Genomic DNA, 72,089 nt, shown 5'->3' with positions numbered 1-72,089 from the left:
ACCCAAGCAGAAGGATTGGTTCCCTCAAAGTGAGGAAAGTCCAATCTGACTCCCCGAGGCAAGGAACCCCTTTCATTAAAATTATTTGGCATCCCATGGGTTCCTTCTTCAGGATTCACATCCCCAAAAGAATCAGAATTATGCTGCTGAGATTCAATTAAAGATTGCAGCATATCTGTTAATTGGTCTAACCTGCATGTAATCCCAGAAATTGCAGCATGATGTTCCTCTAGTTGCTGACGCATGCCTTCTTCCTGCCTTGAAAACTCTTCTTGTTGTGCCATCATTGCAGCTGCCTCTGCTACCCTTGTATTATCCGCCATGAGAGGACCACCCAGCTAATACCACTTGTAATGGTCTTTCTGAATTAAGAACCTAGTAATTTGCAGTAACAAGAACAATAAAGCAATAAATCAGAACCCAGAAAGAACACAAGATTAAATCAAGAAATCTACTTTTGATTTCTTGAGAGAGATTTTCGAGTAATCTCCAAACTCCTTACAACAATGAAATTTGCTTCGTAATTTTTCAGTCCCCTTCCATTTACAAGAGTCTATTATTTATACTAAGGCTACACAGTAAAACGTAGTCGTTGAATACAACTAATCAACTCAAAACAATGGCTATTTACAATTGCCAAAACGCGCCGTATCATTAACTGCAACGCATCACTTCAAGTAGCTGTTTCACTTCTTCAGACTTAAACGCAACGCACCGTTTCAATCTTCAAATAGCCGTTAAGCCCACAATTTCTTCATACTTCTATTGCTTCCTACTGCTTCTTCAGAAACTTACCCACAACAAATTCTTCTATAACTTTTCTAAAAGAGAAAGCCATTACAAAGCCTGATCCTCATGATGTGTTTTTTGTTATGAAAGATAGGATTGCATTAATGTGATGGAGTGGTAGAAATTATTGGGATAGGCGTAATTGGTCCAACCCAGGTAGTCAAGTCAATAGATGTACAACACATGCATATTATATAAGGAAAGCAATTAGTCTCCCATAAAATCAGCTCTTACCCGTTTGTTTCTACGAAGTTTAAAATTTGAATGTTTACATTTGTGTACAGCTCATACTTGACATTGTATACAGCTTAGGAAGTCAATTATAGAAAATCATAATTTCAGACTTAACTCAAGCCTTAGAACTTTATATTTATACCTGCTAATGTAATTCGAAAATGTGTGCGAGTCACGTGGTGACCCCGACCCCCATGTAAGGGAACATGGGAATCGAGACGCCAGGATGATGACAATACGGTCACGCATCCCAACGATAGTGCTAAGTGTGTGTACATGCAACAGTATACAATAAAAACGCAGCGGATAATTAAGTCTATTAAGTACCAGAATTTAAACACAATTTAAACAATCTGTAAAAAGGTTTAAAAATTATACAGTCATCCCAAAATAAATAATACAAGTCTCAATAAGATGAGTGATACCAAATCACTCCTCGGGCGGAGCTGAATCCTCAAGCTCACCCTCACCTTCATCTGCATCAAAATTTGCATTACCATAAAATGGTACCGCAGGTAAGTATAAACCAAACAACCCTCAGAAATACAAATGCATTAATGCGACCAACATGCATGCATATGATGAAATATGCATTATTCTCAAAGCATCATTTTTCCCGAAAATGAACATTTTCCAACACACGCCAAAATCCCATTAGGCCCAAAATATCCGCAAAACATTTTTCCAGAAAATGGTTTACACAAAAATCCAACACATACTATTTTCCTAGAAAATAGTCCATTAATCCATTATTACCATATGCACCATGATCTCCCCTAGGGACCATCCGCACGTCCTGGCTTCGTAGCGATGCTCAGTTCCTCGTCCAGCGCGTTCGTGGCCAAGCATCCACACTACGCAACGAGTGATGCCCAGTTCCGCGCCCAGCGCGTACGTGGCCAGACATCCTCTAGTCCCCACTAGCAGAAGGACCACGGAGTCGGCACGAGACCATCTTGTCCGATCCCATTGTTGCCCGACGACAATCCAGGGGACGTCACTCAGTATATTCCGCTCCCGAGTGACCAGAGGAGCTTCACGGAGATAATACCCCATCTCGGCTTGGGGTCGTGATACACACGCACCCAAAAATCCTTTCACATGAAAACCCAGTTTTCAATAAACACATGAACACGAATGCAATACACGAAAACCCAGTTTCCTTTACAAACATGATCATGCGTGCAATTATGCAATGTACATGTACCACACAAATCCCAACCAATAATTCAGCACAACCCAAAACACACAAACAAACTTCCTCCACTAATCCATCTGACCCCCGTACTCCTCGGACTCAGTCCGGCAAAACCAATCAGATCACAATGAAATGAGTTAGTGCAAAAATACATTTAAATCATGAAAGTTCTTTGGAGAAATACTTATAGTGCTATATAGTAATTTTCGGAGGATCACAGAAGTGCAAGAAGTGATGTCTCAGCAACGTAATAGTGCAAAAGTCACTGTGGCTGTGGGTCTCAAAAATCAACTTTTAAACGGAAAAAAAAATGAAGACCCAAGATTGATAGGGTAGGGCTTAGGGATGTCGGTGAAGCTAGTGGTGGAGGTGGTTGGCCGTGGGTGGCGGTGCAAAGGGTGGTTCAAGACCAAAAATACCCAAATAAAAAATGGGGTTGGTTGTGCTTCACCGGTGACAGATCGGAGGTGAGGAAGGGTACATTGGGTTGCTATGAGGTCTAGGATGAAGTGGTGAAGAAATGGTGGCGAGACGGCGGCGCTTGTGTGAAGAGAGCGTCGCGGCTTGGTGTGGTGCGTGGGGGCTATCGGCGGCGAGTTAGGGGCTGAGATTGGTGGGGTGGTGTCGCCGGCCGGTGGGGGAGCTGAAGGGAGGGGCGGTGTCGCGCACGGCGGCTTGCAGCGGTGGCTGGGTGGAAGGGAAGCAACGCACGGGGAGAGAGAGGATGGACGTGCAACGCGCGGGAGACCAGGGAAAGAAGAAAGAAAAGAAGAAAAATAAAAGAAAAGAAGAAAGAAAAAGAGAGGAAAGAGAAAATAGAGGGAAAGTAATGAGGTCCAATCCTCACATCTTGGGTCACAAAAATGATCCAACGAAAACGATTTTAAAACAGCAAGTTAAATAAAATAATGTAAACATAATGATAAAATGAATATAAAATAATTAAATCCAACAGTAAATTAATTTAGAATTGAGAGAAATCTAAATGCATAACAATAATTAATAATAAGAAAGCACTTCAAAATAATTTTCACAAAATTAGAAATCGTAAAAATAAAACCATTAAAAATCTGACAATTTTAAAATAAGAGAATAAATTTTTGAATCCATAAAAATAATTCCTTCAGTAAAAATACACTAGACCTCGTTTGTTTTCGGAGATGAGATGAGATTAAAGTTAAAAAGTTGAATAAAATATTGTTAGAGTATATCTTTTAATATTATTTTCGTTTTGGGATTTGAAAAAGTTGAATTGTTTATTTTATTTTGTATTGGAAGTTGGGAAATTTATAATGATTAGATGAGATGAGATGAGATGTTTTTCCAAAACAAAATAAAATACGGGGTTTTACATCCTCCCCCCCTTAAATAAAATTTCGTCCTCGAAATTGGCATGGTCAACATTAAACTAAGACAAGAATAAGATTCGACTGAGAAGACATAAGGAACATACCGCAAGAGTCAATCAAACAAATATGAATATTGCTCCCTCATGTCGGCTTCTCTTTCCCAAGAGAAATCTTGAGCCAAAGGATCACTCATCAACCCATGACACTTTCACCAGAAGTATTGTCCTGGACCTTAACCCTTGCTCCTTCCAATCCACGATCTACATCGCAGCAACTTCATAAGGTTAGGCTGAAGTTGAATGCATCCCGGGTCCACAAAACGTGGCTCTTGTTGTCCAAAACTCTTCTTCAACCATGACACATGGAACACATCATGAACTTTCGCAAAATAATCCGGCAATGCAACTCTATAAGCGACAAGCCCAACTTTCTCTACAATCTAAAAAGGGCCAACATACCTCGGACTAAGTTTTTCCCATCTTACCAAAGCGCTTAACGCCTTTCATAGGAGAGACTTTGAGATGAACCCAATCACCTACTTCAAAGGATAAGTCTCTTCTGCTTATATCTGCGTAACTCTTCTGGCAACTTTGAGCTTCCGCCATTTTAGTCCTTATAAACTGAACTTGATCTTTCATTTCTTGAATTATCTTAGGCCCAATTAATTTACTCTTGTCAACTTCGTCCCAACACAAAGGTGATCTATACTTCCTTCCATACAAAGCTTTATAAGGGACCATCTGAATGGTGGAATGAAAACTGTTATTATAAGAAACTCAATTAGAAGCAGAAGATTCTCCCAACTTCGCTGAATTTCCATGACACAAGACCGCAACATAACCTCAAGAGCCTGAATAGTGCACTCTGATTGACCATCTGTTTGAGGGTGATATGCAGTACTAAACTTCAACTTAGTGCCTAATGCTGCCTGCAAACTTTTTCAAAAATGGGACGTAAATCGCGGGTCCCGATCCGATACAATACTCCTGGGTACTCCATGCAAACGCACTATCTCTTTGACATACAACCGAGTTAACTTACCCAAAGAGTCGGTATTAATGATAGGCAAGAAATGGGCACTCTTGGTCAACCGATCAACAATCACCCAAACTGAGTTCTTTCCACTAGGTGTCCTCGGCAAAGCCACTACAAAATCCATAGAAATGTCATCCCACTTCTACCCAGGAATAGGGAGAGGTTGAAGTCTACTAGCAGGTCTTTAATGCTCAGCCTTAACTTGACGACACGTGGCACATTTCTCAATAAACATGGCAATATCCAACATACTCGTATTAGTCCCCCAGTGGCACATCACGACCAGTATTCCCAGGGTGACTATGCTATCCAAAATCTCATTTCCTCAAGAACCTTAATACAACATCCAATAAATTCCAATGATTAATATCTCCGTACAATAATATGTGCCAACCTCAATCAACTCCTATGCTACAACTTCTAAACCTCCATTGAATTCTACTTTTGGTAGTCTAATAGCCACTTCCAAAGTTAACCATCAATAAAAAATTTTGCACAACCAAATGATTAATCTACAATTACAAGTATCTTCTCAAAATTCAAGTAACAACTAATTCCTCAAAATCAGCACAATCTAAACTCCTGACTACAACAAAAATATCACGCTTCTGCTGCGCACTCTGATATTCGCCACGTGCATAAAGTTTATGTCCTCATAAAACTAGCACCATCGAATACAAGGTGTCTCCATTCCTACTAACCAAAACTCTTATCATAATTTGATAGAAAAATACTCTCTTTCCCAAAACCACGAATTATAACTCAAATTCCTCAATTAACTCCTGCAGCCTTGATCAAAATCACATTCCATAAAATACATCCATGGTCATTGATAGAAAACCAATATCAACCAACCTCAACATCCCAAAATGAAAATAAGCAACCTCAACCCAAAATACATCCATCTCATCTACGATAAGGAGCATACCTTAAAAGGCTAGATCCCAACTTGGCGAACCAATAAGAGCGCCTAGAGACTTCTACCTGACAACCTAAACCCAAAAGCTCATCACCTACATTCTGAACAACATCTAATCTAGCGGTGACTAAACTTACCACGAATCACCATTGACTACACCAAAATATTATCGAAACCATCTTGGTAACTCATAGTGCTCAAATCTTCAATCCACCAAACTAGTTCCTTCAATAGTACATCACTATTAAACCTCAAAGCAAGCCATAATGCTCAAATCTTCAATCCACCAAAAGCCATTGCAAAGCACCCAAGGATCCTAGAGCTTTATTAACCCACATACCTGACCATATTATCCACCGATGATGCCTAAACTTCAACTTCCAAGATCTTATCATACACCTTACATGACATCTCATCAATCTCTCTTCAAGTTAAATAACAATGTCCTTAATTCAACCAACTGGATGCTCACTCTCCAAAAGAAAGTATAGCCTCAAAAATAAAAAATTCCCAGGTAACCTCAAGTCACAATTAATTCCTAAAGATAATCACAATAACTAATGCCAACCATGATTCCATTGAGTAACCCACTCGACTACACACTTCGATCAACTCATCAAAAAAAAAAAAACTCCAAGCCAAGGTCTCTTGAATTAGGACTATTGTGTCGACTCCTCTTCAACCCCTACCAAAGTCACTTCCTCCAAACCAAAATGAGACTAGGACCTATACCCTCTAAAATGCATACACACTCACCATTACTACGCATCAATCTCATGCACCCTTAGCCAAAACCAATAATCCTCCAAACGTGCAAGTGATCATCATTACCATTTCCATCACTAGACCTACATCCTCGAAATCAACAAGAATCATTTCCTAAATCCGCACCATCTATTATCCTTAAAATTGATATGGATTAAATCCTTAACCTATCACTGTAACATCAAGCTAAAAACAATTATTAACCGAACTAGATCAACATCTTCAATCTCCAGAAAATAAACTAACTAGATCATTACCTTCCATCTCCAAAGAAATTCTCACCTAAAAAAAATTCTCATATCAGTTACGCAACTCTCACTAATTATATTTTAATTCAACCCTTCAACTCTGCAATTCTAAAACCTTAAACCAGATAAAAATCATTTCCCGAAATCTTCAAGATCGATGACCGTCAATCTAAAACATTCTCCTTATAAAACTTGTAAATTCTAAAATCTCAAATGTTATCAAATTGCTTATCAAGGTCGGCAATATCGAAAACGTCTAATCTAAGTAATCCCTTAATTGCTTGTTGAACCTACCACCTTAAATCTCATAACTTATTTCCTAAAAACTATGGGTCCTCAAATCTTAGATGAACTTCTCATAAATCTAACCTTGAGGTTCGTTGAACTTACAACCTCCTACCCAAAAGACTCATTACATAAATTCTCCGGAACCTAAAACCTCAATTATCCTAAGCAATTTAAAAACTATTCCCCTCCTTAGCAACAACTTGAGATCCTACTCCCAAGAGTTCATTCCAGACCCTGATGTTCAAGCCTCGATATTAAACGAACCAATCACCAAAAGTTCAGGCCTATTACACCAAATGTTCAAGCCTAATAATGGCTTTCACAGTCGTACCATCTTCCTGCCATAGCACAATCCTTAACCCGCCTTTCAATTCGGAACAAAAAAAAACAAAATAAAATAAAATAAAATTCCATAAATAAAATAACATACGACAAAATGAATAATTAAAACAAATTAAACAACCTACCATAAAATAAAGCAATAAAATAAATAAACAAACAAAGTAGTATACAATAAAATAAATAAAACCAATAAAACCATACTCTAAATTAAATAATTTCAATTACAACTTTTAAAATTTCTGGTACCTCACCTAAGGGACATGTGGTTTTACTCAGAGCGGAACTACTCTGATACCACCTGTGGCGCCCCCGACTCCCATGTAAGGGAACACGGGAATCGAGACACCAGGATGATGACAACATTGTCATGCATCCCAACGATAGTACTAAGTGTGTGTACATGCAATAGTGTACAATAAAAACGCAGCGGATAATTAAGTCTATTAAGTACCAGAATTTAAACACAATTTAAACAATTGTAAAAAGGTTTAAAAATTATATAGTCATCCCAAAATAAATAATACAAGTCTCAATAAAATGAGTGAAACCAAATCACTCCTCAGGCGGAGCCGAATCCTCAGGCTCACCTGCATCTGCATCAAAATCTGCGTTACCACAAAATGGTATCGTAGGTAAGTATAAACCAAACAACCCTCAGATATACAAATGCATTAATGCGACCAACATGTATGCATATGATGAAATATGCATTATTCTCAAAGCATCATTTTTCCCAAAAATGAACATTTTCCAACACACGCCAAAATCTCATTTGGCCCAAAATATCCGTAAAACATTTTCCCAGAAAATGGTTTACACACAAATCCAACACACACTATTTTCCCAGAAAATAGGCCATTAATCCATTATTACCATATGCACCATGATCTCCCCTAGGGACCATCCGCACGTCCTGGCTTCTTAGCGATGCTCAGTTCCGCGCCCAGCACGTTTGTGGCCAAGCATCCACACTACGCAACGAGCGATGCCCAGTTCCGCGCCCAGCGCGTACGTGGCCAGACATCCTCTAGTCCCCGCCAGCAGAAGGACCACAGAGTCGGCATGAGACCATCTTGTTCAATCCCATTGTCGCCCGGCGACAATCCAGGGGACGTCACTCAGCATATTCTGCTCCCGAGTGACCAGAGGAGCTCCACGGAGATAATACCCCATCTCGACTTGGGGTCGTGATACACACGCACCCAAAACTCATTTCACATGAAAACCTAGTTTTCAATAAACACATGAACATGAATGCAATACACGAAAGCCCAGTTTCCTTTACAAACATGATCATGCGTGCAATTATACAATGTACATGTACCACACAAATCCCAACCAACAATTCAGCATAGCCCAAAACACACAAAAAAACTACCTCCACTAATCCATCTGACCCCTGTACTGCTCGGACTCAGTCCTACGAAACCAATTAGATCACAGTGAAATGAGTTAGTGCAAAAATACATTTAAATCATGAAAGTTCTTTAGAGAAATACTTACAGTGCTATACAGTAATTTTGGGAGGATCACAGAAGTGCAAGAAGTGATGTCTCAGCAACGTAACAGTGCAAAAGGCACTATGGTCGTGGGTCTCAAAAACCTACTTTTAAACGGGAACAAATGAAGACCCAAGATTGATAGGGTAGAGCTTAGGGATGTCAGTGAAGTTAGTGGTGGTGGTGGTTGGCCGTGGGTGGTGGCGCAAAGGGTGGTTGAAGACCAAAAATACCCAAATCGGAAATGGGGTTGGTTGTGCTTCACCGGTGACAGATCGGAGGCGAGGATAGGTACATTGGGTTGCTATGAGGTCGAGGATAAAGTGGTGAACAAACGGTGGCCAGTGGTGGTGCGACGGCGGAGCTAGAGCGAAGAGAGCGCCGAGGCTTGGTGTGGTGCGAGGGGGCTATCGGCGGCGAGTTAGGGGCTGAGGTTGGTGGGGTAGTGTCGCCGGTCGGTGGGGGAGCTGAAGGGAGGGGCGGTGTCGCGCACGGCGGAGTGCGGCGGTGGAAGAGAAGCAATGCACAGGGAGAGAGAGGATGGACGTGCAGCGCACGGGAGACCAAGGAAAGAAGAAAGAAAAGAAGACAAAGAAAAGAAAAGAAGAAAGAAAAAGAGAGGAAAGAGAAAATAGAGGGAAAGAAATGAGGTCCAATCCTCATATTTTGGATCACAAAAATGATCCAACGGAAACGATTTTAAAACAACAAGTTAAATAAAATAATTTAAAAGTAATGATAAAATGAAAATAAAATAATTAAATCCAACAGTAAATTAATTTAGAATAGAGAGAAATCTAAACGCATAACAATAATTAATAATAAGAAAGCACTTCAAAATAATTTTCACAAAATTAGAAATTGTAAAAATAAACCCATTAAAAATTCAACAATTTTAAAATAAGAGAATAAATTTTTGAATCCATAAAAATAATTCCTTCAGTAAAAATACACTAAAATACGGGGTCTTACAAGTCATTCACTACAACAAATAAGATCTTTTGGGATGAAAAGTTTTGTCCCAAAAGACTGGATTTTCGTCCCAAAATATATTCTAGGATGAAAGTAAAGTGTTTCAAGGTTGTTCCAATATCACTGTCCCAAAAGGTATTTTGGGATGAAAATCGCAATTTCATACCAAAAAATATCTTTTGCGATGAAATTCTGCTAGACCGTTCAATCACGTCCGAATGGAATTTTTATTTCTATGACGATTGAATTTCGTCTCAGGAAGTAGTTTTGACGGCCAAAAAATCGTTCGAACAATATGTTTGTTCAAACAGGTACTTCATGGCTGGTTGATCGATACCAGTCCGTTCAACAAAATAGATATGAGGAAATGTTTGAACAAACAAATTGATAATCGAACATTAATTATATTAATTTTTATAATTGAATAAGTCGTTCGAAACATGTTTGGGACGGAAAAATTGAGTTGCTTGTTCGAACATGTTCAAACGGTTCGCAACGTTTGTTTACCGTTCGAACTCTAACTTGTGATGTTCGAACGGTTGTGTCTGATGTATATAGATTCGAACGTTTGATAATCGTTCGAATGGTTAGTATTTTCATGGAGAATACTAATTTAAAACCAAATAGATATTTCTATTTCAAAAATAAATTATAAATTGTACAATATAAATAAAACTAATCAAATAAGTCAGAACTAGTTAAATAAAATAATAATGTTACGAATAATGTTATCAGTACAGAATTTTATAAATACTAAAATTTATGCAAAATATAAAAATCAATTGTTTGGAGGCCTGAATTGTTGCATAAGCGTTTGTATTTGGAGTTGTATTTCTCTTTGCTGATCTTCTTGTTGTTTTATACGCATCTCCACGTCTGCTTGTTTCATCAATTGAGCCTCTAACTCATGTTGTTTTGCAATCAATTCTTCGATCCGAGAATTCGCATTCTTTAATGCAATGACAGTAGTACTTGACGTTTATGAAGAGCCTGAAGGCCTTACACAACGATCCAAACCCTTCAAATATCCTGAACGTTGACCTAGAACTTGTGTAAAAATTTCAGATCATTTGTTGATGAATTCTAATATGATGCAGCTTCAGCACGGAGGGCAACCATTTTATCCAACATACAACATAAAAAATTAATATTGACGCAATATATAATTTAAATATGTTTAATTAAAACAAATTATAATACTTACATAATTCTCACGAGTATCAGGATGAGTCCACTTTCAATTACTATTAGTATGTGATGCAGTATATAATTTTGTCAGATCATAATTGGTGTTTGACTCATGCTACAAGAAACATTGTTAAGATATAAAGTCAATAGTAAAATTAGTAATTTAAAAAAAACTATACAGAATAAAAATAAATAAATAAACGAGTACATTGCTTGTTGTCCTTCGCCTCCGGTATTTTCATCTGGGATGTTAACCTTAATCTTACCCACTTTACGATATTTCTCCAACGTTACGCCTCTAGTAGTACCTCGTATGTGATGAAATTGTACTGTTATCTCAATAAAATAATCTTTAGTTATTTACCTTCTATCAATTATCAATTATCTTAATTAAAAAAATAAATAGTAGCTATTTACCTTGTTCCATAGAGTCAGTCTCTAATGGTGAGTTAGACGAAAGTTAGGAACAGGTGGAGATGGGATGCGAACTTCCTTCCTCGTTTGTGGCATAATTGCGAGATACTATGTAATGTGAACACAAAATCGATCAATCATCTATATCAGTTTCATCTATGGTTTCACTCTCATCATTTGTAGATACTTCAGATGACTCAACACTTTGATCAACTATCGCATCAACTATTTCAGCCTTAATATCTTCCCTATGTAATCGGATCATCTCATACTAGCTCAAATCCACGAATAAGCTAAAAACAGGTTGACTCTCTTGCTATGCTTCTTGAGTAAAGGGATCATCATCTTCTTCATCTTGTCCCTCCACCTCAGGGATAACGTCATATATATTTCTAGGAGAAAACTTTTGTACTACTTGTCATTGATTTCCTAACTCAGGATTGTCTAAATAGAATACTTGAGATGCTTGGGAAGCCAAAATAAAAGGATCATCTTCATACCATTTTTTTGATGTATTAATACTCAGAAAATATTCATCGTGGTGTTTTCCCATTCGAGGATTGCTTAACTCCCACCAATCACATTTAAATATATAAACCACAAGCTCTTTGACATATCTCATTCCAATTATATTTACGATAACTCCATAGAAATCGGCATTGTCTCCATCTTGATTCTATTCGACAAGGATACCACTATTTTGTATTTTCTTATAAAGTTCTAGATTCATTGTGTGATACCTACTTTCTCAATAAATACATGCAAAATATCGAGTAGCGCATCTTGAGGGACCACGCACCTGTGCATATAGTTCGTCTGATATATCGTTCGGATTACTCGCATGCATTTGTACAACCTACATATTAAATAAAACATAAACGTCCAATCGTGAAACATTCCAATCTATTTTTTTAATTTTGTGCAAAATCACATCTGTATTAATTTCATTACCAGTTGTTCGAACCATTTCGGAAACTTTTGTTCATGTCTCTAGTCTATATTATTTACTCCCAATTCCTTGAGCACGTTAATATGATCACTGAAATTAAACATTATCAACAATAAGTATATTCGTATAATTGTTTAATAAGTAAATTATAATATGAATTAACAATTAATTTGAATTTACTTCAAGTGGCTCTCTATCTCAAGACAATTGTTTAGCACATACTACTAAACTTTCTCGAACTTTCTTCCACATAAATCATAACTACACTGAGCATCAAGTGGACGTATTTGTTGGAAAATATAGAAAACACGTTCCGTTGTCATGCTTGGTCAACATCAAAGTTTATTTCCAGCCAATCAAACCTTGTGTCAACGCCGTGGAAGTATTTGGAACAGAATGTATGCCACTTATCATCAATATATGTTTCTGCAATTGATCCTTCTCGGTGGACCTTGCTACCCACTGTGCGTTTCAACTTTCCAAGAAACTGTTCAATGGGATACATCCATCTATACTGGACTGGTCCTACAAGTCGAGCCTCAAGTGGCAAATGAACGGCTACGTAAACCATGATGTCGAAGAATGATGGTGGGTAAACACTCTCCAACTTACATAATATTATAGCAATTTCTTGTTCCATACGATTCAAAACTTCTATATTCAACGTTCTAGCACATAAATTTCTAAAAAATGCACCCAACTCAATTAATGCAACCCAAACATCTCTCGTCAAGAACCCATGGATACCAACAGGTAAGATATGTTGTAAAAATATATGACAATCATGACTTTTTAATCCAGTCATTTTCAAGTCATTTGTTCAAGTCTGATTTCCAACCGCATTAGATCTTTTTGTGAGTTTATATTATCCTTCGTTTTGCCTTCAATTGACATCAATCTTTCTAACGCGGACTCACATATATTTTCCTCAATATGTATAACATTGAGGCTATGCCGTAATTTTAACGTTGACTAGTTGGGGAATTTAAAAAATATACTCTTCTTTGTCCAATTCAACTTATTTACACTTCGTTTTCTCACATGTTATTTTTTACCACAATCATTACTTCCAACATCCACAAACTGTGCAACAACATATTCACTAGACAAGAATGGTAGACGGTGCCCCATTCAACAGTGCCATAAAATATCCTACCATTTCCACGCCATCTATGGTCACTAGGTAAAAATCGATGATGATCCATGAACCATAGTTTCCTCCCATACGTAAGCCATTCAGATTGAATATGTTTGTTACAAGTCGGACATGCCATTTTCCCCTAAGTGCTCCAACCTGACAAGTTTCCATAAGCGGGAAAATCATTTATTGTCCATAACACTGCATCATGCATCTTGAACGACTTGCCTGTTGATGAATCAAATGTTAAGACCTCATTCTCCCACAATTCTTTCAATTATGCCATTAGTGGCTATAAGTGTATGTATATATCATTTCCCGGTGATCTCGAACCTGGAATGAACAAACTCATCATGAAATATGGATCTTTCATACACTTGCACGATGGTAGATTATATGGCATAAGTACAACTAGCCAAGTACTATAACTAGTACTCATTTTCCCAAATGAATTCAATCCATCTATTGTTAACCCAAGTCGAACATTACGAGGTTCTTCAGCAAACCATGGGTATTCTAGGTCAAATTCCTTCTAAACTTAAGAGTATGCAGAATGTAACAAAATATTATCATTCTTGACTCTAGATGATGAGTGCCATGTCATGTCCACAACCGTTGAACGTGACATAAATAACCGTTATAATCTAGGTATCAATGGAAAGTGATGTACGACCTTCCGTGGCACATTCTGCTTCTCAGTTGTCCATCTTGATTTATGGCAAATAGGACACTCGTTCAGCTGCTCATTCTCCCGCCAAAATAACACATAATCATTCTTACATGCATGTATTACATTGTAATCAAACTCGAGTCATCTTTTCAATTTTTTTGCTTTGTAGAAGTTGCAGAGTAAAATATTGTCTTATGGAAATGCCTCTTTACACAGTTCAAGCAACATATTAATAGCTTTAATAGATATTCGCCACATGGATTTTATATGGAGCAATCTAAAGGTAAATGACAACTTTCTGTGCCTTCTATACCCTGGATATAACTCACGCTGTGAATCATTCCACATGCGGGTAAAAGTGTTATGGCCCGGATCATTTGAATATGATGGGTCCGTATCACTTGCATCCATAAACATTCACGCACCAATGTCGCCCAACATTTGCTCCATATCCTCTTCGGGATCGTCACCAACAACGTTGGGATGTACATATTTATCAATGTCTTCTTCTTCATCTCAAACTTCGAATGACGTTGGATACGGTTTTCCACGTAAGACCCAATCGATATAACCTTGGTCAATATATTTGACAAACAAATGCTCTCTCACCAATTCTATCTTATGAGAACGAAAATTCTTACATTGTCAGCATGGGCATCTAATACGACCGTCACTGCCAATTGTACAAGATGCGAACTCCAAAAATTTCTTAACACTTACAGCATATACATTGTAATCCTCACCCAACCAATTTCTAACTCGCATCCAACTCTTATCCATGTCTAATATCCTATTGCAAACAGTCACATGTATCAAGAAAGATAACATTATCTAGCATATTTTGCAATTTTTTCCTTTCACCAAGTAGTTGGTCCTATCTCATTCGGGATCGTAAGTTCATAATCACCAACCTACCAGCTATTATTGGTCACGTCCAACAAAATTTCGGCAGCATCTCCCCATAGTTCTCCAAATATGCTCATTTGGTTGTGCACACCAACAAGTAATAACTCATTGCACCATCACCGAAACTGCATATCCAAAGAACAGGATGACTCTACCAAAATCATAATATTGGATGCAACAAATATAATTGGATAGTTTGCGAGAATGATTTTACAATCCCAAATTGTCCACTCTGAACAATTCAAGAGTTATTAATCAGCCGCTCAATAGGATTGATAAGTCTCGAACGGGTCAAAGGTTTATTTCAATGAAAAGTATAAGATACGATATTAAAACACAACAACAATAGAGGAGACGAGAATACAAGATACGAGAATACAATATACAAGAATAGAAGATACGAGAATCCACAAATCTTAATTATTAACTATTTTAATTATTATGTATTTTAATTATCCTAAATATTATCTTTTAAAATTAAGTGTATTATTTTATATTTTAATTATTAAGTGTATTTTAAGTATCCTAATTATTATGTTTTTTAATATTAAGTGTATTTTAAATATTTTAATTATTAAGTGTATTTTAAGTATCCTAATAATTGTAATTTAGTAACGGCAAACTGTTCTCTATGTTAATGTTCGAACATGTACTATCGTTCGAATGAATTGATATTGCGTTCGAACGGTCGAATCCAGAATACGAACCAGAGAACAATCACAAAACATTTCCCCATCATCCCAAACATCAATTCACAATGAAGATAAATACACAAATATATAGATTTGATGATAAAAACTATTTTGGAGATAAATACACAATGAAGATAAATACACAATAAAGATAAATACACAATAAAGATAAATACACAATGAAAATAAATACACAATGAAGATAAATACATAATGAAGATAAAGACACAAATATACAGTTCACAATGAAGATAAATTCATAATATGGACATACCTTGAGCTGTGCAAACTGAAATAACTAAAGAAACACCTACAAAATGGTGTTTAAACAAATCTTATCACTATAATGAAGAAAATGAGTTAATTTACATAAAAATTTAAAAAAACAACTTACCTTGAATCAATAACCTACTAATGTTTATAGATTTTGTGGATAGAATGAAGGATTATGGTGGGAAATGTGGAGGATTGTGGAGAAGATGAGTGTTTTGGGCGTTGGTTGAAGAAGAAGAAATGATAACATGAGAGAAGTTTGTGGGCTGAGGGGTTTTGTAGGGAAAGTAGGTTTTAAAATGAGAGAAGTTTGTGGGCTGAGGGGTTTTGCTAATATAGTACGTACAAAGATCCAGATTGCCTTCAAAGGCGTACGTACAGAGTTCATGGGTGCCATTGATCGCGTGTCTCTGACTCAAGAGACGAAAGTAGATTCAATCGAGGATGTACTCAAAGAGTTGAGGACATAGTATTTTATATCAAGTTTTATTTTTGGTATAGACAATATTTGATGTTTTCTAAGTTTAATTAATTATACATTATATCTTTCTTTTAAAAATTAATCGTTGATTACTATTATTAATTCTTTAATTGATTAAATTTTTTATTAAATTAGTGTCATTGTTCGAATGTTAACTGTAACACCCAGACCCAAAATTGGTATAGTTGGACTATGGATTTTTTATTTTTTTTATTTTTTTTGAGCTTGATATTTTAAGTTTTTATAGTACAGCCTCGAGTAGTGTTTCTTTTATTTTCTGCACACGTTTATTTATTTATTTTTTTTTTCCGCATGTTTCATTTTTTGTTTTTTTTTTTCTCTTTCGGTCTTTATCTCTTATTTCCTGTAAGTTTGTTTTTCTCGTGCACGTCGTGCATGCACACACACGGCACATCTGCGCACACGTCTCTCTCTCGGATCTCTAGGGTTTCTTTATTTATTTCGGTCATCCTTTCATCTATTTATTTTCCCGTTCTTCGTCCTCAATAAAAACCTAGAGCGCCGCTTCTTCTTTTCACGCCTCTGCCTCCTTCACTGTGAGCCCTTCCCCATAGCGCAACTGTGCAGCACCTGAACCATTGCCCCAAACGAGCCAAGCCCATATCGCAACATGGTTTAACCCATGGCGCCGCTACACAGATCACCATTGCACCGTAGTGCAACGCAAAGACAACCGCGCTGCATCCCAGCCACTGCCACGACCGAGCCCAGCCTGAAACACTCGAATCACATCCCGCATGATGGAAACCACCATGTTTGACGCTGCTCTGCCCTGCATCTCCGCACCAAGCCGCTGATACGTTGGGACGTGAAGGACTCCGTTTTTGCACGCCGAAACAGGGGAAGCATCTCCACCGTGAGCCACGTCGTCAGCCACCTCAACTTCGACGCCACTGCCATCAAAAGACGCCGGAGGACAAGCCTCCACCTTCAGACACTGCCAGGTCGACGCCCAGCCCCCAGACCGTCGCAAGCCTCGCTGCCCCACGGTGAGTTTTCGTCCTCTTTCACGCCGAGCCATCTCTCCGTCCCTTTCTCTTTCTGCGTGAGGTCTCTCACTCATGTCTCTCTCTCTCTCTCTCAGTGCCTCACCACTGTGACCTTCTTCGCCACGTCGCACGCAACTCCTCCCTTGGCGGTGAGTACCTCGCGCCCCTGTTCTTACGGTTTTTGCACCGAGACTGCGTGAATGCATTTGCAGTCTACGTAACTTATATTTTGCATAGTTTTTGAATTGGAATTACAGTTTTACCCTTAGTTTTAGAATGTGTTCAAGTTGATATTTTTTTTTTGGTCTGTTTTTACTTGGTTTATACGGGTGGTATAAGAAAAGTTTACAGACAATAAATAGGATTTTCAAATTGTACTTTGGTAGCAAATTATTTTAGTAATTGTGAAATATTATTTTAAACTTTTAAATTACTATTAAAGCTTTTTGTTTATTATTATTTAACGAAATTTTTTTACTTGTACTTACCTTAAATCGCTTAAGTATTTTAACATGTTATTAAGTAAATGTTTATTTTAAGAGTAAATAATATTGGTGCATTGTTATTTCTACATTTTAGATATATTTTAGTCTTTTTAATAATAGTTATGGTTTATTTTTAAAATATTTTGGGATAATTATATTACTTAGTATTAAACTTCATAAGTTGTTTTCATTAATAAATAGGTCTGACTTTTAAATGTTTTAGTCATTGTATTAAATTAGCATTGACGATTTTAGAAAGTGATGATTGGTAATTTTGGGTTTTGAGGAATTAAATAGGTTATTTTATAAGCTTAGGATTAAATATCGAAATATGTGATTAATTGGAAATTTATGAGAATTACGTGATTATTTTATAGGTGACGATTAATTATTGTCCGACATTTTTTAGGAATTTCGAAAAAGTTAAGAAGTTCAAGTAAGCGGGGTTCCTATGCTAGACTTTGCATTTAAAATAAAATGAGCTGAGGTTATTTTTGGAAAATATACATATTTGATGTTGAAAAGAAATTTGAACTGCCTCAGTTATTTGTTCTGCATTACTCATGAGATTATGTTTAAGAAGAAATTATTTTCTGTCATGACTGGTGTAGACATGAGCTTATTTCTGACATTCTGTTTCTAAACTTTGAAAAAGAGAGCGAATATGAAATTTTGTGTATAAATTATGTTGTGTAATGATTTTGTTCTGTTCTGAAGATTTTTTGTACTCTAATATGATCTGATGTGATTTCTAAAAACCTCTGGCATAACATTCTGTTTCTGTTTCTGTTCCGTTCTGACCTCACCACGGGTGTAAAACTGTGGCCTCTGTTCGGGTTGGTACCAACTTTTCTGTTTCTGCTGCACCCACTTTGGAAACAAAGTGGTTTTCTGCGTGGTCTTTCCTATGTGCACACTCGGGGCTCCGAGAATGAATAAGGGGAAGATTCACATTCTGTTTCTGCTCGGTTAGCTACCGGGGTTTGCACAACCCTACCACAGGGGTTAAACATGGTATTTGTTCTGATATGATAAGATAAGATGTGATGTTTCAATTTATGCTATGCCAAAAGGATTTTGATGTTGAATATTTTCGAACTTTTGCTCTGATATTTTTGATAATATGTTGTGACGCTGCATTTTGAAAACATTATTCTGATTCTGCATTCTGAAAGAAAATATTTTTGTTCTGCATTCTGAACTCTGTAAATGCTCATGTTTACATACTAGTATATGTCCTCTGCTTACTGAGTTGTTGATAACTCACCCCTTATCTCCATATATGTTTTAGATAATTTTGATGGTTCAGCTGGAGAACAAGAATAGAAAGTTTTAGCAGGTGTGATGATCAGAGTGGAATAAGTGCCCGATGGTACAAGTGCTTATTTGAGAGTCATAGTTAGTAAACTGAATTTATGTTTCGGATATTTTGATTTGATGAGTTAAGGATAATTTCAAGTTTTAGAGAGTTTTTAATTTATGTTATTGAGATTTTCTTTATTGTCCCCATGGAGGAACCTAGATATTTGGATTGATTAAATTGATTAATTTTTTTATTGGATTTTTCAGATTTTTTTAATTGTACTATTTAAGTTGATTTGAAGTATTAAGAGTCAACTCTCCGGACCTCCGAGAACGGGGCGTTACATTAATTGACCGTCCGAAAATGATTATTTACATGTTCGAATAGTTTCAATGGAAAAATCATCCCAAAAGCTCAAAACTATTGTAATGATTACCTTAAATTCTGCTCTCCTATTTTCTCTATATGGTATCAGGGGTATGGTTTTATTTATTTTTTTCTTTTTCTCCCCTTTCTCTAATCATCAATCGTATTTCAACTACTAAACATGTGCCGTATCAACAACATTTACTTGAGATGATAAGATTTAAAAAAAAAAACAAACAAACAAACAAATCACAACATCGAAACTACTCAGTTTCACAGTAATTCAATAGTACTCTTGGAATACATAAATAATAATATATAGTCCAAATCGGTGATAACAATATCATAATGATCAAGTGTATTGTTGCTCAAGCACATTCCTCCATCCATTAACTAAAACTAGGCTCTCTCTGTAACTCACCAGCTTAAACATTTCCGAGCCTTCGTCATATATATATTGGAAGATTCTTAAGTTCTCCTGTTCTTGGATCAAACAATACCAAACCATCGTCCCGAAATTGTAATTTAATATTTTCTGCAAAGACTCTTTGCTGTAATGTCTTAACCAGCTTAGACATTAAGCATTAATTCCATACTTGTCGTTGCGTTATCAATCTTATTTGTGCAAAACCAATGTAATAAATGTTCATATTTGGGCAGGTTTTGTCCTTAAATCATGTGGGCTTTAATGATAGATTTAATGCTGAAAATTTATAAAAGATTAATTTGCTGTAATTCTTTATTAATTTGGGTATATATTGTTTTTGTTTTTGTCTTCATGAGGTATATATGTGCATTACCATATATAGTAGTAGGTTGGACCAATTATATATGCCTATCCTATTCAGTAATATCTGCCACTTACATTAATGTCCTCATAAGTACAATAGCAACTCCATATTGCAGTAGTCAAGACAGCAACTGGCAGCAATTGCAGTAGCACAAAAAGCTGATATTTAAATTTGATGGTTGAGAATTAAAAGAGATCATCAAGACATGATTTTCATTATCTTATTAATTAGTTGGATTGAAAATATTAAGAAGCGAATGATACCTTGTATCATATTTGTGATTGTGCATAATTAAAATACTATAATTTTAATAAAATTGCAATTTTGATATAAAATTTAAACGAGTTATTATGTTTTGATTTCATCTTAAAGGGGCCGGGTTTCCTCCTTTATTAATAAGATCCTAACAGATCAACCTTGTTTTTATCCGAATTTATTTATATAAAGTCCAAATATACTAATTTCGTATCTGTATTAAGTTTATGAATCGTATCACATATTAACACCTCTAATTGATTGCTTCCAACAACCTGTACCAACCAGATGATGCTTTTCATGAACCCAATAAAACAAATTATTACCTATAAAAAGCTTTATACAATAATGCTGCTGCCTTCCCTTTTTTGCTCTTTTTGGAAATTGAAACTCCATTCTCTTTTTCTTCCTCGTGGCAATATCAGTCTTCTCCTTTTATTTAGTTTTGCTTACTAAGAAAGGTCAGATCAGCTCTGTACTCACACTACAACAGAATGTGTCTTTTGTGACAGAGAACACTGTCACCAAAAAAGGGCAAACCGTCACTAAACATATTTGGTGACGGTTTGAAACCGTCACCACAACCGTCACCTAAAGTGCATCACAGAAAACATTTGGTGACGGTTTACTGTTCAGCCGTCACAAAAAATATTTTTAGTGACGGTTGGAAGTGTTCCGTTCGGTACAACATTCGATTAATGTTTTTGTGACGGTTATAAACTGTCGCAGAAAATAACGTTCGGATGTTATACTCGACCGATTGGCGTTCGAATGAGATAATTTGACGTTCGCTGAATATCGTTCAAACGTATCATATTTACATTCGGACGTTCACCCGACCGATTGGCGTTCGAATGAGAGAATTTTACGTTCGTTGAAAATCGTTCGAACGTAATATATTTACGTTCGAATGTTAATACGTCCGAACGTTAACTACAATAAACGTTCGAATATTTGTTCGAACGTAAACGTAAATGTTCAGACGTAGCACGTATAATGTTCGGACGTTATTTCGAATGTAAACGAAGGAGCGTTCGAATGCAAGTTCCTTGTTCGAACGTTAATCGTTTTACCGTTCGAACGGTTTGTTCGTTTTAGCGTGAATACGTTTGAACGTACAGTTTGACGTTCGAACGATCAAATTGTATTTACGTTCGAACGTTTGTTAGAGTGTGAACCAACGTTCGAACGATTTTTATTTACATTCGAACGTACAGATCAGAAATACTAATTTCATAAAATTTAAAAACATAATACCAATGTTATATCATATTACATACCCAATTAATAATAACAATGTCTTATAAAAGCTCAAAATTAGATATTAAAACTAGTCAGAAATATTGATAAAATTTATTTCTTCTTTTTCCCTCGCCCACGGGGATTCTGTTGCAACGACATAACATGCTCCATTTGCACCATCATCTCTCGTTGCACTTCACTGCGTATTCTTTCCTCTTGGTCTCTCTGTTGGTCCTGCAAATGCGTCTCTAAATGAGACTGTCGTTCTAAGAGAGACTCTAACTCTTGCTATCTCGACCTCATATACTCATTCTCACGCCGTGCAGCTTCTAAATCTGTCGTAAGATTATTAATTTGTGAAGCCAATGAGGTTGAGGAGGATGAACATTTATGCTTGATAGATCGTCCCAAACCTCTTGCCATACTAGACTGCGACCCGAGCACTTGCGTGAATATGTCTATGTCACTAGGAGATGATTCCTCAGAAGCCGACTGCATCTCCATCATTTTTCTCTGCAATTTAAAAGGTAATAATCGTAAATAATTTAGTAACGTATTAAAAGAAATAGAAATATGAAATAAACTATTAAAATGTTATATAAATAATTTATTGAACAAAATTAACACTGCTTTCATAATTATCTGCAGCGACAGGATCTATCCACTCACTATGCTCATTAGTGTGAGCAGCAGCATAGACATGAATGAGGGAAAAATTTTCAGGATCATCACGTTTCTAACAAAGCGACAATATTAGCAATTTTAAAAAGATAATGTTAGTACTTATCAGAAAGAATATCAGGAAAATAAATGAATTCTATAATTTTTTAATTACCACTTTTTCAGCAAGACAGTGGAATGACCTTGAACTGGCACGATGATGGACAGTCAGAGCGGATCTATTATGTGCATTTGTAGAACTCAAGTGCTATAAAATATATTAAAAATATTAATTGTAATATGTACACATGCATATAATATATAGAATGAATATGAATGTAAATAATTAAAAGATATAAATATAAAATACCTGATAATCTGGAGATGCGAAAAGATCACAACACTTTCTCCAATCATCTAACTTCATCTGCTGAAAAGGAGACTGCGCAGCCTCTTCCAACGTCTCAAACTTCTTGAAGTGGTCATGACATCGTCCTTTGTGATGTAGGAATAGTGTAGCCATCAACTCATTCACGATTCTCAAATCCTCTCTACGGCCAAAGTCAAGGTCGAATTCATCCTAACAAAGGAATTAGGTCAAAAATATAATATATTAATCTAGGTAAAAAAAATGTACTGAAAAGTAAACTCACTAGCACATGACTTCGAATGTGCTCCTTAATCTCATTCGGAACATCTCGCCATGAGCGCACATAAAATGGAGTATAAGCTCGAACTACTGTGCCAATATAGGAGGAAAGCGCTGCTGCACTATCATCCACTCCTCCAGTGGAATTATCAGGAATTGTGACCTTTAGTTTACCGTGTCTTCTATTTTTTTCAAGAGAGATTCCACGTGTATAGCCACGACCGCGACGTGCAGATGCATCAACTACATGATAATAGATATACTATAATTAAAATTATATAGTTATTGAGAAAAAAGTATTAACTATATATATAATTATCAACGACAATATTTCCTTACTGGTAGGTGTCGACTGGCTGTTGTTCTCTTCTATGTTAGATTGATCTTCAGGAACTGATTTCTCGAGTGGAGGGTCCTCAATGGATTCAGGACTTGGACTTGGCGGAGGCACATTTCTTCGTGCTCGTTTTGGCGGCATTCTTGAAAATAATGAATTATATCAAAGAAAATTAATTAGAAGAAATTATGAAAATTGAATATATTTTATAGTCACCTAGTTATATGAATAAAATATTTAGTACTTTTATTCTTCATTTTCAGATGAATTCTCCATGCTTGTTTCAGAATCTCCATCAATAACATCTTCATCATCATCATGCACCTCTTCTTCATCATCCTTATCCACCTCCAGCCCGGATTCTGATTCGTCTTCATGAATAAATGTACACTGATTCCCAAACAGGTCTAAGGGTATTTATGCAATGTCACACGCATCTAGCAAAAAATCATACTAACAATATCTCCATGTTGTTTACATTAACAATGTCACCTTCAAGTAGTGTTATATTGTTAAATTAAAGAGAGATGGAAGATTATGAGACCCTAAGTTTCGTGTCTTGTACACAACGAGGGAGAATTATCTTGAAGAAATGTTTAAATTTTAGTCTAATTACTTAACCGTCACAAACTGTCCGACCTTGACAACTCTCAAGGTCGGAGAGACTATGACAGTCAAGCAATTAAATTAAAATTTCAACATTTCTTCAAGATAATATTCCTTCGTTGTGTACAAGATCATCATTCTTAAAGTATAATTTTAATTGTTATACTTAATTTCAAAAGTTATACTATAATTTTAATTATTATAATTCGTAAATAGTTACTTTTATTTGTTATTACTTAATTTCAAATTATATTATCACATTTTAGTTATAACAGTCAAGCAATTAGACTAAAATTTAGAGATTATAATTGATATATATAATTTTAAAGGTTATTATATAATTTTAATTATTATAATTTTAATTATTATTCACAAAACATATATTAACAAAGTTTAAGGACAATATATTTGTAACAATGTAAATATATTCAAACGTCATTCACAAAATATTATGTGACCCTAAGTTTCATGTCTTGTAAACAACGAGGGAGAATAATTTTAAAGAAATGTTTAAATTTTAGTCTAATTACTTAACTGTCACAAACTGTCCGACCTTGACAACTCTCAAGGCCGGAGAGACTATGACAGTCAAGCAATTAAATTAAAATTTCAACATTTCTTCAAAATTATATTCCCTCGTTGTGTACAAGATCATCATTCTTAAAATATAATTTTAATTGTTATACTTAATTTCAAAGGTTATACTATAATTGTTATATATAATTTCTGAGCTTATTATATAATTTTATTTATTATCATTCCACAATTATAATCTTAATTGTTATACTTAATTGAGTGAGTTATTTATTTATTATAGACAATAAGTATATAATTTTTATATAAGCATCTATTTGATCCTTATTTTCTTTCTCTTTAGTTTATAATAAATAAGTATATTTACTTAATTCCAACTCTACTTATTTAGTAGGTTCAAGACTTTTTTATTGAAGAGTATTTTAAAGGTTATATTAAAATTTTAATTATTATCACTCTTAAAGTATAATTTTAATTGTTATACTTAAATTTCAAAAGTTTTAATATAATTTTAAATATTATAATTCTTAAAGAAGTTACTTTTATTTGTTATTACTTAATTTCAAATTATATTATCAATATTTAATTATTATTATTCTTAAAGTTTCTTATTTTAATTATCATACTTAAATTTCAAAGGTTATAATATAATTTTAATTATTATAATTCTTAAAGAGTTACTTTTATTTGTTATTACTTAATTTGAAATATTATTATCACAATATTTCAAATTCATATCACAAGATATTCCCAATAACTCACAAACTATTTACAAACTATACAAACAATAATCACAATATATTCACAATAACATTGTATATATTCACAAAACATGTATTAACAAAGCTTAAGGACAATATATTTGTAACAATGTAAACATATTCAAACGTCATTCACAAATAATAATTTAAATTGCCCAAGTTCATATCACAATATATTCACAATAACACACAATATATTCACAAAATAATATGTCACATGTATTAACATATTCACAAAATAATATGCCACATGTATTAACATATTCCATATCACAACAAATTTTACAATAATTCACAAACTATTTACAAACTATACAAACAATAATCACATTATTCACAATAACACACAATATATTCACAAAATAATATGTCACATGTATTAACATATTCACAAAATAATATGCCACATGTATTAACATATTCCATATCACAACAAACTTTACAATAATTCACAAACTATTTACAAACTATACAAACAATAATCACATTATTCACAATAACACACAATATATTCACAAAATAATATGTCACGAGCATGTATTAACATATTCACAAAATAATATGCCACATGTATTAACATATTCCATATCACAACAAACTTTACAATAATTCACAAACTATTTACAAACTATACAAACAATAATCACATTATTCACAATAACACACAATATATTCACAAAATAATATGTCACATGTATTAACATATTCACAAAATAATATGCCACATGTATTAACATATTCCATATCACAACAAACTTTACAATAATTCACAAACTATTTACAAACTATACAAACAATAATCACATTATTTCAAGAGTAAGCATAAAATTACATGCAACAACATATTGATAAAGTTTAGAAATATACCTAGCACTCACAATGTTCTAGCCTCTTACAAATCAAAATCTTCCAACTTCCCAAAACAACCAATCTTTCAAAAAAATACAATACTAATTTATTAGAAATATTCTATAACAAAAACACAATATAAATATCATAAAATTCATAAAAGGACAAAAAATTAAAATTTTTTCTTACCAAGACTCAACTCTCTCTCACTCTAATCCTTTCTCTCTCTCTCTCTCTCTCCCCTGCAGAGCCTCGGGCCGTAAGGTATTTCTAACCCTCTCACTCTCTGTTGCGCGCACGGGGAGAAGAAGAAATGATCTGTTTCTCCCATGCACGTACTGATTATGTTCTAATATATAAGTTCACACGTTCGAACATTTAAGTTGTACGTCCGAACGTTATATTCTAAAATTTTCCCCCCCAAAACGTTCGGACGTTTAAAATATACGTTCGAACGTAACCTTCTTCTGATGTAACATAAAATCTAGCGGGAAAGTTCCTGCACTTTCCTTCCCTATGTTCGAATGTAGCATAATTTTCCGTTCGAACGTTCTAAGATTTTCAAATGAACGTTCGAACATCTAACTAAGACGTCCGAACGTACATTTCATCAAAGTGTTGCCATATTTGAGCGGAAAATTTCCCGCACTAATTTAACTAATGTTCGGACGTTAACAGATTTGGCGTTCGGATGTACATAATTTTCTTGTGATTTTCATCAAATAACGTTCGAACGTATAGTATAAACGTCCGAACGTCTGAATAATCACGCAGATACCTTAATCGAGCGGGAAATTTCCCGCTCTTGGTTTAATGTTCGAACGTTAACTTGAAAGGTTCGAACGTACTATTCCTACTATACTTATTAAATGAGAACATAAATCATGTATATAATATATAAACTATACCATATATATATATATAAATCTTAAGGATATATATTAAATTGTTATTTATTAAATTCTAATTTATATACTAACTTATAATATAATATATATTTTTAATTGTATATATTTATAACTCTATACTACACTGTATAGTATGCTAGCATAATACTTTAAATGAGAACATAAGTGTATATAATATATAAACTATACTATATATATAAATCTTAAGGATATATATTTAATGGTTACTTATTAAATTCTAACTTATATATTTAATTATAATATAATATATATATTACATTGTATATACCTATAACTATATACTACATTGTATAGTATGATAGCATAATACTTTAAATGAGAACATAAATGTATATAATAAAGAATATTTATGTATTAAATCCATATCACAGAATATTCACAATATTCTTACAATAATATTTATACACATATTAATTCATCAATAAACACAATAAACTCATAAACTATTCACAAAATTTACAAACAATAATCACAATTATTTCAAGAGTAAGCATAAAATCACAACAATATGTATAAACATATTGCTAAACTTTATAAATATAACAAGTACTCACAAACGTCAAACTAATTTGGCTTAATTGTCAATAATATTATATAACATCTTAATATATAACATAAACATTTATAATATAATATATTATAGATATTATTTTTGAAATTAAATTGACAAACGTTCGAACGTAATTATTATTACGTTCGAACGTTCTGTGTATATAAGGCCAAAACCGAACGTCGAAACGATATTTCCAAAACGTAATTACAAATGTCCGTTACGTTGCATGCCGCCGTCAACTCCGCCACAACCGTCACAAAAAGGTAGGCATTCATCTTTTATTCAAATAACATATATTTTATTGAGATTTTGATTGAGTTTTGTTTAAAATCGGATAAGTGGTGGCCGGATATTCAATTTCATTTTCCGGCCACCACGGCCAGCCATTGGCCGAATAGTCACCGTAGAAATGTTTCTTGAAGTGTATACTTCATTTCTATGGTGACATTTCGGCATTTAGAACCTTGTAGAGAAATTTTCGAGATTTCAATAATGGCTGAGTTGACTCAGCTCTGCGTCGTAACGTTCGAACCTTTCACCAAGACGTTCGAACGTACGACGTTTAAATTACAGAGCCGTTACAACTTCTACGTTTGAAGGTAACCTTCTTACATTCGGACATTTTATTCATCAATTTTCATAAACGTTTAATGTATACTTTAAATATTATTAAACGACATACGTTCGAACGTGAATATTTTACTTTCGAACGTAAATCACATACGGTCGGACGTTTAATTATAATGTCCGAACGTAGTGATTTTCTACGTTATTCATGCTTCGACGTTTGGATGTTCGTATTTACGTTCACTCGTAAAACAAATACGTTTGAACATAAAACATAAACGTCCGAACGTACATCAGCTAATATTTATTTACTGTTTATGTTCGAACGTCTATGTTTTACATTCGAACGTATATGTTTTACATTCGAACATCAATTTATTTACATTATTGATCGTGCGAACGTATAAACTAATGTTCGAACGTTTATCTTTACCGTTCGAACGTGAAAGACAAAATGTTCAAACGTTAATGTAGAGCAGCTTCAAATTAATACAAAAAAATGCATTAATGTAAATAATTTTTTTTTCCTTTTCTATTTTCAGGATATGGCTCTTCCACTACATACTAGGAAACGAGGGAGGGAAGGAGCCACGTCGGACACTGCCCGTATCGGAGCTCGTACTGTTATGGTAGAGCGAGAGGTCCTGATTAATGAGTTCGACGAACTCTGTTGGCAGCAGACGAACCTGAGAGATGTTTTCCTCAGTAGAGGCTGGGGAAATATTTGCACATTGAGGGGGAAGGTGTACCCCTCAATGGTTCAAGAATTTTATATGGAGATATGTGACATGCCTCATGATGCATCCTCTCACACCGTGACTGTACGCGGTATTTCCATTGAGGTATCACCTGATGTCATCGGCGAGCACCTTGGGATTCGTCTAGGAGTTGAGACATTTGCACACTCAACACCCCGTGAGGATGTAGGCACTTCTACATCATCTACTGGCCAGGCATTTGAGCCAGCATCAGCCAGAGATGCAGGCCAGTCAAAGGCTGAGGATACTGGCGTCGAGGCTCGGGATGATGACCGAGATGAGGATTTCTACATCCTCACCTGGAGGGACCGCATGCAGATCGAGCGGAAGAATGCCTTCAACCAGAACCATCTGCTGCATTTCTTCCGCATGTTGCACCTTATTGTTGCAACAAATGTCGATCCCGTGACTCATAAAACCACATTTAGTCGGCTTCGGGCACAATTTTTTGATACGAGTGGCATGTGGAGATCCTATAGATTTGCCACTGCACATCTTTGAGAGCATCCGTTACGAGACGAGCATCGTCTCCACGGATAATCTCTCATACGGTGTCCTAATCAGCCGACTATTACTTGCACGGGGAGTGCCAACCCAGCCAGAGGAGCGGGTCAAAGATCAGATGAGCCCCCTCGACATGACCACGCATCGACGTAGTATTGGACAGGCGAGGGGACGTCAGCCACCCCCTGTAGAGGATCTAGTTCCTCCGACGCAGCTTGAGCCAGGTCATGTCAGGAGTAGTAGTCAGCATATGTCGAGCACATCTGCAGGAGATGTGCGGCCTGCTTGGGTTGATGCGGTCATCTCACAGCTGACTGCGCATATCTATCATAAGATCGATCGATCGCTCGAGGCTATATCGGCGTTTGTTGCCGAACTCATCCATCGTGTAACTATCCTCAACGACAAGGTTGATACCTTGACTGAGGAGGTACGAAGTTCGACTTTTGCGGAGAACGTTATCATCTGACTGTTGTTTACTACATTTTATTAAATCTTGTATTTTATTTTTAATATTTGTAATGAAAAATATTATTGAATATTTCTATCGTTTGTTAATTTCAATTTTTAATCTTCTTTGATGTTATATTTTTCAACTTTAATACTAAATCACTGCATTTCAAATATATATAAACATAAATATATATTTATATATTACAAATTGTGTATATATAAATATATACAATTCAATTTTTTAGACTTGTTCACAAATTATGCACAATAAAAACCACATAATTTTTAAATTAAAGTCATTTAATTTAAATTTACAATGAACGTTACATTGGTGCAAACTTTTTACGTTCGAACGTTAATTAATAACGTGTGAACGGTTGCGCCAAAACATTTTACGTTTAAACGTAAACAGACATAACGTTCGAACATATATGTGACGTTCGAACGTATATTTCCCATACGTTGGAACATAAAAAATTCTCATTCTATCTTTAGTGACGGTTTTCAAAAATTGTCACAGAAAATGCCTTTTAGTGACGGTCTATGGAAGGTCACAATTTCCCAACCATCACTAAAAAGTAATTGTGTTGTAGTGTCAATAGCTCTAAATAAGATTTATATTGGTTGTCCACATTACAATAATGTAAGTGTACTATTGTTAGTGTGGGTTGGCCTTCATCCCTTGTAAATACAAGTTTAGTGTACGAATTTACTGCATTGCTTACACAAATGATATGATGACAACATAACAACCAATTACGGATCAACTCCTTAAGGTCTAAGGAAAAATATTTATTGCAAAGCTTTAAATCTGTAATTAAATAAATAGGAAGCTTTAATTGGAATTGATCCTAAAAGCAGTATTTAATTGGCACAGGCAAAAATAATAAAAAAAAATATATTAAATAACGTTTGTTTGTTGTAGAATATAAAATATAAATTGTCTGAATTTGAAAGAGGGAGAGAGAGGAAAAAAAAAACGTTGGATAGTTTCTTAGAATATATCTCTAATGTTGATAACAGAGATATATATAAATGTAAGAGCAGGTGGATGTAGCACGAGACCTGTCCTGATAAGAATAAAAATATATATATATATATATATTTTTTCATTCATTTTTTTTATATTTTTAAACATTTTTTCTTTTAAAAAAAAATCACAACATCATTAAAAAATGTTTCTTTAATCATTAAATAAATTTTATAAAAATTTATCAAGACCCAAAATTCAATGACTAGCATTTTTGTAAAGGTTGTATTGAAACCTAGGCGCTCTCAATATATCTTTATTGCACCATTATTGCATAAGGCTTTTTATAGGTAATAGTTTGTTTTATTGGGTTCATGAAAAGGAATGTGGTTGGTACATGTCAATATCACATAATATCGGAAGCAATGAAATCAAAATTAGGGGTGTAATTAATATGTTATACAACTCATAAAATTAATATTGACACGAAATTAGTATATTTAAATTTTATATAAATATAGAGACGTCGTGAAATAGTAAAAGACATGAAAAAGGTTCAATTTTATCAAAATGGAATAGATGTACTTTTTTTTTTCTCCATTTTCCTTAAAAATTAGTAAAAGTAAAGATCCATGGCCAATTTTACATGTTGAAGATATATTTATTTATTACTGAATTAATGGTGATCTCATCCACTACCCATGCATTTATCTAGTCCAATAAATTGTACTGAATCGACTTATTGAAGCCTCATCCTCTCGTACGTGGGTTTATATCAATATTGGTAAGACATGGAAGAAGTATCATTGAAATGAAAGCATATTGCATGAGGACATTAATGTAAGTGGCAGATATTACTTAATAGGATAGGCATAATTGGTCCAACCTGCTAGTATATATGGTAATGCACATATATACCTGTTTACATAAAAAGCAAGCAGAGGTCGTGGGCTAGTTTTGAACCTGAATTAATGGATATTAATCTCAACTTCGAGTCTTGAGAGAGAGTCTTGAGAGAGAGTCGTGGGTCGTGGGCTATAAAGTGAATAAAGATAGAAAAAAAAAAAAAAAAACAATACAATGTACGTACTTGGACCCAAGCTCGATTATCCAACATCCCAAAACCTTATAAATATTCCCAGACCTACATGACTGGCCACATAACCTCATCTGTGAAATTTACAGCTACAGTTTTGGGAGGTAATGTTTACATCTAACCCCTATTTTGGCTTTGACTCTGATTAATTTGTGCCTTGAGCTAGTTCATTGTGCTTGTTATTTTATTTTGCAATTTTCTTGTGGTAGTTTTAGTACACCGAAATTGATTTGCTTCTTTTTTTTTTATGGTGTCTCTTATAACATACTTGTGTTCTCTCCCTGATCCCACCCTCCCCTCTCTCTCTCTCTCTCTCTCTCTCTCTTCTTCTTCCATTTGGCTTTATTCTAGAATTTTATGGTATCCTCATCTGTTTCAACAAAAGTTGATTTTCATTCTGAAAAAAAAAAAAAAAACAAAAAACAAAAGTTGGGTTTCTACGTTCTTTAATTTTCATCATTCAAGTCTTAGCTTCTAGCAATGTTGCAGAGGAATTCTCATATTACAAGTTGGCACTCCAATGGCCAAATTCTGTATGCAATGTTGGTGTTCCTTGTTCAAAGAAACCCGATGAGATTAAAACGGACTATCAAAGATTTTTAATACACGGACTGTGGCCTTTCTGGCCAAATAATTCTGCGCTAGCTCCTTGTCTGGGAAATGAATTGACAAGTAGCCAGGTACGTAATTAGACTACATTACAGTCATGTTTGCTCAAAAATCGTTGCACTCGGTTTAAATTTGATATGTATATATCTTGGCATGACTTGTAGGTGAAAGGTATAAAAGATTCGCTAAAAAAGTATTGGCCAAACCTTCTTCGCCCAGATGACTTTAGCTTCTGGAAGTACGAGTGGGCGACACATGGTAGATGCCTTGGTCTAGAGCCATCCGTGTACTTCAACGATGCAATTGAACTTAGAACACGCTATAACGATTATATTGGTTTAAATGACAAAGGTTCGTTTTATAATTTTTCATGTGGTTAATTTGAAGGTAGTGAAAAAATTAAGATTTCTCATATGCCATCTAGTGCAAATTGTTTTTATTTATAGAATAGAGCCATAGAAATGCTTAAATCATTTGTTGTTTCGATTATTTTTTTTATCGGTTGGTTTGACAATTACAAATGGGTACTGTAAATAATTAAGGATATTCGGGTTTGTGCCACTTGATTTTTCATATCAATTGATTTGCAAGTTCTTTTCCACGCTTCTTCTAAGGATGTCGACCGATCCCCAATCCATACAAGCGGATAACTATCTATAATGCGTTGTATGAAGCACTTGGCAAAAAACATGGACAATTGAAATGCAACATGAGAAATGGTGGTTATCAAAGCAAACTGGGATGGAGCTGTTGATAAAGAAGGGAAAAAGGTTGGCCTCGGAGTAGTAATCAGAAATGAGGAAGGTGAAATTATGGCTGCTGTTGGTGAACAAAAAAGCTTCATTTCTAATCCTGCAATAGCAGAAGTTTATGCACTAAGGAAAGCTATGGAATTATGCAGAGATCTTAATTTCGGCAGAGTCATTTTCGAAGGTGATGCTCAAGTCATTGTGAATGCAGTCAATGAAGAAGAAGAAGACCTCTCCAGTTATGGATGTGTCATTGAAGATGCCAAGAAGCTGTTAAAGGGAAGGAGTCAATGGAGTGTCAAGTTTGTTAATAGAAAAGCTAATGAAGCAGCACATTATCTTGCTAAAGAAGCTTTATCTTTGTGCTTTGAAAATGTTTGGATAGAAGAAGCTCCAGTTTGTATTGAGAGTATTTTGCTCAAGGAAAAACTTTGTAATGCGGTTTTAGATCAATGAATGAATACTGAGGTTATTTTCAAAAAAAAAAAAAGGAAAAAAGATTGAAGGATATATAGGAAAGACTTAAAGTGCTGACTTACAAAACAAAATCCCCCAAAACAGAATTAACATACAGGAATCATATTCTCATTTGAACAGCCACAAGCTTAGGCGATGCTCCTTGTTTCACCTCTTCATTTCATTCACTACACACTCTACTAGCCCACAATATGATTCTAGTGTTGAGGATAGTCAAAAGGAACAACACACTATGTAACGCCCCGTCCCCGAGGGTCCGGAGAGTTAACTCATATAACCTGATAATCAACTCTAACAAGGCTAGAGTACTTCCAAATTCAAGAATATATATTTTCTCAAACCGTCTATTGAAGCAAACTTAAGAAATATAAATAACTTCCAACATCAACACTAATACCACGAGATACCCAACAACCATTCACTGCTAATCTTCTCCATAAACTCTAATACTGATCCTCAGCTGAACCATCAATGTCATCTGAAATATTATGGAGATAAGGGGGTGAGTTATCAACAACTCAGTAAGTAGAGAGCATATACTAGCATGTAAACATGAGCATTTATAACATTTAATAAGCAGAACAAAACATTTACTTTCATAATGCAGAAACAAAACTTTGTACAAAACCATTAGAGTGAAATTTCCAGAAAAATAAATTAATTCCAAAAAGAACATCCGTTGGCATTTCCAAACTGAAACATTATAATTAAATCATCTGTTAGCATCACATCGGGACAATACCATATTTAACCCCCGTGGTAGGGTTATAAACCACCATTATACCCGTGGCTGGGCCTTAACAGAAACAGAACGGATTTTATCGAAAATCCAGTTACACACATATACAGAATCAGAACATCATGCCAAGATTTTCAGATGACACATCATGTCAAAACAAAACACTAAAAAGCTTCAGATCATTTCACATGTTCGAGATAAACATAAACAAAGTATTCTCATTTGTTCATAATAAAGATTTTAGAATTCCTTATTCGCTCTTTTACATAGTTCAAAAATAAAGTAGACAAAATTAGCTCATGTCTACACCAGTAATGACAGAAAACACTTTCTCTTATATTGAATTTATGCATATGCAGAATAAACATCTGAGGTTGTTTTCAGATAATTTCTTTTCAAAAATAAACACGTTTATTTTCCAAGTCAACATCATTTTATTTCTTTTATGCAAAACTAGTATATGAACCCCGCTTACCTGGACTTCTTAGTTTTTTCAGAATTTGTCTAAAAAAAAGTCGAGTCGACTATAAATCATCACCTATAAAAATAATCACACAATTTTCGTAAGTTTTCAATCAATCACGGATTTCGATATTTAAGCCTAAACTTCTAAAATAACCTATTTTAATATCTCAAAACTTAAAACCCTCATAATTCCAAAATATACCATCACTTCTTAAAAATCACCAATATCCACCATGACCAACATCAAACTCAAAACACCAATATTTAAACCCGAAACAGCCAACAAATTTCAAAGCATAAGCCAATCTCACACAAACAATTCCATCATCCAATCCAACCGATCCCCTTACTCCTCGGACTCAGTCCAGCACAACCAACAAATTCACAGTAAATATAAATTAGCGAAAAATACATTTAAATCTCAAAAGTTTTTTGAAAAAAATACTTACAATGCTATAATATAATTCTTGAAAGATCACGAAGGTGCTAGAAGCGGCAACGCAGCAACAAAACAGTGCGAAATGCACTGTGGCCGTGGGTCTCAAAAACCCAATTTTGAACGGATGTAAACGAAGACCCGAGATTAATAGGGTAGGGCTTAGGGATGTCGGTGAAGCTAGTGGTGGTGGTGGTTGGCCGTGGGTGGCAGCGTGGGCGGCGATTTAATGTCAAAAAGCTCAAATCGAAGATGGAGATAGATGGGCTTCACCGGTGACAGATCGGAGCCAAGGATGGGTGCATTAGGTTGCTAGCAGGTCGATGATGATGTGGTGAGAAGATGGTGGCCGGAGGTGGTGCGACGGCGGTGCAAGGAGTGCCGCGGCTTGGTGTGGTGCGTGGGGGCTAACGGTTGCACGAGGAGAGCTGAAATTGGAGGGGTGAGGTCGCCGGCCGGTGGGGAGCACGATGGGGTGGGCGGTGTCGCGCACGGCGGCGGCGGGCTGGGTTAGGAACGGTTGCACGGCGAGAGAGAGAGAGAGAGAGAGAGAGAGAGACGTCCGCGCGGGAAGGGAAACCACGGGAGAAAAAGAAAAGAAAGAAAAAAAAGAAAAGGAAAAGAAAAAAAATAGAGGGAAAATAAGTGAGGTCCAAAACTCACAACTTGGGTCACAAAATTCCAACAAAAAATTATTTCGACACCACAGTTTTAAATAAAATAAATTTAAATACAGTGACTAAGTAAAATAAAATAATTAAATCCAACAATACAATAATTTTTAAAACCTACAAACTAATTTAAATTAAGAGAATTTAAATGCATAACAATTATTAATATTAATGAAACATGTCAAATTTAATTTTCACAAATTAAAAAATCATAACAAAATAAACCCACTAAAATCTGAAAATTTAAAATAAGATAATCAAATTTTAAATTAATAACAAATAATCATTCAATTAAACAAAAAAAATACACTAAAAAATACGGGGTGTTACACACTAAATCAAAATGGCAGAAACTTGAAGGAAAAGGAAAACTGTTTTATGAATTGCTGCCCTAATACTTGGACCAGAAAATTAATCACGATTTTTCACAAACCAAAGAAGGAATGATATGAAGAAAAGAAAGTGACACTTACATTATATATGAAAATGCTATAAGTGCCAAAACAAGAAATTCAAATTCCTATTTCAAGAGGTTCTCAGCATGGCTAAAATGGTGAAGAAGAGGGAAAGAGCCAAGTAAGAGAGGGTTGAAGCATAAATTAAGTATAAACCTGAAAAGTATAAAACGCCTACTGCAGCAAGTATATATAAATTCCCTGTGCTTTCACTTTTTGTCCAATATTAAGCCAATGGCCATATACTTTAAAGTGAAACCATCTCAATTGAAGCTAAAATCTGTCATACTCCTGGACGTCATGGTCCTCATGTAATTCCAATCCACAAACCATTGTATTTAAGCAAAATAGGACCAACTCTTCAACTAAATCAACTTTTGTTACATAAGCAGTCAATTGACTCCATGACCAAAATCACAACATCGAAACCACTCTGTTTCACAGTAATTAATCTATAGTCCTCTTGGAATACATAAATAATAATAGTCCAAATCTGTGATAACAATATCATAATGATCAAGTGTATTGTTGCTCAAGCACATTCCTCCATCCATTAACTAAAACTAGGCTCTCTCTGTAACTCACCAGAACAAACGTTTCCGAGCCTTCGTCATATATTGGAAGATTCTTTAGTTCTCCTGTTCTTGGATCAAACAATACCAAACATTTATCTGAAACACAATGGCCGCCGTTAAGCACAATCAAACCATCGTCCCGAAATTGTAAAGGACGGCTGGGTACTGCAATCGTAAATAGTTTAGTCCAAGAACATTCCACAATAGACTCGTTCATCACCCATATTTCATACTCCATTGATATTCCAACGTCATTCCTACTACTATTACTATATGTAGGAAAAATCACAGCTACAGAGTCATTGATAATGGCAATGTCAGCAGGAGATCCTACATCATCAGGCAACATTATTTCCCGGAAAATCTCATTGCTCATATCAAAGGAAAGCAATAAATTATGCTCCCTGTCGCAACGCTGACGAAAAATCAACCAATAACAGAATCCATTTAAGTATGAAGGAAAATTAGATCTTTTAATAAAATAGGCTGAGTTGAGGGATGCATCAATCACTCTCCAAGAATCAGTAGTAAGGTTGTATACTTCAACTTGGTAATGCGGCGGTGAATAGAAGCACGTGATTTTAACCACCTTGAAGTCATTTGTGTTGAGATCAATACCAAAGCCAAACTTGTAACTCGTGAAGCAAATATCAAGAGGGAGAGGGACAAAATCAGGTGGGCGAGGGACAAACGGAAGCCTCTTAGATTCTCTGGTTGCAGGATTCCAAAGCATCAAGTGCTAAAGATAGATATCTTCAGCGTTGTTTTTAACGGGAATGGAAAAGTTGCCGCCTTTTATTTGGGATGAGTTGAGATGATTTATAAATAGTAAAATAAAAATTGAATTATTTATTATATTTAGTATAGAAATTTAAAAAATTTATTTTGATATTTAAAAAAATTAAATTATTTATTATATTTTATGTAAAAATTTAAAAAAATTATAATAATAAGATTAAATAAATTGAAATCAATTGAGATAAGTTTTGAATCCAAACTTTTAAGTTGGTTGCTTTAATTGTTTTTCTTGTATACGACCAGGCCGGTCGGTTTTTTGTCCAATAGGCAATATATATGTTTGTTTATTCCTGACGTACGAGTGAGATAAAAATATTTTTTAATTAATAATATTTTTAATAACGTTTTCCTTACCGTTGCTTAATTATATGTTTGGTTCATACGTGCTATTTGTTAAGGAAAATGATAGAACCGCTGGTGGCTCCCGCTGGGAGTCACCGTTGGCTCTATCATGTATTTTTTTATGTATTTATTTTAACGTTATTTTTATATAATTTTTTTTTAAAATTTTAAATATTTAAAAAAAATAAAAAAAAATTATAATATTATTAAAAAATACTTCCTTAATCATGAAGTAAAAAATAAATTATTTGTTTTTATTTTACTTGGTGATTAAGGAAGTATTTTTTAATAATTTTTTTTACTTCATGTTTAAGAAAGTATTTTTTAATAATATTATAAATTTTTTTATTTTTTTTAAATATTTAAAAGTATTAAAAAAATTTCTAAAAAAAATAACTGTAAAAAAAACACATCAAAAAATACATACTAGAGCCAGCGGTGGCCATCAGTGGTGGCTCTAGCAGTACTCATTTGTTAATGGTGTAAAAAGTTAGTGCAATCGGCTGGTATTAGTATCATTGATGGTCAACGTCTTTTTTCTTGTCAATTTCTTTTTCATTGATTAACCAGTTGCCGGATGGAGGAAAACGACTATTTTTTTATTTAAATGGTTGAGCTTATTGAGAAAAGATGGGATTGGTCTGGTATTGTTTTTCCATTTGAGTGTACATGGTGTTGTTTTTTATACAATATATAATCTCTAGAGAGATTAAAATGAGGGTTGTACACCATAGAGGGCTTAAATCTATCTAAAGAGAGCGATATTTCTGTATCTCAATCCAAACTGATTTTATTTAAATGTTAATTTTATTGTAATTTTTATTACATTATTATGTATTTCACTAACACCAACATTAGATATGTATATTTTAGGAAACTATATATTCTATAAGAAACCATCCCACGACTCTCTCTCTCTCTCTCTCTAAGTTGAGATTAATATCCATTAATTCAAGTTCAACAGCTAGCCCACGACCTCTGCTTGCTTTTTATGTAAACAGGTATATATATGCATTACCATATATAATAGCAGGTTGGACCGATTATGCCTATCCTATCAAGTAAGATCTGCCACTTACATTAATGTCCTCATGCAATATGCTTTCATTTCAATGATACTTCTTCCATGTCTTACCAATATTGATATAAACCCACGTACGAGAGGATGAGGCTTCAATAGAGAGGTTTGGATTCAGAAATGAGTTGAGATGGTTTGTGAATAGTATAATAAAAGTTGAATTATTTATTATATTTAGTGTAGCAATTTGAAAAAATTGTCATGAAATTTGAAAAAGTTGAATTGTTTATTATATTTTGTGTGAAAATTTGAGAAAATTATAATGATGAGATGAGATGAGTAGAAGTAGATTTTGAAGTAAATTATAATGTCAGAGCTGTACACTGTAGCAGTCAAGTATGGGCGGCATACAAGCTTTTCTCATTAATAAATATATCTTCAACATGTAAAATTGGCCATTGATCTTTATAGTATAAGATATCCATCGCGTGTATGTTAGGTGCCCTCATTTACTTTTACTAATGAACTTTTAAGGAAAATAGAGAAAATACAAACTTCTATTCCATTTTGATCAAACTTTTTCTTTTCATTTCTTTTATTAAGTTTTCCTAAAACCTGACTTTCTATGCAATTCTACGAAAGTTTGAAAGAGTATACAATAGTTCATAACTATTTCACAACGTCGTCCCTTATACCTTTCATGTAGAGTAAGTTTATAATACTAAAATTTACTTTTAATGGAATGAAACAATTTTATTGGTTGTTTGAGAATGAGTTGTAAAAGACTAAGTGTATTATTATTCGTATTTAAATATAATGGTCGAGAATTAAAAGAGAAAACATGATTTTCATTATCTTATTTAAATGAGTTATTATATTTTGATTTTATGTTAAAGGGATTTACTCTTTTATTAGTCTTAACCGATCAATCTGTTTTGATTCAAATTCATTTATATGAAATTTAAATATATTAATTTCAAATTCATTTATATGAAATTTAAATATATCTGTTTTGATTAAAGCACTTGGAAGAGAGAGATCAGAGAGAGAGTTGTAATGAATTTCACATGCAGGTCTGCGAATATTTATAAGGTTTCATGATGTTGGGTAATCGAGTTTGGGTCCAAGTACGTACATTGTATCGTTTTTATTTTTTATTTTTTGTCTTCATTCACTTTATAGCTCCCTTATTAACATTGATCTATGTATATACGCATGCAAAATCATATTTGCATTGGTCCCTCATTAGCATTGGTCCAAGTAATAATATTTTTAATAACATTTCTTTGTACCGTTGCTTTCCTTCACATAAATGGCAGCATTCAAGTGCTAAAGATAGGTATCTTCAAAGTTGTATTTAACGGGCATGAAAAAGTTGCCGTTTTTTACTTTGGGAAGAGCGTTGGCTTTGAAGTGTTTATTAAAGACGGTTATTTAAGTTGGTTGCTTTCATTGTTTCTCACGTTTACGTCCAGACCGGTCGGTTTTTTGTCCAATAGGCAATATATATGTTTGTTTATTCCGGATGTACGAGTGAGATAAAAATATTTTTTAGTTAATAATATTTTTATAACGTTTTCCTTACCGTTGTTTTTTATGTTTGGTTCATACCGGCTATTTGTTAATGGTGTATGTTATGGATATGTTTCACCGCCACTACCTCACGGTCACCAACAATCAAAGTGTAGAGAGCATGGGATTTTGAGAGAAAGTCTCCGATACCTAAGCCAGTAATTTGTGGATAACAATAATAATAATAATAATTTGATCCCCTTACTTATCTGGATTTTTCCTTTATATAGAGCTTTGTGAGCTATCTTCGTTCCCTCATGGATAATGGTTATCCTTTATTCAAATACAAATTTAAAGATGAGGATTCATCTCTTAGCAAATTCGAATAATAACCTCATTTGCTGAGTAAAACTGCCCCCCAAAAAGGTGAGAGCACCAAGATGGCCACTTCTTAGAAAGAACCAAGTGTTATGGATCCACTACCTCTTTCTTTGGATGACGTTATGTTGCAGCCGATGAAGACCTTGATAGTATACTCGCTGTAGAGACAGCCGCTGAAGCTCCTGCACAGCCTTCGACCACTCCGACTGATGATTCCGGACAGCAATGTGATGATACTCCAGTAGAAGAAGACATTCTTGTTTTGAACCTTGTCCTCCTTACAACACCACCTCCTGCTCCTACGAGCTTCCGCCCCTTTGAAACTTCTACGCCTCTACTAACCTCACCCCCGCCAATTGTTTTTGCGCCGGTATTGTTACGTTCTCCTTATTGCTTTGGTCAATAATTCCAAAGAACATATTTTTAATCCTTCTTCCCCCCCCCCCTTTTTTAGGGGATTGATCATCTTGTTGCCAACCTGGCAAATGATTGGATGCATTTGGAAGGCGAGAAAAATCAATTGGCTGACGAATTGCCTCTTTTTGAGGCTCGCTCCCATTCTTCTGATGATGAGTTGGCTACTCTTCATGCCCAAGTTGCTTCACTCCAGGAAGAGCTGGTGACTTCTTCAACAGATATTGACCACTACTGTCAGGAGGTGGTAGAAATTAGGAAAGAACATGATAACCCTGCTACTCGCCTGAATGAAGCAAAGGAAGCTGTACGGGAGAGGGACAACTTAGTTGGCCAGGCAGAAGCTTTTAAGAAATAATGCGATGGGTTGGCTTCTCAGCTGGAGCATGTTTTGAAAGAGTGGGATGGCTTTGCCGCCAGCCTTAATTGCACGAACTTAGAAATCGAAGGATTGGCTAAGTCCAAATCCGAATATGCTTCTCACCTGACCTCTCTTGGAGATGAAAAGAGGGAGTTACTTATAAAGCTAGGGGCGGCTGAAGGGATGAAAGCTGAAGCTGAGAAAAGCTTGGCTGACGTGAATGGCCTTCTTAAAAATAGCAATCATCAATACCTTCCGCTTGATGAAGTTGTTGAATCTGCCAAGAAAACAATTTCTATCCTAGAATGCCGATTGGCTGAGATGGGATCTGCTTCGGAGAACTCTCAGAATGACCTTGATCGGGTTCTTCTCCAATTGGTTGTTGCCCCCAAGATTCGATTATGAGCCTAAGGTATAGGCTTCAAGTTGAGGGTAAAACAGCTTCGTGAGCTTCTTCTTTGGGAACCCACAACAAACTTGTACACCTTGGAATGGAAGTCTATTCCTTCATTTTTGTGACTCCCTTGGTCGGGCCGAGATGCCTGACACTTTTCACCGCCCATCCTAACGCCTTCTAAGCTTGGAGCTTTCTCTTTTTTTTTTCATTTTTTTAAAGGCCTTGTAAATGACTGAATTTTGGAAACTTCTCTTTCTTTTTTCACCTATTGGACTTTTGTAAGCCCTTTTTTAGGCTTTTGAACTTTTTTTGTTGGCTGTGAAATATTCATTGCTACTTTTGCATCATGAACTCGATCCATGCTATTCGTTCCTTATCTATTGGCCTTGTGTTGTTCATGATTGTGAGCATTACGTCATTTATCGGTAGGAGCTTCTCTTGAATTCCTTTAACCCTTTAGGGCTAGTGGGAGAGTTCCTCGATCATGTCTCCAACTGGCTAGAAGGCGTCAACGGGGAATTTCTCGACCGTTTTAACCTTTAAGTTTTTCGGCTCGTGGGAGAGTTCCTCGACCACGTCGCCTTCTGGCGAGAAGGTGTTAATGGGAGGTTTCCTCTACCATTTTACCCTTTAAGTTTTTAGGCTCATGGAAGAGTTCATCGACCACATCGCCTTCTGGCGAGAATGTATTAACGAGAGGTTTCCTCTATCGTTTTAACCTTTTAAGTTTTTAGGCTCATGGCAGAGTTCCTCGACCATGTCCCCTTCTAGCGAGAAGGCACTAACGGGAGGTTTCCTCTACCATTTTAACCTTTAAGTTTTTAGGCTTATGGGAGAGTTCCTCAACCACGTTGCCTTCTAGCGAGAAGGTGTTAACGGGAGGTTTCCCCTACCATTTTAACGTTTAAGTGTTTAGGCTCGTGGGAGAGTTCCTTGACCACGTCGCCTTTTCCTTATTTTTTCAAGTTTTGGATACTTATTGAAAAGCCAAAAAGGAACAAAACAAAGGAAAGGGTGGAAAAAATGTGCCGGCATTTATTGAAAGTGATATTCATATGTAAATTAACAAACGAACTAAAAGAAAACTACATATATTTTCCTTCAATGTAGTACTTTTGTAGGTGCTCTGCGTTCCATGTGTGAGGTAGCTGGCGTCTTGTGGCATCCTTGAGGTGGTAAGTCCATGGTCTATGGCTTGCCACTACAACGTAAGGTCCCTCCCACCGAGGGCCTATTTTCCCTTCTTATCCGAAGGTCACGCCGGTTTCCTTCAGCACTGAGTCGCCTGCTTTGAATGACCTGGGCTTCACTCGTCTATTGAAGTACTGCTTCGCCTTCTTCTTAGAAGCTGCAACTCTGACTTCTGCATCTGCCCTTATCTCCTCTAACAGGTCTAGGTTTTCTTCTAACCCTGCTATGTTTGCTTCTTCATCAAAATTTCTTCTTCTGTAGCTTGGTAAATCGACCTCTACTGGCGCCATTGCCTCACTTCCATAGGCTAGGGCAAAAGATGTTTGGCTTGTTGAGGTTTTTGCTATCGTTCTGTAAGCCCACAAAATTTCTGGGAGCTCGTCGGCCCATAGCCTTTTTCTGTCGCCTATCTTCTTTTTCAATATTCCCATGATGGTTTTATTAGTTGCTTCCACTTGTTTGTTTGCCTGAGGATGGCCTGTGGAAAAGTACTTGACCTTGATTCCTAGCTTTGCACACCATTGACGATAATGTTCAGAGTCAAATTGTCTTCCGTTATTAGAAATGATACAATGAGGTATCCCAAACCTACATATTACTGCCTTCCATAGGAACTTTGTTATGCTTTGAGCAGTTATTGTAGCCATCGCCTCAGCTTCTGCTCACTGTGTAAAATATTCGACAACTACAATGATGAATTTGGTTCCTCCTTTGCTAGGGGGCATAGGGCCTACCAAGTCTACTCCCCATTGGGCAAACGACCATGGGGATGTTATGGACCACAACTCTTCAGGGGGTGCACCTGGGATTGGTGCATGAATCTGTCAATGAACACACTTTTTCGTAAACTGCTTCGAATCTTTGAGTGCGTTTGGCCAATAGTACCCTGCCCTTACAATCTTTGTGGTGATAGATTGTCCTCCTGAGTGATTCTCGCAAATCCCCTCATGTACTTCCCTCATCACGTACTCAGCTTCTTCCTCTGTTACACATCACAACAATGGATTTGAGAAACCTTGCCTGTAGAGTACCTTGTCAATGATGGTAAACCTGGTCGCCCTACTTTTTAACTTTCTCGCCTCCTCCCAAGGTGAGGGAAGTTCACCTGTCTCCAAATACTTTTTTATATCAGTAGCCCATCCTAGCGTGTTCTCCTCAATGTGTAAACTTTCTTCTTCTACCACTGGTCTAGCCATTGCTTGTAAACCAACCTTCCATGGTAGTGTTTCTTCTTGCTTTGTTGAAGCCGCGCATGCCAATTAGTCAACCTTGGAATTGTCTCCACGAGGTATCTTCTCGATTCGAAAGCACTTGAGATCTTTGCTTTGTTCTTGTACTTGGTGAAGGTATTTTATCAGCTTGGATTGCCTCGCCAAATATTCCCCTGTGATTTGCCCAACTACCACTTGTGAATCGATTTTCATCACGACTTCTTCGCCTCCTAATACCCTTGTGATCACCAAATCGGCAAGTACTGCTTCATACTCAGCTTTGTTGTTTGTCACCTTGAACTCCAATTGTACTGCGTGGTACAATTCTTTCCCCTCACTTGTTACTATGTACACCCCAACTCCTCCACCTGCTCGGCAGGCTGATCCATCTACATACACTTGTCATGGATTCTTCTTAGGTAGTTTGTGGACTTCTTTGAAATTGGAAAAGTTTGCTATAAAATCAGCTAGTATCTGCCCTTTCACAGCGCTTTTTGGTATGTAGTTGATGTCGTACTCACTTAGTTCAATTGACCATATGACCAACCGTCCTGAGGTGTTTTTTTTCAGCAACACCTTTTGTAGAGGTGACGAAGTGATTACCCTTATTGGATGGGCTTGGAAATAAGGTTGTAATTGCCTTGCTACTTTTACCACAGCGAAGGCGACCAACTCCATCTTTCGATTCCTGGTCTCTGTTCCTCTCAACACCTTGCTTACATAATACACCGGCTTTTACTCCTTCTCTTCTTCTCGTACCAACGCAGTAGATACTGCGTCTAGAGTTACTGCTAAGTACAATGATAATGGCTCTTTCGGCTTGGTGTGACTGAGCAATGGTGGCTTAACTAGATACTCTTTCAACTGAGAAAATGCTTCTTCGCACTTGGCATCCCATTCTCGTGCTTTTATAAGCACCTGAAAGAAAGAAAGACATTTATCCGTTGACCGAGATACAAACATGTTCAGAGCCTCAATCTTGCCTGCCAATTGTACTTCGTTCAAGTTCGTAGGTGACTTCATCTCTATTATTGTTCTGAGTTTCTCGAGATTTGCTTTGATTCCTCTATTTGACACCATAAGACCGAGGAATTTTCCCGATTGTACTTCGAATGTGCATTTTGTTGGGTTGAGCTACATTTGGTACTGACATAAAACTTGAAAAGCCTCCCTGAGGTCTTCTATGTGTTGGTCAAACTCCTTACTTTTTACTAGTAGATCATCAATGTAAACCTCCATGCTTCTCCCGATCTGGTTTTTAAACATTTTGTTTACCAACCTTTGGTAGGTTGCCTTAGCATTCTTCAAGCCGAAAGGCATTACTTTATAGCAATATAGTCCCCGATCCGTTATTTTAGAAATAAAATAACATTACTCATAAAGGAAATGGCTAGGAAATGAAGGAAACCCAACAAATGGGGGGAAAAGGAAAAAAGCATACCTATTAATTGGTCGCACTGTATTACTGTTGGGGAAAAGAACTAATGCTTGATCATTGTTACCGCATTGGCTGGATGGATATGGATAATCACGAAGCTTCTTTTGACGGTCAAAGCAAATATGAACCTCAACAAGCTGATACCCACTGTTTCTTATGTTGCATTTCGACTGTCCATATGTGCCAAGTGCTTCAGACAACATATTATAGATAGTTATCCGTTTGTATGGATTGGGGTTCGGTCAACATCCTTAGAAGCGTGGAAAAGAACTTGCAAATAAGTTGATATGAAAAATCAAGTGGCACTAACCCGAATATCCTTATTTACAATACCCATTTGTAATTGTCAAAGCAACCGATAAAAAAAAATAATCGAAACAACAAATGATTTAAGCATTTCTATGACTCTATTCTAGTACGAACGGAGGAAAAAGAAGTTTTAACTCTAGCTTTTTATAGTAAATAATTTGTTTTACTGGTTTGAGAAGGCAAGTCGCTAGTACCGGTCACCATCACATAATGTTTCGGATGTAACATGTTATATCATCGAGAATTCAATACGAAATACTATATAAAATTAATGTGTTTGAATTTGATATAAAGGGTTGGAATAAACTCGCTTAACTCAAAATTAAATTACAATAAGCTGTTTAAATTTTATCTCAAAATTATAATTTTTTTATAATTATAATATTTTATGCACAATTACAGATTTAATACAGGCTATCATTCATTTCCTAAACAAACATCATGTCTTCGCTTTTAATTCTCAACTATTAAATTTAAACACGAGTAATAATACAATTACAATTCATTTTTAAACAACTAATGGAATCGTGCCAATCCATTAAAAACGAATTTTAATATTACAAAACTACACTTCATTTCGTGTAGAGCTATAAAATAATTATAAAATAGTCGAAAATAAATCATTTTCTTAAACACAATGATCTAAAAGTTGATATATATTTAGTAAACGCAAATTTGAACGTGGCTAGGTGCCTAGGATATGATGTGTACTTTTGCCTGTGCCAATTAAATACTACTTTTATGATCAATTCAGATTAAACCTTCCCATTTATTTACAGTGTTGATGTAAAAGTTTGTTAGTTAGGATTAGATGATTAGGACCTATTTGAATTATTGAATGAATATAACTTATCTTTATCTTTATCTATGAATATTTAAATTCAAAGATAAGTGGTTGAATAGATAAATGTTCAAAAGAGTTTTGATCAAGATTGAATGTTTGAAAAGATAGGAGATATCAAGTGATCTAGATAGAAGATTCAAAAAGAAAATATCAAGCAGAAAGAATTTCAAACTATCATAAAGTTATCCAGAGCAGAAGCTGAACAAAAATCAATTACTGCAGAGAAGAGTTATCGTGACATGTCAGCAATCCGTCAGGAGACAACTTCGCAACTGTTAGCAGAGTCCTACTGCATATCAAATTCCTATCATACTCATTCCGTCAGCAGATACCTACTGCTGATCAAACTCCTATCAGATTTGTTCCGTCAGCAGAATCCTACTACAATTGGAATTGATTTTCATAATGTTTATTTAAGGGATCCTATTGGTCAGGATCAGTAGAGATTCAGATTTGCATATTTTTTAGAGCACTTTCCAGTGCATATTTTGGTGAGAAAATTCCTTAGAGAATTTTCATACTGTTTCTCTCATAGAGTGGTACTAGTGTTTTATCTCTCTTTCTGAGTGCGTACATATTCCATGTTGGAGATTTGATTGGTCGAGTTTCAGCCACTGGAGTTTCAGGAGAAAAGTCAATGTTTGAAGATTGTCAGAGGTTCTGGCTGCTACTGCTGTAGAAGACAAATAGGTCATTTGTCTAATCAAGTAAGAGTGTCAATTGACAAAGGTTTTGTAATTGAACTTTACTTGTAATTGATTTTCAAATAATAAAATTGACTTTTCTGGGTTTGGCTGCCTCGTAGGGTTTTACCTTTAAAGATGTCTTTAAAGGATTTCCCTTCGATACCAATCTTGGTGTTACGCACTTCGTTTATCTTATGTTATTGATTAATTAATAAAATGATAGCATGCTTGACGACTAACCAATTTGTTGAGTGAATTGGTAGATATTTCCGTTGCGTTACAGGGGTACTTGGGTTATTTCAATTGGTATCAGAGCGTGGTTCACTCATCCAAGTGTGATCCGTGTCCCAGTAGATCATGTCGTCGTCATTATATGTCCCGTCACACTTTGATGAGGAAAACTATGCTTATTGGAAAGTTCGTATGAGGGTTTTCCTAAAGTCTTTAGATGAACGTATGTGTGACATTAAGCGATAGGATTACTTGCATGTTCTTGCATTCCTTGCATATCATTAGCCTAGGACATGCATTTTTGTTTAATTTTTTGTTTTATGTTTTTGTTTTTCAGTGTAAAATATATATTTTTCTGGTTTGTTTTTTTTTTGGGAAGTGCATGCTTGATATGTCAAAGTTTTGAAAATGTGTTCTCACAAAATAAAATTTTGAACTTATTCATTTCTCTACTTTGTGCAATTCACTTTGTGCATACTAACCCTATGGGTCATCTTGACAAAGTTTATTTACAAGCACTGTGAGGAACTTATATGTATGTTCATTAGAATTAAGTTCCATATTTATTATTGAGATGCTCACCATAGAATGCGTCCATGCCTTGAATTGACTAATACTAGTTGAACCTAGTACAATAATAAAAAGATATTCTATTGCCAAACACAAATAGTTGATCCATATGGAAAAAGTCGGTGTTATATCATTGCGGAAAAAGACAAATACCATACACAGATCTATCCCTTAAGTTCTTATAGAAAGAATCGTGGCTCAAATCATTGTGAAAAAAGATGAGCAACAAAAATGGACATGAAAGGTGTTGTGCAAATCAGTGTTTGGAGGAGATACTCATGTATCTAGGCTCTAGCATAAAGTTTGACTTCTGAGGTGAGTGACAATCTCTTGAGAGCATCTATAAGAAGAAAATACTCTTGCATAATATTATAAAAAATATATTGAAGAGAAAAAGAAATAAAGAGTTATTTTTCTATATAAGTTTGCTCATTCACACACTCACATGAACTTTGACATTGATGATCTTATGAGATGTGAACATCCATGGTGATTGTTACAAATAAGAGGGTGTACTCTATTGAATGTTTTTTGTGAGTGACACTATGTTTTGAACTAAGATGCATCTAGACATGTTACTTGCCCCAATGCTTATATATATAAAAATAAAAATTTTTGTTTAAACTTTTTTTATTATTTATTTATTTTGGTTTATATAAAATAAATATGAAAATATAAAATATATTGAGGTATGAATGAGTGTTGGGATTATACACTTCGGTTTTTATGCTATGCCTACCAAGTGTTTGTTTTTTATATCTTAACCAAGCTACTTCATTCATTTTGTCATGATTTTACTTGCATTCATGCTCATACATTAGGTGCATTTAATCCATGAAAAGTTGAGATACATGGGAGTTATGAGTCTTGTCAGATTAGTGACAAAAATGGGGAGATATATTGAAAGATTGATTTACTTCAGGTATTATGAAATTCGTATTGTGAGTGTTAGGGGGAGTTTGAGTAAATGTGACAAAATATTATCATTCTTGACTCTAGATGATGAGTGCCATATCATGTCCACAACTGTTGAACGTGACATAAATAACCGTTATAATTTAGGTATCAATTGAATGTGATGTACAACCTTCCGCGGCACATTCTGCTTCTCAGTTGTCCATCTTGATTTATGACAAATGGGACACTCGTTCAGTTGCTCATTCGCCTGCCAAAATAACACACAATCATTCTTACATGCATGTATTACATTGTAATCAAACTCGAGTCATCTTTTCAACTTTTTTGCTTTGTAGAAATTGCAGGGTAAAATATTGTCTTATGGAAATGCTGCTTTAAACAGTTCAAGCAACATATTAATAGCTTTAATAGATATTCGCCACATGAATTTTATATGGAGCAGTCTAACTGTAAATGACAACTTTCTGTGCCTTCTATACCTTGGATATAACTCACGCTGTGAGTCATTCCACATGCGGGTAAAAGTGTTATGGCCCGGATCATTTGAATATGATGGGTCCGTATCACCTGCATCCATAAACATTCCCGCACCAATGTCACCCAACATTTGCTCCATATCCTCTTCGGGATCATTACCAACAACGTTAGGATGTACATCTTCATCGATGTCTTCTTCTTCATCTCAAACTTCGAATGACGTTGGATACGGTTTTCCGTGTAAGAACCAATCGGTATAACCTTAGTCAATATCTTTGACAAACAGATGCTCTCTCACCAATTCTATCTTATGAGAATGCAAATTCTTGCATTGTCGGCATGGGCAGCTAAACGACCGTCACTGCCAATTGTACAAGATGCGAACTCCAAAAATTTCTTGACACTTTCAGCATATACATTGTAATCCTCACCCAACCGATTTCTAACTCGCATCTAACTCTTATCTATGTCTAATATCCTATTGCAAACAGTCACATGCATCAAGAAACAAAACATTATCTAACATATTATGCAATTTCTTCCTTTCACCAAGTAGTTGGTCCTATGTCATTCGAGATCGTAAGATCATAATCGCCAACCTACCAACTATTATTGGTCACGTCCAACAAAATTTCGGCAGCATCACCCCATAGTTCTCCAAATATGCTCATTTGGTCGTGCACACCAACGAGTAATAACTCGATGCACCATCACCCAAACTGCATTTCCAAAGAACAAGATGACTCTATCAAAATCATAATGCTGGATGCAACAATATAATTGGATAGTTTGCGAGAATGATTTTACAATCCCAAAATGTCCACTCTGAACAATTCAAGAGTTATTAATCAATCGTTCAATAGGATTGATAAGTCTCGAACGGGTCAAAGGTTTATTTCAATGAAAAGTACAAGATACGATATCAAAACACAACAACAATACAAGATACGAGAATACAATATACAAGAATAGAAGATACGATAATCCACAAATCTTAATTATTATCCATTTTAATTATTTTGTATTTTAATTATCCTAAATATTATGTTTTAAAATTAAGTGTATTATTTTATATTTTAATTATTAAGTGTATTTTAAGTAATTTAATTACGTGTATTTAAAGTGTATTATTGTGTATTTTAATATTAAGTGTATTTTAAGTAACTATACATATTAAGTGTATTTTAAGTATTCTAATTATTATAGTTTTTTAATATTAAGTGTATTTTAAGTATCCTAATTATTATGTTTTAAGGCTAAGTGTATTTTATGTATTTTTATTATTAAGTGTATTTTAAGTATCCTAACTATTATGTTTTTTAATATTAAGTGTATTTTAAATATTTTAATTATTAAGCGTATTTTAAGTATCCTAATAATTGTAATTTAGTAATGGCAAACTGTTTTCTGTGTTAACGTTCAATCGTGTTCGAACATGGACTATCGTTCGAACGGTCGAATCTAGAATACGAACCAGAGAGCAATTGCAAAACATTTCCCCATCATCCCAAACATCAATTCACAATGAAGATAAATACACAAATATATAGATTCGATGATAAAAACTATTTTGGAGATAAATACACAATGAAGATAAATACACAATAAAGATAAATACAAAATGAAAATAAATACACAATGAAGATAAATACATAATGAAGATAAAGACACAAATATATAGTTCACAATGAAGATAAATTCATAATATGGACATACCTTGAGCTGTGCAAACCGAAATAATTAAAGAAACACCTACAAAATAGTGTTTAAACAAATCTTATCACTATAATAAAGAAAATGAGTTAGTTTATATAAAAATTTAAAAAAACAACTTACCTCGAATCAATAACCTGCTAATGTTTATAGATTTCGTGGATAGAATGAAGGATTATAGAGGGAAATGTGGAGGATTGTGGAGAAGATGAGTGTTTTGGGCGTTGGTTGAAGAAGAAGAAATGATAAAATGAGAGAAGTTTGTGGGCTGAGGGGTTTTGTAGGGAAAGTAGGTTTTAAAACTTATTACGACGACTTTTGTCGTGGTAACAAGTTCCCCACATCGTGAAATGGTGCCGTTCTAATTAAAATACAACTTATTACAGCGGAATAAGTTGTCACCTGGATCATCAACGACCATTCGAACGACTAATTGTGAAGTTCGAACGTGAAAATTCAATGGGTGCCAAAATTTTCCTATTTTGGCAAAAACGTTCGAATGATTAATTATGGTGCTTGAATGAGAAAATTTAATGAGCACCAAAATTTTCCCGCAGCCAAAAATTTGGCGGCAGAAGTGTTCGAATTCTCTTCTTTATGTATATTACCGTTTGAACTATATTACATACGGTCGAAAATGTGTTATATCACGTTCGAACGTACTTGTGGATTTTAATAATAGTAATTTTATCTCTTTTAATTGAACTATATTATTATAATTATTTAATTCAACCACATTATTAAATTAGTTTATTAATTCACTATATATATTTTGATATATAAAGATAGTATTAGTATAAGTATATTAGTACATTCTGTAAGTATAATAACTATATATGAGTATTACCATATATTTGTACAAGTATATAGCATAAGTGTAATAACTATAAGTATATAGTATAGCTATTATAAGTTATGATAACTATATTGATATAAGTTATATAAGAATATAACCACAAATATAGTTAATAATATATCATATAGTTATACTATAGTTACTATTATAAGTTAATTATACTATAGTTATTATTAGAAGTTATGATAACTATTACAAGTATAGCATAAATATAGCTATTATAAATTATGATAACTATACTCATTAAGTCATATAATAATATAACATTAAATATAGTTACTAGTTACTATTATAAATTATGATAACTATACTTACAGTATAGTTATACTATAAGGTAACATAAAGTATAGCATATAGTTACTATTAGAAGTATAATATAAGTAGAGTAATGTTACATATAGTTGTGGAGTGTGCAAGTATCGTGTAGTCGCTTTGGAAAAGAGTGGAGTTCGCCATTAAAAAATTATTATTTTTTTCATGTGGGTCTTGTATTTATTAACTTTTTTCAAAGTGATTGCGCGATGTTTACACACTCATAACTGCAACTATAATTTCTCATATAAGTAAGTTATAATAACTATACTCATATATGTTATATAATAATAATATAACACTAAGTATATTAGTATATATAGTTACTATATTTATATATAATTACTATATATTAATAAGTACTATATATATAGTCAACATGATTACATAGATACTATAGTATAAGTATTATATATAGTTACTATATAGCTATTAGTAACGTATAATATACTATATAGTAATATGTAATAATATAGTGCATAAACGTTTGAACGTTACAATTGAGCGTTCGACCAGGAATTCAGAAGGATGTATGTTTGAACAGGATACAAAAACGTTCGAACAGTACTACACTATAAAGGGACCCAGCACCGCGAATGGCCTCATTTCCGTTCAAACATTAAAAACCTTCGAATGATAGTCGTATCGACGTCATTTCACCACCGTATCACCGTCATCGTCGACCAACAGTACCACTATCAAAGAGGTACATTTTTTATTTCGTATTTTTGTTGTTATTTTCCATTATTATTTAGAATTTATATAAAACTTATTCTAAGTTTAGATTTAGTACTCTAGGGCTGCAAAACACAAGGTCGAAATGGTTCTATGGACATTTCGGCCTTGCGTGTGTGATATTTTGTTGAAGAAACGAAAGGAATCAGTGGATTCCTTTCACTTCAATGGCCATTGAGTTGACTCAGCCATTGCTGAGCTCGATCCAATTACCATTTGAACGTTTTCATCACGTTTGAATGGTAAGAACCGAAAATGCTTTATTGGGAACGATGTCTCAACCGTTCGACTGCCTATATACAACACTGTTCAAACGGTTGTATACCGTTTGAATGATTAGAACCCAAAAGACTTTCTTGGGAACGATGTCTCAATCGTTCGACTGCCTATATACATTACCAGTCGAATGGTTTGATGCCGGTCGAACGAGTAGAACCCAAAAGACTTTCTTGGGAATGGTGTCTCAACCGTTCGACTGTTTATATACAACACCGTTTGAACTCTTTGTTAGTGTTCAAACGTCTGTAACCCAAAAGGAAAACCTTTCAAACTCTATTTGCAACGTTCGAACGGTTGAATATAGAAAACATATTCATATTGTTTCATTAAATATATAATTTTATGATTGTTTTGTATATTATATTTTGTAACTAATCTTTTTAATTTGATTATTTAAATTTCTGGTTCAAATGTTTGCTAGGGGAAGGTCAAAGCATGCCAGACCAAGGGAACTAGGTTCTTCTAATAGTACGGTTAATACATTGTTAGGCCGTAAAGTTTTACTGAAGCGTCAAGTGAAGATCAATGATTTTTAGGATCTTCTCTTCAAGGGCCGCTCCTTGACATAGGTATTCGTGCAGTGCAGTTGGTCACCGATTTTGGACCACATGGACGAAGCATTCCAGTACGTGGCATATATTGATCTTGTCACCGACTTTTATAGAGGGCTTGGAGCCTCCAGTCTGGATGCTGAGGGTAAATATATTATCGGCATGCAAGGTATTTCAGTCCCGTTCTCGGCAGATATACTAGTTGATTTTATCAGTATCGCATGTTTGTAGACTGCATGTCCAAACGTGGTGCCCATGGAGTCTATAGCTGGTGAGGAGACAGCTGAGGATGAGGGCATTGATCCTCACGGACTGGATGGCCTCTCGGATGTAGAAGTGAGGCAGTTGGTTATTGGTCCAGATGCTCCTCCTTATGATGGGATGTAGAGCATCAAACATGTTCATTTATAAGATTTTTTCAAGATTCTGAACTTAATCATCGCCCACAACATTGACCATCGGCAGCACAAGACGAAGGTTGGCATGGATAGGGCGAGATTTATGATACGTGTCGCTTGTATGATGCCTATCGACCTAGTGGGTTATATATTCACTAGGATGCGATTAGATGTTTCATACGTTACGACAGATATTTTGCTGTTCGGCCTCCTGATCACATGATTCCTATTGTCAGTTGGAGTCTTACTTGATGTTGCTGAGCGTATTTGGGAGCTGATTGGACCGATCAACGCCTCCACCTTGTCACGGAGCATGGGAAACTCGAGACTTTGTCTTTGTGCTCCTACCACCGAACCGGTCGATACTTAGACTAGAGATGCACACCCGACTGGTCATGGAGTACCAACCAGTCAGACATCCACGCAGCCTGAGGCATCACTCACTCTTACTGTTGATCAGATTGCCAATATAGTGCGTACAAAGATCCAGATTGCCTTCAGAGGCATACGTACAGAGTTCATGGGTGCCATTGATCGCGTGTCTCGGACTCAAGAGACGATATCTACTCGATTCACACAGATAGAGGCAAAAGTAGATTCAATCGAGGTTGTCCTCAAAGAGTTGAGGACATAGTATTTTATATCTTTTATTTTGTATTTTGTTTTATTTTTGGTATAGACAATATTTGATGTTTTCTAAGTTTAATTAATTATGCATTATATCTTTCTTTTAAAAATTAATCGTTGATTACTATTATTAATTCTTTAATTGATTAATTTTTTTATTAAATTAGTGTCACCGTTCGAACATTAACTGATTGTTCGAAAATGGTGATTTACATGTTCGAATAGTTTCAATGGACGTTCGAACGACAAATTACTTTCTTGCGAACAACCGGCCAATTTTTCCCACAACTGCGAATGGTTATTTTACTAGGAATGAAATTTATCATCCTTAAGTATAGCGTTCGAACGCTTTTGAATGGGAAGCATGTTTCAGAATTTTTTTTTTTGGAACTAAATCAAACTTTTGTCCTAAAATGTTACATTTTGGAACGATTTTCATTTCATTCCAAAGAAAAATCATCCCAAAAGCTCAAAATTATTGTAATGATTACCTTAAAATCTGCTCTCATATTTTCTCTATATGGTATCAGGGGTATGGTTTTATTTATTTTTTTCTTTTTCTCCCCTTTCTCTAATCATCAATCGTATTTCAACTACTAAACATGTGCCGTATCAACAACATTTACTTGAGATCCACAAACCATTGTATTTAAGCAAAATAGGACCAACTCTTCAACTAAATCAACTTTTGTTACATAAGCAGTCAATTGCTACAACAAGATTTTCTGCACTGGTTTGGGAGTGTGCATGTTGATCTATTGTTGTTTGTATATTTCTGTTTTCTTCAATAACACAGTGGTTTAAGGTTAAGAATGGTTGTTCATGGTGGCTTGAGCTCAACTAAGTAAAAATTGAACGCTACCTAAGTTGATCACAAGATTGAAGGATATATAGGAAAGACTTAAGTGCTGACTTACAAAACAAAATCCCCCAAAACATAATTATATTCTCATTTGAACAGCGACAAGCTTAGGCGATGCTCCTTGTTTCACCTTTTCATTTCATCCACTACACACTTTACTAGCCCACAATTAGGGATGTGCATCTGGACTAGATTTTTTCCCGGTCCGGTCCAAAACCTGGAAACTCGGGTGCATCCGGGCGGTTATCCGCCCGGATTACACCCTGGTGGTTAATAAGGTTCTGGATCCGGTTCCGGATCCGATTATGTGACCCGGTTACGGATAACCAGGTCCTTTAAAACAAAAAATCCGCCCCATTCAGTTTCTCTTCTTCTCGGCGTTCTCGCATCAATTAGGGTTTGTACTTACCCGTCCTTAAAGTATTTGTACGATCACCATGGATAATGCCTCCTCCAATGATGTTGCTATTGATCATGTGAGGAGGAACATAAGAGATAATGAGTTCACAATTTTGGGAGGCGAGTTCATACATGTGCGATGTGCTGCACATATTTTAAATCTCATTGTATCTGATGGTTTAAAAATTATTCATGATGCTGTAAATAAGATTAGAGAAGCAATTAGATTTGTGAGGTCCTCATCGGCAAGGCTTGATATGTTTAAAACGTGTACAAACGAGCTGAATATTATGTGTGGAAAAATGGTGTGTCTAGATGTTCCTACTAGATGGAACTCAACATACCTATTGCTTAGTATTGCTAAAAAATACGAAAGAGCTTTCGTACTAATGGGAGTGAAAGAGTCACAACTTTTGGCATCTCCGTTTGAAGATTGGCAAATGGCTCGTATTTTTATTAAGTTTCTAAAAGTTTTTTATGATGTCACTTTGAAAATCTTTGGCTCATTGTATGTGACCTCAAATATGTTGTTTCAACAAATTTGTACAATTGAGAACACTTTGAACAACATGAGTCAGAGTGAGGATGATATGTTGATGAAGATGGCTTCTACTATGAAACTTAAGTTTGATCAATATTGGGGGAAAACAGATAGGATGAACATGATTGTCTATGTAGCTTTTGTCCTTGACCCTCGATATAAGATTACAGCCTTGTCATATTGGTTAAAAAGGTGCAAAGGGGATGAATGCGGAGATAGAATTGAGGCCAAAGTAAGATTGCTCATGAATCGTTTGATTGAGCAATACCAAAAGTTTTATGGGCTAGGTAGTGGAAGATCAAATATGGCCCATGGAAGTTCCTCAAGTATTATTGGTGATGACCTGGACTGTGAAGATTTTGATACAGCTCTAGAGCAATATCTTGAGAAGCAAAACAGTTCAGTTCTTAGCTCGGATATGGATAGGTATTTGTCGGATGTGATTGAACCAAAAATACCCGAGTTTAATATTTTGGATTGGTGGAAGAAGAACTCATTTAGATATCTCATCCTTGCGGAGATCGCACATGATGTATTGGGCATCCTTATTTCCACCGTCGCATCCGAGTCCGCATTCAGCACCGGTGGACGTGTAATAGATCCATACCGAAGCTCATTAGCTCCGGAGACTGTCCAAGCACTAATTTGCACGCAAAATTGGTTGACTTGTGAACCACTTAGTTCTTGGGAGGTCGATGAGCATGTAGAACGCGTTGACATCGAAGGTAAACACTTTGATTTGTTAAGTTTGATTTTTTATTATTAATTTATCCATTTAACTTAACCTTTACATTTTTTTCTGCTTAAGGTAACCCTCTTCCTTCAACTTCAGCAACTTAAGCAACTTAAGCAACTCCAACTTCAGCTTAATATGCTTGTGATGTTGGAAGTCAGAGAAGGATGGCTATTACAAAGAGGTGAGGTAGTGAACTTTTAATGGTGCCCACTCTGGTGTGAGTTTGTGATGTTGGACTTGTTGAGCTTGAGTTGAATGTAATGGTACTCCCATATATTGATTTGTTGGCAGAACTGTCTAGTGTGGATTTTTCTCCTTTGCATCTGCTCTTGAGATGGTTAGTTTTTTACTGTTAGTTTCAAAGATAGCACTTATCAGAAGAAAGGAAGTTTTAAAGATAGCTTCCTTTTTTAAATGCTTACTAATACTGTGCTTCTCTGTTGTTAATCAACAACAGCGTTCAATGGCAGCAGGCATGGCGTTTTAAAGGTCACCAGGATGATTCAGATTTTTGTCTTATTGGGATTTCTAGAAATGTCGGAGATGCCAAATTTCTTTTAGTTTTTGTTTGGGACTACACAAGGTCTTGCAGAAATGGTCATTGAAGTTACCGTCATGGCATGGTGTTTCTCTGAATTATAGTTTGCTCTCTCTCTCTCTCTCTGTTACAAAATACAATATAGGTGACCTGTGGAGAAATTTCAATGGCGTCAATTTTAATTATGATATATTGACAAGCTTTTTCCTATTTTAATTTCATTCGGACAATCTGGAAGGGATTAAAAAATATATATTTTTATTGATAATCAGAATAGGCAAGAGCCAGAGTACTGACCTTGAATGGACGAAAATTTGATTGGCAGTGTATTTAACTTGTTGCAAGATTTTCTGGATTTACATGTATACATTAAAGCATGTGTACTAACTTTAATATGGGTGTATGTGCGCATATTTCCTCTATTAGTCTGGCATTCTCTTTTCTTTCTGTTTAGCCCCTGAAGTGGCTGGTTTCATTTAGTTATGCAGTTTTTAATTGTTTGTTGGTCTTTGTTGCTTATGAATCATGTACTCTTTATAAACGTGGATTAGCAGGGTGCCATCCTCAAGATGAGTATATTGAGAAGTTGGCTCAGAAAGAGAGTTTTGGTTTTGGATCCAAAAGCAAGGTGCGATCCTCTTGTGTTTGCTCAAGCACAAAAACTGTTTGTTTCTCTCAGTAAAGCTCCCTCTTTTCCCCCCCTTTTTATTGTAGCTTTCTTTAATTGTTATTGAAACGGCTCTTGAAGTTTGTGTTTCTTGATTCAGACTCGGGCAATCTTTGGTTTCAAATCTCATACGGCTTACAAAGCTATTACTTACTTTGATCAGTTTCTTTCAAAGCGAGTCGTTGAGGTAAGCCAAATTCTTTATCTTTTTGGCCACTGGGTTTTTCATGTTCGTCAAATTTATGATATGGTTGGGTGCTCTTGTTGTCGATGTAGGATGGGAAACTTTGGGCTATTGAAATACTATACGTGGCATGTTTAACTTTGGCAGCAAAAAGCTGTGGAACTTATTCTGGCCATCACAAAAGGTACTCCCTGGCATTAAAGATTGGCTCCAAACTGAGTTCTGAATAATTAACATGTTTACTTATCAAGTTAACTTCTTTGTTGCAGAGACCAATTTAATTGACCATCGGCCATCTGTTATAGCTGCAGCTGCAGTATTAGTAGCAGTTGATGGTCAATTATCTAAAAAAGCATTGGAGCTCAAGATCAATGTTATATCTTTGTGGGGGTCTCAAGAAAAGGTGAGTTTTTTTTGTTAGCAGTAATTTCTCACATAATGCAGTTGATCTTGTGTGTTGAAAATGTATATCTCAAAACTTGAATGAATGAACCAAAAAATGCTTGATTCTTTAAGCTGATTTTTATTTTATGCTGCACGCACACAGGAACATGTATTTTCCTGTTATAATATAATGCAGAACATTGAGATGGGAAAAGTTACGACACCCAAGTCTGTATATTCCCCGAATTTATCATCAATGCATTCAAGCTCTATCGATTCCACTGAGAATTCTTCTTCCATCCTTGCTGCTGGCAGTAAGCGAAGGCTTGTATTCACAAACAGTGATCAAAATTGCCCACCAAAGAGAAGCCGCCGACCATAGATTGTTATATCTTTGGCTTCCTTGGAGTGATCTCCTTTGTTATATTTGCTATGTCTCTCTTCTAAGTTAGGTTGTAGTTACTTGCCTTCAGCAATATTCTTCTCTTTTGTAACTATTCTTCAGCAATAATGTGAAGGTCAATGCATGTTCACATGCCCAAGTAGCAGAAAAACTTAGTATTGATAACTAAGGTATGTAATATGTATTTAAGGTCTACATTAAGCATGGTATCAGAATTTGTTTTAAAAAAACCTGCTAAAAAAAAAAAAAAAAACCCGGATTAAATCCGGTTATTATCCGGATTTCCGGATTTAACCCATATAACCGGATATCCGGATTTAACCCGGTTATCTGCCCGGATTAAATCTTGATTAATCCGGGCGGATAACCGCCCGGTTTTTAAAATCCAGATCCGGATCCGGTTGTGGCCGGATATCCGGATCTGGATCCGGATGCACACCCCTACCCACAATATGACTCTAGTGTTGAGGATAGTCAAAAGGAACAACACACTAAATCAAAATGGCAGAAACTTGAAGGAAAAGGAAAACTGTTTTAAGAATTGCTGCACTGAGACTTGGACCAGAAAATTAATCACGATTTTTCACAAACCAAGAAGGAATGATATGAAGAAAAGAAAGTGACACTTACATTATATATGAAAATGCTATAAGTGCCAAAACAAGAAATTCAAATCCCTCTTTCAAGAGGTTCTCAGCATGGCTGAAATGGTGAAGAGGGAAAGAGCTATGTAAGAGAGGGTTGAAGCATAAATTAAGTATAAACCTGAAAAGTATAAAACGCCTACTGCAGCAAGTATATATAAATTCCCTGTGCTTTCACTTTTTGTCCAATATTAAGCCAATGGCCATATACTTTAAAGTGAAACCATCTCAATTGAAGCTAAAATCTGTCATACTCCTGGACGTCATGGTCCTCATGTAATTCCAATCCACAAACCATTGTATTTAAGCAAAATAGGACCAACTCTTCAACTAAATCAACTTTTGTTACATAAGCAGTCAATTGACTCCATGACCAAAATCACAACATGGAAACCACTCAGTTTCACAGTAATTAATCTATAGTCCTCTTGGAATACATAAATAATAATAGTCCAAATCTGTGATAACAATATCATAATGATCAAGTGTATTGTTGCTCAAGCACATTCCTCCATCCATTAACTAAAACTAGGCTCTCTCTGTAACTCACCAGAACAAACGTTTCCGAGCCTTCGTCATATATTGGAAGATTCTTTAGTTCTCCTGTTCTTGGATCAAACAATACCAAACATTTATCTGAAACACAATGGCCGCCGTTAAGCACAATCAAACCATCGTCCCGAAATTGTAAAGGACGGCTGGGTACTGCAATCGTAAATAGTTTAGTCCAAGAACATTCCACAATAGACTCGTTCATCACCCATATTTCATACTCCATTGATATTCCAACGTCATTCCTACTACTATTACTATACGTAGGAAAAATCACAGCTACAGAGTCATTGATAATGGCAATGTCAGCAAGAGATCCTACATCATCATCAGGCAACATTATTTCCCGGAACATCTCATTGCTCATATCAAAGGAAAGCAATAAATTATGCTCCCTGTCGCAACGCCGAGGAAAATTCAACCAATAACAGAATCCATTTAAGTATGAAGGAAAATTAGATGTTTTAATAAAATCGGCTGAGTTGAGGGATGCATCAATCACTCTCCAAGAATCAGTAGTAAGGTTGTATAACTCAACTTGGTAATGCCGCGGAGAATAGAAGCACGTGATTTTAACCACCTTGAAGTCATTTGTGTTGAGATCAATACCAAAGCCAAACTTGTAACTCGTGAAGCAAATATCAAGAGGGAGAGGGACAAAATCAGGTGGGCGAGGGACAAACGGAAGCCTCTTAGATTCTCTGGTTGCAGGATTCCAAAGCCCTATCTCCCAAGCCCGGTCTGGATCAGGACCACCATGAAAACGCTCTGCAGAAATACCAACAACACAAACTATTCCATTACAGGAACCGATGAAAAGTACTGGGTTAATATCTTCTGAGAACAATTGTGGGATGAGATGTATGTCGCCGGAAAACTCCAGGGTGTCGTTAGAGTGCATGGAGAAACGTGGGGTATCTATTGCTCGGTAACGCTCAAGGATGACTCGACGGCAGTGATTGCGATTGTGATCAGAAATGGCGCAAGTGTGGTGCTTTGTGATGAAATGAGGGTTTCTGATGAGAGCATACCAGGCTTTACTCACAGATTTAAATCGCATCAACGATTTTACCGGCAGCGTCGACAAAATTTCAGTCACCACGTCCTCTGGGAGATGGCGGCTCAACATTCTTAATTCAATTTCACCACCAGTTGAGAGTATAAAAAAGTAATACTTATAGTGAATTTGAATTTTCTGTAAAGACGCTTTACTAGCTGTAATGTCTTTAACCTTAGACATTAAGCAATTCCATACTTGTCGTTGCGTTGTCAATCTTATCTGTGCAAAACCAATGTAATAAATGTTCATATCTGGGCAGGTTTTGTCCTTAAATGTGGGTTTTTTTTGATAGATTTAATGCTGAAAATTTATAAAATATTAATTTGCTGTAATTATTTATTAGAGCTTTCTATATATTAATTTTTCTTTTATTTAATCCATAAATAAATAAGATTGGTTTTGTTCAGTTAATTAATGGACTTGTTCTGACTTTTATCATATGAATAACTCATCTGTGAACGTAAAATTTTAATAAATTATTAAGATGGTTTTAGATGAGATAAGATAAAAGTTAAAAGTTAATTAAATACTATTAGAATAAATTTTTTTTAATATTATTTTTATTTTAAGATTTCAAAAGGATAAATTATTTATTTTATTTTATTTAAAAATTTAAAAAAATTATAATAATTAAATGAGATGAAATAACATGAGATAGTTTGTTTTATTAGGTTCATGAAAAGGAATGTGATTGGTTCTAGTCAGTATAAAAAAATGTTAGGATGATTAATAAAAGATGGATTCGTTTAATAAAAGAGTAAATCCCTTTAAGATAAAATCAAAACATAATACCTTGTTTAAATTTTATATCAAATTTACAATTTTATTATAATTATATTGTTTTATGCACAGTTACAAATATAATACAAGATATTATTTATTTCCTAATTTTATCAATTCAAATAAAAGCATGCAGAACATTAATGTATAATAAATTTTAATTTTCCTAAAACCTGCCATTCTATTCAAATTGATATAAATAATATTAATTTTTTAAAATAGGGATTGAGCATTACTATATGCAATTGCATCCATATAAATCATTAAAATAACAGGAAAAACAAAGAATAATTTATTCAATTACAGGCATTTTTACATTGGGTTATAAGTATAACCCCACCAAAATATGTTTTGGAAAGACCAATTCTGGTATATTGGATTATTTTAAATGGCTCGTAACTCCAAAATTTATTATGATGAATTAATGGCTTTTATTGGGATAAAATAATTAGATTTAAAACTCATTTCATATTTATGGAGCAATAGAACTCATATTTATTGGTTCCTAAACTGAATAATTTATTTAAAAGTCCAAAAAAATACAGTGCACAAGTTGGACTCATTTTAAAATTTAAGATCAGTCCTACGTTCAACTTATCGATCAGCCAATGCTCATTTTTGAATAAAACGCCATTTCTCTTTTCTCGGTCTTCCCACTCCCAGCCGGACTTTGCTATATATTTTCCCTCTTCTTCCAACTTATCTATTTCGATTTGTCTTTCATAGAGTCCTCCGCTGTTCTCCGATCTTTTTACTGTAACTCTCTCTCTCTCTCTCTCTCTCTCTCTCTCTCTATATATATATATATATATATATACACACACACACACATACATCATCATCTAACATTGGAAGCAACGGTGTGAGCCCACCATTTCCAATTCATCAATGGGTTATGTGACTTTCTTCTCCAAAACATCCCAAGCTTAAGAAAGATAAGGCCTTGAGGTTGCAGATTCATCAACAACATCTTCTTCCTCATCTTTCTTTCCAAATCTTTGCAACCCAGGAACGACTGAAGCCAAGCTTGAATTCCTATCTTCTTATGAGAAAACAAAACCCAGATCCATAAATTTTAGCTCTTGAATTTGATGATCTATGTTTACTTCGAAATACGATGAATTATGTACATTTGGGAGTTGTTTGTTGAAGATTTTGAGGCTGAACCAGTAAAAATCAAAGAGCTCCATGACCTCCTCTGGGTCCATCAATGGCAGCAACGAAGGAAAAAATATAAGGATTTTTGTAGTTTCGGTACAATAAGAACCTTGGTAAATGCATATATACTGGAAAAAATCTACTTAAAATGAATTCACCAAACACAAAGGGGAGGTGGAGGGGAGACGGAACTGGGTACAGGTACAACCGTACAAGTATGCAGTGAGTAGAGAAAAAGACGAGATGTTCTGAATTAGGTGATAAACTTTAGTTGTATTTTGTAGCTGCATTTAATGATGCAATAAATGAAAAGCCACGTAGTGTTAGGTGCACAATCGGTCCACGACATTGCTTGTACCTAGCAGGGCTGTTATAATTATATCCCAGACCCATGAAAAGGCCCAAACATGATTACCCAACCCTCAGACCCGAAACCTTATAAATATTCCCAGACCCGCATGACTGGCCCGATAACCTTGTCTGTGAAATTTTCATTGTTATTGATAAGCATATTAATGTCGAATTTAATAAAACTATAAATAAGAACTCATTTAATAATAAACTAAGTTTATAATCCTACAAATAACAAGAAATATGTGAACAAAACAATTTTTTTATAATTCTCTACGGATACTTGGGGCATGTTGGACACTATGACACTAAAAGAAATTTAATTTTTAGGGACAAAGTAAATTTTGTCCCTAAAAACATTTATTTGGGATGAAAATTACAATTCTTCCCAAAATATGGAAATCGTGATCTTTTAGCATTAGAATAGACAAATATTTGTTCGTACAAGACTTTTTGAAACAAAATATAATTGTTCAAATAATAGTCGTGATGGAAAAGTATACACAATTGCGGTAGAAAAAAAATTAAAAGCCTTTGGAAGGCGAGATTTAAGTTATTCGAACGATTTTTTTGATGGGAAGTAATAAATAAGTTTGGCAGGGATGGTTGCTATACTGGTCAAACACATTTATAAACCGTTCGAACTCTCATAAGCGTATTTGAACAGTGGAGTAGACAATCGAAACAAATTTAATTATAGAAATTTATTGAAAAACATTCAAATATTTTAAAAATAAATATTCTTTGAGTTTATTAATTATAATTTTCAAAAGATGACAAATCTATCTATACAGATTAATTATTAGTTATGGTAAATTAATTATTATACAGATTAACTTAAAAATTAAATGATGACTTTTGTTATGGTAATAAAAATTTGCAATTAAATTTTTTTTTTAATTTTCATAATTTCATTTCCAAACTTTTCGTAATTTCATCTTCAAACATCAATTAAATACAGAATACTTTTCAATTTTAAATTTCCAACATTTTAATGAAATCATTGCCCAATAGTTATTGAAGCACAAAAATGGATATAACTTTATAAAACTTAAAACAAAACAAGAAAATCAATGTAAGTTTTAAACGGTTAGGACGTATTTGTACGCGTTTGTGATATAAATTCAAAATAATTCATTATCGTATCTTGTCTTTCATAGTACGACCTTCTCAAAGTAATATATATTATATATATTAAAACCGTTTTGAATAATACATGTCACACCGTAGAGGTGGAAAAATCAAATTGCAAATATAATTTTAAACTCTTCTCACAAATCAACTTCTATTAGAAAAATAATATTTGCAATTATAAAGTACGCAAGTGTCGCTCACTCCTTTTGAAAGATTTCTCTTTCAATAATGCGAAGAGTATGTCTCGATATTGATTTTTGAGGAGGGTGACTCACTCACAATACATACACATATATATTCATTTCTTTCTTCTATTCTATTAGATTCATTTTTTTCCAAGAGTTGGAAGCTGAAGAAAACAGCAAGATTAAAATGGCAAGAAGGTATATAACTAGATGAGCCAACTAGTAATCTTTAGAGACAAAGGAAATGGAACAGTGGTGGCGATTAAAAACACAGTGAAAATGTAAAGTACACAATGTACAATAGGGCGAGAACTTGAGCTGTCTTTAAGAACTTGGGATGAATGTACTTCCTAACGAAGAAAGAAGCAAAAATTCCACTAAAATTGCTACATCGATGCCTGTGCTCAAGCAGAAAGCAACCATAATCTTCATCCAATCCATGTTTGGGTGTTCATCAACCACAAAGCCAGGTACTGGAATTGCTGCTTCTGGGTTGGCGGCATCCTCACAAGGCTAGGATCTCCATGGAAGTTTAAAAATGCTGATGCAGTAAGTTGGTATAGCCTACACTATAGATTTCAGTAAGACATCTTTGCCAGCTTGTGAAAAGAATCTAACCTTCTAATTTTGTAATCTGCTTCTGATAGATTCTAGAATAGAATTGAAACTTGCTACCTTATGTCTCCTCACATAGGATGGAATCACATTGGATGGAAGGCCCAAATACTTCTCATATGACCCAGTTTCCTTGAGATTTGTAGCTGACAGAATTGCCACTTTAACATCAGACTTGGTATTTTTACCAAAATAGACTAGCCACTTCATCTACAAAAGCAGGCTAACTTGATGCCACTTCATATGAATATTGTAATCTGGCCAACCTGCTCCACTCCAATACATTAGCCTTGTAAAAAAGCAGGCTATCATCTACAAAAAATAAATGGTTAACCAACAAAGATCCCCTAGCAAAAGGAAATCCAGAAATGAAGCCTCTCTCCTCAACTTTATCCAGCATAGAACCTAAAACTTCTGAGCACAATATGAATAGATAAGGAGATAGGGGATTCCCTTGCCTTATGCCTCTTGAAGGATGAAACACCTGTTGAGGTGTGCCATTAATCAGAATAGAGTAGCTTACAGAACCCACACACTCCATGATCATGGCTGACCACTCCTCCCCAAACCCCATCTTCTTCAAAATAGCTGCCAAAAAGCTCCATTCAAGCTTGTCATAGGCCTTACACATATCCAATTTGAACGCCATATAGCCTTCCTTTTGCCCCCTCATCCTTTGTTGCATCGAATGCATTGCTTCATAAGCAACAATGATGTTGTCAGAAATCAATCTACCTTGAACAAATGCACTTTGTGATAGTGAGAAGAAACTTGGTAAAACCAGCTCCAATCTATTTGCCAACAGTTTAGAAACAATTTTGTAAAGGACATTGCATAAGCTTATAGGCCTGTATTCAGATTCAGAGACTAAAACTGGATTCTTCTTCTTAGGAATTAATGCAATAAAGGTCTTATTAATATCAAGTAAGCCTTTTCTAGAGGAGAGAACTTCCTTCATAGTAGAAAAGACCTCATGACCTATTTCATCCCAATTTTCTTGATGAAAACCTACTGAGAAACCATTTGGATCTGGATAGCTCATATGATTCATCTCAAAAACTGTTATCTTCACTTTTTCATGGGAACAAGTCTTTTGAAGCTGAACATTCATTTCAAGAGTGACAATTGGTTCAACATTCCTTAGAACCTCCTCAATTCCCCATGGCTGTGATGTTTTAAATAGATCCTGTTAATAACTTTGGAACATTTCACTCACTTCTACCTGGCCACTTGCTATCTGTCCACTCCCATTCAAGACTTTCTTAATTGCATTAACTTTCCTTCTCTGAGAGGCATACTTATGAAAATACTTTGAATTCGTATCCCTCTGCTTGAGCCCCAAATGTTTTGATCTTTGCTTCCACCTTATATCCTCTTCTTCCAATAAAACATCAACTTCATTCTATAATCCTTTAATAGAATCATTAAAATCCCCTTGGTTCAACTTTTTCATTTCCTGAATTATTTCTCTCTTCAAACGGATCTGCTTTCTCTGGTTTCCATCATAAGTCTTAGCCCAATTCTTCAGCTGATTCTTGAACCTCTGCAGACCACCCTTAACAGAGTTAAGAGAATGGTCTCCTTCCACTGATGATCTCCATGCCCTCTTGATTATCTCTTTACAACCCTATCTCTTAAACCAACATGCCTCATACCTGAATATCTAAACATTCCTACTCTCTTCTTCTCCCTCATTAACACAAGAGATGAAAAGTGGAGAGTGGTCTGGAGTTTGAGCTGCCAGCACTTGAACATCAGTTATTCCAAAAATCATTGGCCAGTAGTTATTACCCAGGACTCGATCAAGCCTTTCTTTTGTAAACTCACCCCTCTTCTATTACTCCAAGTAAATTTTGAATCTTGGAAGCCCATATCACTGAATTCACAGAACTCTAAAGCTTCTCTAAACCTTTCCATTTGAGAGAAAGGCCTATTAGCACCACCCAACTTCTCCTCACTGCTTATAATCTCATTAAAATCTCCCATGTATTATCATGCCTTCAGATCTGCAGGTTTAAGCATTCTCAGTAGTTGCCAACTCTCCTTCCTCTTTTCCATTGCAAGTTCCCGTAGAAACAAGAAAGCAACCACTTACGTGACCCTTCCTCATGTTCCATGTCAAAAAGAAATATGGTTCCTTGAATAAAGACTGCACTTTATTCAAGGATAAATTTTTCCATGTTCAAAACCCAACTTATCCCTGATCTTCTCTACTTTTTCCTTTCTACACTTTGTTTCAGATAAGAACACCACATATGGGACCTCTTCCTTCACCAAAAGGTGAAGCTCACGAACTGTATGAGGGTTCCCAAACCCTCCACAGTTCCAACATAAGAGTTTCATGGTGATTGGCAGGGCTGCACAATAGCCTCTGCCTTAGTATTGATCTCCATCATCTTAACCTCTTGAGACCCCTTATGCCTTTTATCAGTTTTAACATTCTTCGAGCCCACTAGTTTCATCTTCTTGGGCTGTGAAACCATATCCAAATCCATCGTACTTTTCTCAGCCTGATCCAACACACCTGAACCGCTAGCGCTTGTTCTTCTCTTCCAGCTCAGCTATTTTTTGGAGCCTCTATTTCCACCTGTAAATAAAGACCCCTCAAACTTTGCAGTATTGATTGGGTTAGAGAAGGACCACGTCTCTTTGTTAATGCCAAATAATACACCCCCCACTCCTAAATTTGTGTCTTCAATCATGTCATGATTATAGACAGAATATTCCTTATGAACTGCCCCCTCAATCTCAGCCTCCCTTATAGCATCCTGATTCTGGTCCACTTGCCTAATTGGTGAGGAGTTATGTTGATTACCATAAAGAGCCTCAGTCTGCTTCTCAATCCCAACATCTCTAGGATTCTTAATAGCACTTTCCAAACTTGTACCTTCTTGAGAATTATGACCATCTTTAGTAGACCTTCCTAAAATAGCAGCTTCACCTTGTGACTCAACTGAGGTCTCCCGACGGCCACTCTCAGAGGAGCCTCCATGAACATGATAGGTCTTTGATTGTGAACTACTGCTATGAGGACCCTTAGAACTAGTCCTCCTCCAATCCCCATATTGTTAACTAAATCCACCATTGACAGCTTTACCTTCTTCTAATTGAGAACATTTTCCTGCACTATGTTTGATCAAACCACAGTGATAACAAAAATTTGGCATTCGTTCATACTTAAAAGAAATCCAATATCTAGTGTCACCAACTGATAGAAATCTACCTCTAGCAAGAGGTTTGGTGATATCAATCATCACTTTGACACGTAAAAATTTATCCCAGCATGATTCATTGTCAGCAACATCCACCAGACTAACATCACCTAAAGAACTACCCAACTTCTCACCCATTCCCTGAGTCATACTAGCAAATGGTAAGTCGTGACATTGAACCTAGAAGAGCTCATGCCTAAACTGCATCTCTTGCACTGACTCTGCCCCTTCACAATCAAGCATGCAGACTAAAGAGTTGTCAAAAGACCATGGACGACCCTTCAACACTCTCCTCTTATAAGAAACTTCCTTAAACTCTATCAAAAACTTATTCCAACTCACCTCTTTGAAAACTGCCTTACCTTCCACCTGCCAAACTCTTGATAAGGTCGACATGAACGCCCCTCTATTGATTCCTTTGTCAAAAATAACACAAGACATAATGCCTTTCTTACTCTTAGAGATAGAAGATAAAATATCTGCAGAACTTACCACTATCTTCTGTTGTTCCTCTTTTGTCAGCCTCAACCCCTCACACGTTGTTGCTAAGTCACCAGCCATCACACTATACTCCACAGACCAAGGCCTGAGAGAGAGAGATCTCTACGTTTACCAGGAAACTTAAGAGAAAAAACTTACCTTCACTCAGTGAAAGTAGGACGTGTGGCAGGTTTTGCCCTTAATGATAAATTTTATTCTGAAAATTTATAAAAGATTTATTTCATGAAATTATTTATTAGAGCTTTCTATACCAATGTTTTAAATTCCATTTCGGTAATTATTCCGATTTAAATATTGGAACGGAATATTTCAGTACTATTGTATTCCAATGTACCATTTGTAGTTATATATTATATATAAATATTTATATGTATATATAAACTAACAATTAATACAATAAATACATATGTGTGTGTGTGTGTGGAAGAATTGAAGATTTATAAAATGAATATACGTTGAAAAAATCACAAACTTGTAGAAAATCGATGATTAAATAATTTTCAATAATTCTATTTGGTCATCTGAAACTTAATGCTCATATAACCCTCTTGAAGTGGTGGCACCATGACCATACGGTGTCACGTGATTTATTAAAAAAGAATTAAAAGAAAAACACAAAAATAGTAGAGAAAGCCCATCCACAGGTAGGGGTGTAACCGATCCGATTCGGTCCTGTTTTGGTAAAATCTAAGACCGAACCGGTATGTACCGGTTTTGTATTTTCCAAAACCGATTACACACCAGTTACCCTCCTAAACTTGTACTTCCGGTTTTACCGGTTTTTGGTCCGATCGGGTCTGATTTTTGGTTTTTTTTAAATGTAAATTTCACAAATTGTCATTAAAAATTTGTTTATAAAAAAAAAACTAATTTAAAAAAAATTGTTTTATACTTTTCTTAATATATTAGACTATTGGTATAGATATAAGTTATATATTAGTATTAGTTATAAACTATATATTTAAAATTAGTATTAGTTATAAACTTTTAGTGATTTAGTATTAATATTTTATGTAATAATTTATAAATTATAATAAGAAATTATTTCATAAATGAATATATAATTATATATATTATATATAAAAATTTCACATAAAAATTTATAATTATACATAATATATAAAACTTTTATATATTACTATATATATATAATATTTTGTATAATACTTATATATACAATAATAAAAATATTATTTTATATATATATTTTTTATCAACCGGTCCGGTCCAGTCCGAAAAATCTTAAAACCGGAATAGAATCGGAATCGGCCGGTTTTCACATTCTAAGAACCGGTCCCGGACCAGACTTGTTCAAAATCGGAAAAACTGGTGCGGTCTGGACTGATTTTTCAGTTTTTTGGTTTGAATTTACACCCCTATCCATAGGTTTCGTCATTCCCATTGCTTCTCA

At 35.1% G+C, this 72,089-nt stretch overlaps 3 protein-coding genes across 3 annotated transcripts; 1 reads left to right on the top strand and 2 right to left on the bottom strand.

Annotated features, from left to right (window-relative positions):
• Window positions 1-32,079: 32,079 nt before the first annotated feature.
• Window positions 32,080-33,837, top strand: LOC108998753 (intracellular ribonuclease LX-like). Its single transcript, XM_035690722.1, has 4 exons — window positions 32,080-32,131; window positions 32,457-32,707; window positions 32,801-32,987; window positions 33,251-33,837. Exons 1-4 carry the CDS (start codon window positions 32,080-32,082, stop codon window positions 33,388-33,390), a joined length of 630 nt encoding a protein of 209 aa, XP_035546615.1. The 3' UTR covers window positions 33,391-33,837.
• A 3,307-nt stretch (window positions 33,838-37,144) lies between these two features.
• Window positions 37,145-37,936, bottom strand: LOC108998755 (F-box/kelch-repeat protein At3g06240-like). The gene has a single exon (XM_035690721.1). It carries the CDS (start codon window positions 37,934-37,936, stop codon window positions 37,145-37,147), a length of 792 nt encoding a protein of 263 aa, XP_035546614.1.
• A 23,162-nt stretch (window positions 37,937-61,098) lies between these two features.
• LOC118348587 (F-box/kelch-repeat protein At3g06240-like) lies at window positions 61,099-62,838 on the bottom strand. The gene has a single exon (XM_035690595.1). The coding sequence runs from the start codon at window positions 62,809-62,811 to the stop codon at window positions 61,612-61,614; it is 1,200 nt and encodes a 399-aa protein (XP_035546488.1). The 5' UTR covers window positions 62,812-62,838; the 3' UTR covers window positions 61,099-61,611.
• Window positions 62,839-72,089: the final 9,251 nt, after the last annotated feature.

Source organism: Juglans regia, chromosome 6 (assembly GCF_001411555.2).
Source record: "Juglans regia cultivar Chandler chromosome 6, Walnut 2.0, whole genome shotgun sequence".
Lineage (NCBI taxonomy): Eukaryota > Viridiplantae > Streptophyta > Magnoliopsida > Fagales > Juglandaceae > Juglans > Juglans regia.
The sequence above is the reverse complement of the archived record's forward strand: the minus strand, read 5'-3'. Positions and strand labels throughout refer to the sequence as shown.

Bases quoted from the DNA above. Each gene is read 5' to 3' on its own strand.
- LOC108998755 (XM_035690721.1), bottom strand. From the start codon at position 37,936: ATGCTTTGGAATCCTGCAACCAGAGAATCTAAGAGGCTTCCGTTTGTC.
- LOC118348587 (XM_035690595.1), bottom strand. From the start codon at position 62,811: ATGTTGAGCCGCCATCTCCCAGAGGACGTGGTGACTGAAATTTTGTCG.
- LOC108998753 (XM_035690722.1), top strand. From the start codon at position 32,080: ATGACTGGCCACATAACCTCATCTGTGAAATTTACAGCTACAGTTTTG. The intron at 32,132-32,456 runs GTAATGTTTACA...AAAAAACAAAAG, and splicing joins TACAGCTACAGTTTTGGGAG to TTGGGTTTCTACGTTCTTTA. The intron at 32,988-33,250 runs GTTCGTTTTATA...GCTTCTTCTAAG, and splicing joins TATTGGTTTAAATGACAAAG to GATGTCGACCGATCCCCAAT.